Source organism: Chiloscyllium plagiosum, unplaced genomic scaffold (genome assembly GCF_037043375.1).
Source record: "Chiloscyllium plagiosum isolate Xiang-an unplaced genomic scaffold, Cpla_swu_hap1 HiC_scaffold_14, whole genome shotgun sequence".
In the NCBI taxonomy this organism is placed as follows: domain Eukaryota; kingdom Metazoa; phylum Chordata; class Chondrichthyes; order Orectolobiformes; family Hemiscylliidae; genus Chiloscyllium; species Chiloscyllium plagiosum.
In genome coordinates, this window is record NW_028270152.1 from 23,725,119 (window position 1) to 23,797,207 (window position 72,089).

Consider the following 72,089-nt stretch of genomic DNA (forward strand, 5'->3'; position numbering starts at 1 on the left):
TAGCGCATGGGGTTAAAGTTCACATCTGCTGTGAAACGAGAAACAACCCCCAGAGAATTCCTTGGAGTCAGACAAAATCTTAAAGAAATAGAAAATGCACGTGCAGTACCAGACTGCTGGAAAATTGTAGCAGGATGACAGTTTGTTCGTTGAATCATCAGGGGGGCGCATTAAGCACAATACTGTATTTCCTTCAATGAGTTAAAATATTAATCTTCTGTTCATTGGGATGAGGGATGGTACTACTGAGGAATGAAATACTGTCCATTTGAGAACCCAGTGTCAGCACCATGTAGTCACAGGGCAAGTGGAATCTGTTGCCCCCTAACATCTGAATGCACCCTTGTGGGTCCTCTCTATTTCTTGCACCAGCTATCCTATGGCTTTTCATGGTGAGGTTGTCAATTAATTTAAGTTTGAACAGTGGGCAGATCCTTCATACGGCACAAAAATTCTTAATGTTGTGTTCTTGACCACACACACATACACACTCACACGCACACACACACGCGCATGTGAGCCTTGCAAGTCAATAAAGTACTAGGCACAAAAAGTTTTAAAACTTTAACTTTTGGCTTTTTTATTTATAAGATGAATGAGGAAAGACATTCTAGGAGAGATCATCAGTTTGCTGCCTAAACATACACCTATGAAGTGACCATTGTGGAAACTGCCTAATATCCACATCCCATTGATTTCTAATTCTGGATTTGCCTGGGCAGCAAGTTGAAAATTGGCCTTGGTTTGTCTCCATGTAGCACTGTGAACCTGATTCTGTGTGTGGGATTGGGACAGGGCAGTATTATGTCCAAACCCTGTGGCCTACCTGTCTTCACAAAAATTAAGTGCTGGTCAGGGAGGCCCCCTGATCGATCTTGCTGTTGCTAACTGAGGCTCTTGTACGGTCAGGTAAGGACAGCTTAGGGCCTCAATCTGCCACCGCAATGATTGATCCTCCAACCCAAGCTGACAAATTCTCACAGAGTAGCCATTATCAGGAATGCCACATAGCACCATGCCCACCTACAGCTAGATTAGAGACAATCAGCGCTAGATTGAGGGACTGGACCTCAGGCAGGGGTTGCATCTACTAGGGGACATCTGCCTGCCCCCTTTCCCCACTAACCCTCAGCCTGAGAAACAAAATATCATATATGTGATCACTTGAATCTGATATCTATAAGAGAGAAGATACCAGTCTAGAATGAACATGCAAAGAGAGAGGTCTTAGACAGTACACTATTGAGCTGTATTTGATGATGTTCTATGTACAGATGTGAACAAAGGAGTATTACAGTACATTAGAAGTGAAGAGCTGCAGGGACAGTGTATCTGCAGACATCAGTAACTCAGAGATACTCCAGGTTGTATCTCAACGTACAGGTAGCAATATTGGCTTAAAGCACAAGACACCACCCTGCTGGTATTTGCCACACTACAAGAACATATTTAAAAAACAGTATATTTGAAAACTGAGCTGCTCCAGACTAGCTCCACTGAAACCTTTGGGTTTTACCTCCTATGGATCCACACAATCCCATGAAGTGAGTATCCATGCTTGTTAGTTGAGAACGTTGAGGATTCAGATCCAGGTTCCTGTGGCTTATTCGCTGTTCTGATATGCTGCTGTATCCTTTGACTGCCATCTTCAATGTATTGCTTGAAATTGAAATTGTTCTCCACTGTGTTACAGCTGCAATTTTACAGTCGAATTGTCACTCGGCTGTGTGAATTTAAGAGTGCTTTTAGCTTGAGGGGAAGTTATAAATTATTTACTGACATCTGGATTCTTTGATGGATTCACAGAGTGTGAGCATCACTGACAAGACCAACAATTATTGCTCATCTCTAATTGCCCACTAGAAGGTGAGGCCTGCTTTTCTGAATGGTTTGTTGGTCATTGCGTGTGGCAGTTGGGAATCACAGAAAGATAAGATTGCTTTGGATGAAAGGGAACTATTGAACCAGAATGGGTTTTATGACAATATAACTGTTTCACATAGTCACCATATCTGATAGTAGTTTTTTATTCCAGATTTAATTTAACACAGTTACATTCTATCATGAATTAAAAAAAACATGGTCAAGTGTAGTGATTGAAATGATGATCAGGTGGATCACATTGATGATGAGATCCTTGACTGGGGCTGTTAACCTGGGCCAATCAGGGAGCCCTGACTGACAGACATAAAGAGAATATTCAGAGATTGTCCTCATTCTAGGGTTTGGCTCTGAGCTGGCTGGTCACAGTCTATTTATTGTGCACATGTAAATCAAGGGTGACTTGGTGACAGGATACCCATCTCTGTGCGGTCATTTCATTAACCAAATGTTGTTTCTTATTCTGAAATTTTATGGGGTTGCATTTAAAGGCCAATGGTTTTAATACTTTGCAGAAGCCCTCGTTATTTGTAAATAGCCATTGTGGCTGATAGAGAATAAGTTTACTAATCTTTTCAGGAATGAATGGTCATTATTTTTGACTAGCTTGCTGACAATGGTGGAGCGTACAGTGTTATTTATACATTAAACCTAGGTGATTAATTTGAAAAATGCCACTTTGCTGCTTCTTACCAGTTCAAAAGCAACATTCCAATTTTATGCAAGAATAAGAGGAGCTCCACATTAGCCAGAAATACAAGTCTGTTGGAAAGTGGGACTGTCAATTAGGGACAGGATTATCTGCAGGAAAGCAGGATGAGTGCACTTAGGAAAGCACACAGCAATTTAGAATACTAGCAAGCCAAGAACTCCTGGTGGAGAAAAGAAATGTGTGCCAGGAACATGGAGTTCTGCTTAAGAGGTGAGGCAAGAAGAGGATGCACTGCTGGAGAGTGGGAGGAGTGAGTCAGGGTGGAAGGCACATGACTGGCAAACAGTCGAGCCGACCCCAAGTTCAGCGCTGGCTGCCAAATCACATGAAAAGACTAATGAAGAGCTTAACACAGGATTCTGAGAAACTAAGAAGAACAGGACAAAATGATGGTTTGTGGCATGTGCACTGTGGTAACCTGTCCAAATGAGAGCGATAGCAACCAGTTACTGATTTTCGGAAAATTGAATTGTTTCTTGCTCCTCATGTCATAATGATTCTGAAAAATTGACAACAGTCAAGGATAAAGAGAAGTTTGCCATTATAGAGCACCTTCCAAAACATCAGAATGTCTCAAATTGTGCCAACTGCTCTTCAGATTCCTTTTCAATGGTATTCACCAATTTTCTACAGAAAAATAAAGCAGCCTGTTTGTATGCAGTGTGGTTCTCCAAACAGGGGTGACATTAATAACCAGATATTTGTTTTGCTGCTTTGGACTTAATTGTAGTGTGGATGGTTAAAGAAGTTTGCAAATTACAAGAATTGGTCTTGTGGTCATGCAGAGAAAAACTGTAGCCTGCAAGAAGATAGCAATGGAATGGTCATGTGGCACAACAGTGACAATTGGAGGTGCTATAGGACTGGAAGGACAGCTAATGTAGCAGAAAAATTCAAAAAGGGTAGTAGGGATAAGCAAGGGAACGTTAGGTCTAACATCAATGATAGGGGAACTATTGGAAACATTTCTGAGGGATAGAATTAATCTCCAATCAGAGACGCAAGGATTAGTCAAGGAATATCAGCATAGCTTTGTTAGGGGAGATCGTACCAAATCAATTTGAATGAGTTTTTCAAGGAGGTGATGAGGGGGATGGATGAAAGTAGTGCAGTGGATATAGTCTACATTGACTATGCTTTTTACATGTGTTTGTATTGGAGACTGTGAGATCCAGGGCAGTTTGGCAAATTGGATCCAAAATTTGTCATAGCAATAGGAAGCAGTTGGCAATGGTTGTAAATTATTTTTGTGACTGTCAGCCTGTATCCAGTCGTATACCCCAGGTTCAACGCTGGATGCCTTGCTGTTCATAGTGTATATTAATAATCTAGATTTAAATGTAGATGGTTGATTGCAAGTTCACAGATAACACAAAAATTGGTGGTGTGGTATAGGTCAAGGAAGTAAATCCTAGACTATAGAATGATATTGGTGGGCTGGTCAGATGGGTAGAACAAATGGAATTTTATCTTGAAAAGTGTAAGATGGTACATTTTAGAAGGAATAACACAGCATGGGAGTATACAATGAATTGTACAATCTTAGGAAGTATGGAGGGTCAGACGGACCTTGTTGTGCATGTCCATCGTTCCTTGAAGGCAACAGGGCAGGTGGAAAAGACAGTTAAAGGCATATGGCATACTTGCGTTTTTTAGTCAAAGCATTAAATACCAGAGCAGGAAGGTTGAGATGGAGCTGTACAAAATGCTACTTTATTCATAGCTGAAAAACGATGTGCAGTTTTGGTCACAAAATGATGGAAAGTGTGACTGCATTAGCAAGGATACAGAAGAGATTTATGACGAAAGTTCCCTGGGTTGGAGAATTTATTGATAAGGGAAGCTTGTGCAGGCTACGTTTGTTTACCAGAACAGAACAAGTTAAAGGGAAGTCTCATTGAAATAACTAAAATCATGAGGGATCTAAATGGACAGGAGAGAAAGGCCCAATTCTCCTTGGGGCAGAAAGGGTTAGAAAGGACTGGAATGCTGAAGAGAATTTTGATATTTGTCATCCTCAAAAAGTCCCTTATGCCTCTATCACAAATTGCCTTTAGTAATCAAACTTCTGCTGTCTGGCTTCATGTGTTAACCCTGTTCAGAAATGAGTGCAGGTGATTTTCAGCTTTGCTTGTTAGCCTACCCAGCAGTGACAAACCTGGTTTTTGCAGCAAATAGTGAAGTGTTGTCAGCTTTGAATGTGGAAAAACATAGAAAGCCCAGATGAGACCATAACACCATATGACTTGAAGGTATAGGAGTAGAATTAGGCCACTCAGTCCATCGAAATTGCCCATTCAATCATGGCTGATATGCTTCTCAACCCAGTTCTCCTGACTTCTTCCCATGACCCTTGACCCCTTTACCAATCAAAATGTAATGTATCTCTGTCTTAAATGCACTCAATGACTTGACCTCCACCTGCTGCAATGAATTCCAGAGATTAAGCCAACCCACTGGCTGAAGAAATTCCTCCTTATCTCAGTTCTAAAGGGTTATCCCTTCACTCTGAGGCTGTGCTCTCAGGTCCTAGTCTCTCCTCCTCGTGAAAACATCTTCTCCACGCCCATTCTATCCAGGCCTCTCAGTGTTTAGATACTCATCTAGGAAATGGACAACTCCAAAATGAAAATCTGCATTTGAACCAGTTCAAACCACTTGAACTGGCTTTGCTGATTTGTTGAAGTGATGGCAAAATCCACCATTTTTCTGGTTCAGGGGACACATTATAGGAGTCAGTGATTTCGGGTGAAAGGTTAGGAGCATTTGGAAGGAATTAGAGAAATAATTTCACTCAGAGAGTGGAGAGGATCTAGAACTCACTGCCTGAATGTTTGGGTGGCGTGGTGGCTCAGTGGTTAACACTGTTGCATCACAGAGCCAGGGTTCTGGGTTCGGTTCCAGCCTCAGGTAACTGTCTGTGTGGAGTTTGCATATTCTCTGTGTCTGTGTGGGTTTCCTCTGGGTGCTCCAGTTTCCTCCCACAATCCAAAAACATGTGCAGGTTAGGTGAATTGGCCATACTAAATTGCCCGTAGTGTTCAGGGATGTGTCGATTAGGTGCATTAGTCAGAGGTAAATATAGGACTTGGGTAGTATATTCTTTGCAGGGTCAGTGTGGACTTGTTGGGCTGAAGGGCCTGTTTCCACACTGTAGGGATTCTATATAACATCTTTTAAAAGTATTTGGATTTGCACATGTGGTACTGTAGCCTACAACATTACATAACAAGAGCTGGAAAGTGGGATTAGGCTGACAGCTCCCCTTTGGACAGTAGAGACATGATGGGGCTAAATAGCAACCTTCCATACTGTAAACTTCTCTGGTTTCATTATTTCTATTCTGCTGTTTGAAGGATAAATATTAGTCTAGACTGATAACATTCATGCTTCTTTGTTAAATAGTTGCATCTCATTAAAAAAAATGGCAGCTCAGACAGGGCAGCATTGTCTCAGTAATGTAGTGAGTTGTCAGCCTAGGTTATGTGCTTGAGTCCACGGAAACCTGGTCCAGGAACACCAGTTAGGATTAGCATTCCCTCCTTTCTGTTCGCAAAAGTTAAGGCTGCCACATACTAATTTATAAACCTTCCGTTCAGTTTACTTATCAGCACTCTATGAATGCGATGCAAGAAAGCAGAACTAATTTTTAATCAGCAAGATTGTTCAGAAATGTCCTGAGCACCAGGAATGAGGGCCGGTGTCGAGATTATACGATCCTCAGAGGATTGTTGAAAAGAAAGGTCAAGCTCTGAAATTAATTCTTTTGTCAAATAAATCTTTTAGTAATTTGTGCAGCTCCTTATTATTGGACAAAAAAAAGCTGATAAAGTGGAATTTATAGGCAGAATATTTAGCGGCTCAAGCATCGTTGCAATAGTGCAAAGAGGGTACCTAACCTGCACATGTTTTTGGATTGTGGGAGGAAACTGGAGCACCCAGAGGAAACCCACACAGACACAGAGAATATGCAAACTCCACACAGACAGTTACCTGAGGCTGGAATCGAACGCAGAACCCTGGCTCTGTGATGCAGCAGTGTTAATGTGGGTTAGAAATTCTATTATAAGTCACATTCAAAAGTTAATATATAGTAGCTAAAACAATAGTCAAGGAATGTACATATAGACAGCTATTTTGCTTGAAACCTTTGAATGAAGTATGCACTTTCTAGCATTATATTTCAATGCATATCTATTCCACCACAACAAATAAGGATGTGCTTGTTATTCTGCTCCAGCCTCTTGGATTTGATCCCCATTTTCACTTTTGTATTTCTTATTTTGCATCCTCCCATCAATGGGCATAATCTGGTCAAACAACCATGTCCACTTGATCCTTTCTTGTCATGCCACTGGCTATGCCCTGACAACCTCTTTCCTTTAATAACAAAAACCCCTTCATGACCTCTGTTTTAGAGAACATTTCAATGAGAATTTGCTCTCGTGCTCATACAGAACACTTGTCCTCATTTATCTCATATTTTTCATTGATTTTGCAAGGTGGAATCTTTGAAACAAATTGTTGCAAAATCAGTAAATCTGCAATCACGAGAAGGCAATGGCCTAGTGATATTATTGCTGTACTGTTAATCTAGAGACCCAGGTAACGTTCTGGGGACCTGGCTTTGAATCCTGCTACGGCAGGTGATGGAATTTGAATTTAATAAAAATCTGGAATTAAGAGTCCAATGCTGATCATGAAACCTTGCTGATTATCAGAAAAACCCATCTGAGTCACTAATGTCCATTAAGGAAAGAAACTGCCGTCCTTACCTGGTCTGGCCTACATCTGACTCCAGACCCAGAAAAACGTGGTTGATTCTTAACTGCCCTTTGGGCAATTAGGGATGTGCAATAAATACTGGCCCATCCAGTGACACCCTTATCCCATGAATAAATTTAAAATAATGATGCTAATCTAGTGAATGAAAAACAAATGATTTGAATCCCAGTCTTATAAGCAATTTTAAATAGTGTTCTGCTTACAGGTTAGAGATATTGTTACTGTTCCAGAGTAAGGAGACATATTTACTGAATCACAAAGATTTATACTTAGGATATTAGAACAGCAGGTAAAAATATAACCTGTTTTATCTGATTTGGAACCTTCTCTCTACATAAGGTATTGTTTTGTTCAGAGAACACACCTGGTATTAACAGAGTTAGGGGTTGAGGAGGATGGCTTGAACAGCTTATCCATCTGAAAACATGTTCATGCTATAAAATGATTGAGCTCACAACAGCGGCAGCATGATGTCTCAGTGGTTAGCATTGCTGCCTCACAGCACCAGGGTCCCAGGTTCAATTCCAGCCTCGGGTAACTGTCTGTGTGGAGTTTGCACGTTCTCCACATGTCTGCGTGGGTTTCCTCCCACAATCCAAAGATGTGCAGGTCAGGTGAATTGGCCATGCTAAATTGCCCATAGTGTTAGGTGCATTAGTCAGAGGGAAATGGATCTGGGTGGGTTACTCTTCTGAGGGTTGGTGTGGACTAGTTGGGCCAAAGGGCCTGTTTCCACACTGTAGAGAATCTAATCTAATCTACACTTCCCTTAGTGATGATCAGAGCTCGTGGTCAGAAAGGAAATGTTCAGACCCCAAGCAACTACTGTTACATTATCGTGGCTGTTTCTCCCTCCACTTTAAAATCCTGGACATTAATTGTCCTCAGGTTCAGTTACAACATCAAGTAGGCAAGAATCTGAGCAAGTATTGACAATAAATTACTAGAAAAATTTTAAAAACGTTATTCTTTTGTTGGGTGTGGGCATTGTTGTTGAGAACAGCACTTATGACCTTTTCCACTTCAGAGGGAAGTTAAGAGTCAACTGCATTACTGTGATTCTGGAGTTACATACTGGCCAGACCCAGGAAACATGACAGTTTTTCCTCCCCATAGGACATTAGTGAATCAGATGGATTTTTACAACAATAGTTCTGTAGCATCATTCTTGAAACTAGCTTTTGATTCCTGATCTCTTACTTATTAGTAGAACTTAAATTCCATAAATTGCCATATTGGAATTTTTATGCAGGGTCTCCAGATTGTTAGTCTGAACCTCTTGGTTATTAGTCTTATGATATTATGACTGCATTACCATCTTTTCCTGAAAAGGGGCAAACTTGCACTTGTGTGGCATCTTACTTGACCTCAAGATATTCTAAATTACTTTAAAGACAACTAAGCATTTTTGAAGTGTGGCCACTGTTGGAATGTAGAAAAATGACTCGTTGATAAATTAAGCAGCTTATCAAAGCTACCATCATTTTAGTAGAATAGCACTAATGTGTAGGGAGGCGATAGCCGAGTGAAGTTATCTCTAGACCATTAATCTAGAAACTGAGCTAATGTTCTGGGACCCGGTTTCAAATCCAGCTACAGCAGATGGTGGAATTTGAAGTCAATAAAAAATCTGGAATTTAGAATCTACTGATGACCATCAAACCATTGTCAACTGTTGGGAAAAACCCATCTGGCTCACTGGTGTCCTTCAGTGAAGGCAAACTACCATCCTCACCAGGTCTGGCTTACGTGTGACTTTCAACTTCTCTCTGAAATAGTCCACCAGGTTGTACTAATTGCTACTAAGTCTCGATAAAGAAATGAAACTGGATGGATCATCTGACATCAACTAAGGTACAAGAAAAGACAATGGTAGCAACAGCCCTGGAGACTCTGCAAAGTCCTCTTTACTCGAGCAAGTGCCAAAATTGGGAGTGCTATCTCACAGCCTGTTTGAGCATAAACCTGACATAGTCATACTCACGGAATCATACGTACCAGACAATGTCCCAGATACCACAATCCATGGATATGTTGTGTCCCACCAGCAGGGCAGACCCAGCAGAGGTAGCTGCAGAGTGGTTTACATTGACTCTGGACCCCATGAAGTCGCATGACTTTCAGGTTAAACATGGGCAAGGAAACCTCCTGATGATTACCATTCAAAGGAAGCACTGAGGGTGGCCTGGGCACAAAATATACTCTGGGTGGGGATTTCAATATTCACCACTAAGACTGGCTTGTGGTCAGTACTACTGATCAAGCTGGTCAGATCCTAACCAACATAGCTGCTAGGCTGGGTCTGTGACAGATGGTGAGGGAACCAGCAAGAGGAAAAAACATAATTGACCTCATCCTTACCAATCTGACGGTGCAGGTACAACTATCCATGACAGTATCAGTAAGAGTGACCACCGCACAGTCCTTATGGAGATGATGTCCTACCTTCACACTGAGAATACCTTCTGTCTTGCTGTATGGTACTATCACCATGCTAAATGGGACAGACTTTGAACAGATCTAGCAATCCAAGACTGTGCATCCATGAGGCGCTGAAGGACATCAACAGCAGGGAACTGTACTCCAGCACAATCTGCCAACCTCATGGCCTGGCATTTCCCCTACTCAATCATTACCATCAAGCCAAGGATCAACTCTGGTTCAATGCAGAGTGCAGGAGGGCATGCCAGGAGCAGCAGTGAGGCAAACCTAAAAATGAGGTATCAAACAGGCTTTTCCAGCAACACATTTTCAGCTCTGATTACAGCCTTGGTTCAAACAGAGTCAAATGAGTTGAATTCTAGAGGTGAGGCGACAGTGACAGCCTTTGACATTAGAGCCACATTCAACTGAGAGTGGCATCAAGGAGCCCCAGCCAAACTGCAGGTATCAGGAGTCAAATTCTCCATTGGTTGGACTAATACCTGGTAGATAGGAAAATGGTGTGGTTGTTGGAGATCAGTCATCTCAGCTCCAAGACATCTCTGTGACAGTTCCTCAGGGTAGTGTTTAGGGCCCAACCATATTTAGCTGCTTCATCAATGACCATCCCTCCATCATAAGGACAGAAGTGGGGATGTTCACCAATGGCTGCACAATGTTCAGCACCATTCGGGACTCTACAGATACTCAGGTAGTCCATGCTCAAATGCAACAAGGTATGGAGAATATCCAGTTTTGGCTGACAAGTGGCAAGTAACATTCTTGCCACACAAATGCCAGGCAATGATCATCTGCAATAAGAGACTATCCATCCATCGCCCTTTGACATTCAATGACGTTGCCATCACTGAATCCCCCACTATCAACATCTGAGGGTTACTATTGACCAGAAACTCAACTGGATTCACCACATAAACATTATGGCTACAAAAGTAGGTCAGAAGCCAGGAATACTGCGACAAGTAACCCACCTCCTGACTCTCCAAATTGTATTCAATATCTACAAGGCACAATGAGTGTGATAGAATACTCCCCATTTGCTTGGATGGGTGCAACTACAACAACACTCAAGAAGCTTGACACCATCCAGGACAAAGTAGTCCACTTGTTTGGCACCACATTCACAAACATCCACTCTCTCCACCACTGATGCTCAATAGCAGTAGTGCGTACTATCTAGAAGATGCACTGCAGAAATTCACCAAAATCCTTCGACAGCACTTTCAAAACTCTCAACCACTTTCATCTGGAAGGACAAGGGCAGAAGGAAATGGGAACACCACCACCTGCAAATTCACCTCCATGCAACTCAGCATCCTGACTTGGAAATATATCACTGTTCCTTCACTGTTGCTAGGTCAAAATCCTGGAATTCCCTCCCTAACAGCACTGTGGATTGACCTACAGCAGATAGACTGCAGTGGAAGGCAGCTCACCCCACCTTCTCAAGGGCAACTGGGGAGATGCAACAAATGTTGGCCAGCCAGTGACACCCACATCTCACAAATCAATGAAGAAAACAGCATTCAAATCACACAATGGTTTGTTTGGATATAATTTTATTAGTTACTTGGATATTCCAATGAGGTCCTTCACAAGCTGAGAGAACATAATATGCACTCATTGGGTCAGGTGAAGTGTGTAAGGGTGGCAAGTCTGGGCCAAGTGCTTTTACTTTCATTCTCCCCATGGTGACAGTATTCACCTTCATCATTATTTCCTTCAGATCACACAACTGAAACCAGAACCTCGGCATTTGAGGAATAGAAGTCCAGCCATCCTTCACATATTAGGATGTCTAGTGCTGCATCACTTCACTGCTGCACCAATATCCTAACTTCCTTTCTCCCAGACTCTTCATTTACATTTTGAATTTGGAGAAGAAAAGAAAATCTTGAAACTAAGAAACTAGAAATTGTAAGAAAAGTTTTATTAGTACAAGACCCTTTGGTTTATAATCAGTAGCAAATCTACATTTATGCATACACTAAGTTCACTTATTACATGTCAGTGATAATTCAACATAGATTGTAACTAGTCAGTATATCAATGAAAACATAACTGCACAACTAACCTTTAGAAAATAATCTTGTTTCTAACGAGATTTTTTTGTTGTAAAGGTTTATCAGGGTCTTTCTGTTCATTTCATTGTTGTTTCACTGTGATTTATGTCATTGTGTTTGTAAGTAAATGAAAAGTTGGTTACCCATTTTCAAAAGGAGATGTGTGATTGTGTGACTCTCCCTTAAATTAACAGAACCTGACTGGTCTCAAATGAAAAGAACAAGCTCAGAATAATCATCATGCTATAGCATCTCTCGCAAGTTACTGAATATAATCATTGTAATAAACGCCCTCTCCACAGAAAGTTATAAATTCAGTGATGAATCACTGCATGAGAATTCCTCCCAAGCATTACTGAACTCCAGGAGTAATAACTGCAATTTAAGATCACCACCAAACCCCACTATCATAGTTGCCAAAGTTGCCAAGCTCCAAGAGAAAATACACGTACTTAAACAGCAGTATATATAAATCCTTAAACAAAAATAAACTCAATCAGATAAATCTGTTCTAGCTAAGCATAGAAATAAAAAAAAATGCACTACACATACAAAGAGGAAAAATGGTTATCACAGGAAGCAATCTACCTAACCTGGTCTAAATTAACAACAGAGCCATCTGAATACTGTGTAAATGGATTGTTGGTAATGGTGATTCAAGTTAAGTGGCCATGTTTAGGCATAGGCAGCAGGAACAATAAGCTTCAAAAAGACATGAATATATTGCTTGCCTTGTAATTATCTTTGCCACCAAAGTATATCAGTGAAGTCTTTCATGAACAAGAGTTTTTCTTCCAAGATTAAAGTATCCTGGCAGGCTATCTTCTCATTCATAAGGCAAGATTTCAATTCACCCCCTTTTGATCACATCTTCCAGTTCTACTGTGGGAAGTTACTTAGAAAATAACAAACATATGATGTAGTACTCGGGACAGAATATCAGTTGGATAATGTTTTAATGCACTCAAAGAGTTCAGAATATGTGATAGATATTTTCCAATCAACCTGTTCAGAGGTGTTACTGTAGACAATTTATTAATTATCATGATATGCTGTTAATGATTTTTCCTTAAATTTAAAACATTTCTGAGCTTTCCTATTTGCTTAAATAATGGCCACTTCTATCACAACAAGAGATTGGAAAATAAATCTATGCATTTAAATTTAGAATCTCTTTCCTTAATGAGGGAAATCAATACTAGGAAACAAATGCATTGTCCCTCTTAAAACCAAATGTCTGCACTAAGTACTCTAACAGTCGGTACATTACCAACTGCATACAGTAAAGCTGCTTTTGCCAATAATACGCTTTCTCCAATCTTGGTACATCATGAACTATTGTTTTCACATCAATCATTGTTTCTTAGAGTGAGATTGCCAATTGTAACAACATTTTGCAATTTTTTGCTGTGGTGTCTTTCCCTGCTTCAACTATGTTCACTTAGGATTCTGACAAGTGTTAACTAGAACAAAAAGTTGATTTAAATTGCTCAAATAATACAATGCAATCACGAAAGCTGAACCAAACACTTTGTTTTCTACTTTGCTTCAGTATAGTGTTATTTAGAATGGATAGCCACTGTGTTGTAGCCAGTTTTCACATATGTCACGTTCCCACTTTTCTTATGTTTAGAATATTACAAGTGAGCCTGCAATGTTACAGTTTATGGCTGACTGGTTTCTTGACTGGTTTCTTTAGGGGTCGCTTGCCAGTGTCCTGCTTGATGTTCAACTTTCCTCTCTCCTTGTTCTGTTCCTTCTGTAGGATCTGCTTCATGAGAATTGATTCTCTCTTGCTCTCTTTTTTCACCTGCCGAAGGGAGCGCTTAATCCTCTTCACCTTCTCACGCAGATGGTTGTTGGCCTTTTCAAGAGATTTCACTTTCTGGGAGAGCTTCCTCACACGATCTTCCTCCTCATAAAGGGCTTTCTGCACAGTTGAGCACAGGAGCTGAAGGAGACATTGAAGAATCTATTAGAATACAGGAGATAAAGATAGGCCACCCAGAAAAAACAATGATGGCACAGATAACTACTTGACATAAAGACTATGACTCAATACTTGATTTTAATATTGGCAGTACCATTTTAAAATGAATGGTTACCCCTTACTCCCGATTTTAAAATATCACCCAATTGAAACATTTTGGCAATGGTGTCCATATGACCAGATTTCTTTTTCATCAAAGAGGTTTGTGATTTATGCTCCAGCCTATCTACGAATCTTCAAATAAAGCTAGTTGGAAATATTTGCATACAATATTTCTGTGTGGCCAATTCAGAGAGCACTTTGTCTCTCTCTCTCTCTGGGAACATAGTCAAAAATCACATGACACCAAGTTATAATCCAAGGTTTATTTGAAAATACAAGCTTACAGAGTCTTATTCCATCTTCAGGTGCATATACAGCTTACTCAAGTCCAAATTTGAGCTTTTTAGGAGATACAAGAATAGAAAATCAAAGCACATGCAAGGGCAATGATAGGCTTAATTCAGCTGCAAGTGCACAGTTTCTTGAGTTTAGAATATTAGTAATCTTTCTCTTGCAGTCCAGTCAGGGTCACCTATCCTTTTAAATGCTAACTGATAGTTTACTCTTGAGCCAAACAAGAATTCCAGGCCAATTTCATCAGGTTTCATTCATAAACAGGCTAGCAGGTTAATCATTAACAGTGCCTGAAGTACTGCAGACCTGCATGCTTAAAATATTGGATTACTGACTCTCAGATGCATGGTTTCAAATTAACATAATCAGGTATATTACTTTACAGAGCCCTGCTTACATGTTCACTTAAACAAATAATATAAACTAAACACTCACGAAAATCAATTCTGTAGAACCCGTAGTTTCTGAACCAAAGCTGCTATTTTATTTCCAAAACGATGTAGTCACTGCCTGCACGCACTTGAGTCACAACCGGCTCTGGATGCCATTTGAGGAGGTCAGTAATGTAAGCATTAGAAAATTACGTCAGGATATGTAGACTACTGATTTTATAGCAACACTGCCATTCGGAACCTCAGGTGTCAGCTAATACCTGCTCTGAAATGTACACAACCAAACATGTGAGGGGAAAGTGAGGACTGCAGATGCTGGAGATCAGAGCTGAAAATGTGTTGCTGGAAAAGCGCAGCAGGTCAGGCAGCATCCAAGGAGCAGGAGAATCGACGTTTCGGGCCTGAGCCCGAAGAAGGGCTCATCCCCTTCCTGAAGAAGGGCTCATGCCGAAACGTCGATTCTCCTGCTCCTTGGATGCTGCCTGACCTGCTGCGCTTTTCCAGCAACACATTTTCAGCACAACCAAACATGTGACTAGCAGAAGCAAGAACACTATTCAAAGTGATCATCAACTATTAGGGTAATTGCTGAATACTTTCCAGTGCCTGAATTTGTATAAGTGATTGAAGTTTGCCAAACTGTTGAAGGTTAGTGAAGTTGACATGGAATGGTATGACATGTTCGTCATACCATTAGTGAAGTTAGTGAAGTTGACATGGAATGGTATGACATGTGGAGAATATCCAGTTCTGACCTTAAGGATTCTAATTCGATCCCTTGCTCTTACTAATGTACTATCTGTTGTTACCATCCCCCTTAGTCTATAACATAAGGGAGATTGAGCAGAAACAGCACAGAAGAGAACAAGCTACTTAACTGCAGGGAAACAGAGAGGAAGAAGGACACACAGGCAGAGACTAGCTTTAACGAGGGTCTTCTGGGAGTATTTCTATTGCTTCAACCTAAGCCAGGGATTGTATACAGACTCAGAGCAGGGGTATGGATAGTGCCGCCCAGGGGCTGTGGCCCTGTGGATCCTTCCAGGCTTGAGCAGGCATGTTCGATTAGATTATTTACAGTGTGGAAACAGGCCCTTCAGCCCAACAAGTCCATATCGACCCACCGAAGAGCAACCCACCCAGACCCATTCCCCTACCCCTAACACTACGGGCAATTTAGCATGGCCAATTCACCTCACCTGCACATCTTTGGACTGTGGGACGAAACTGGAGCACCCGGAGGAAACCCACGCAGACACAGGGAGAATGTGCAAACTCCACACAGACGGTTGCTTGTGGCAGGAATTGAACCCGGGTCCCTGGTGCTAACCACTGTGCCACCGTGCCACCCACAATCTTCAGGTTTGCTGTTTACTGCTGAAGGTTACTGACACTGTTGATGCCAAGAGGTGAGTCCATTGTATTCTGTCTTAGCAAAGAAAAGCAGGATAAGCTTTATCAGGCCAGTGGGATTTCCACCGATGATATTAAAACACACATATGGTTTTGCAATTGTGCATTTAAATGCAGAGATGTATTTCAACTGCAAGCTTCCATTCACTGAAATTGGTGCAGTGACCATACAGGATATCATGCGTTGGAATGTCCATAGGCATGGTGCACTTATTCTGTCCCAGACTACTATTCCCTCAATAATGGAGTCACCAAAAAGATAGCTGCTGGGTGCAAAGGGTTTTTCATGTGTCTCATGACTCTGCTCAGAAAGCCAACCAGATGTGGTCAGCAAATGTTGCATTGAGAGCCATGTAATCATGTGAAACATCATAGGTTGCACAGGCAAAGGTCCTGCTGCCCAGATATTTTAAAAATTCTTTTTATTTCATTCATGGGACATGGACATTGCTGGCTGTCCAGCATTTATTGCCCATCCCTAGCTGTCATTGAAATGGGTGGCTAGCTGGGTCATTTCAGAGAGTAGTTGAGATACAACCACATTGCTGTGGATCTGGAGTCACATGTAGGTCAGACCAGGTAAGGATGGCAGATTTCTTTCCCTGAAGGATATTAGTGAACCAAATAGTATTTTCTGATAATGGTAATGGTTTCATGCTCATCAGTAGATTCTTAATTCCAGTTTGCACTTTTTGTTGTATTAAAATTCCACCAATCTGCTGTGGTGGGATTCAAATCCAGGTCCCCAGGATATTAGCTGAGTTTCCAGATTAACAGTTTAGTGATAATACCATTTAGCAATTGCCTATTCCACAAGTCTATTAGAGATTTTGGCCATATCCTGTGCCTTGATCCATGGTACTGCATTGTTTACTGAATGACTTTGCCATCATGAGGGCACATCCCTTGCTACCAAGCATACAACAAGCAGCAAAGCAGAAGGAACAATAGCAGAATGAAGAGGAGGAGTGGTCAGAATGGAAGAGACAACCAGCACATCCCCTTTCTGGCTAGACTCTTTGGGATCACTTCATGCAACAATGATTCTATGACAAGTAAACCCTCCTCCTCATTCTAAAATAAACCACAACAACCTTCACTGAACATCACAGCAACCATTCCAAACCAATTTTTCCAAAAAAATACACCAAATTCTCAGAATCATACACTTATATAACACGGAAATAGACTCTTCAGTCCAACTCATCCATTCTGACCAGGTATCCTAAACTGAACCAATCCCATTTGCCTGTGTTTGAACCATATCACTCCAAACCTTTCCTATCCAGGTACCCGTCCAAGTGTCTTTTAAGTATTGTGATTGTACCCATCTCCACAACCTCCTCTGGCAGCTCTTTCTATACACACACCATCCTGTGTGTGAAAAAAATTGACCCTCAGGTCCCTTTCAAATCTATTCCCCTCTCACCTTAAAACTATGTCTTCTAGTTTTGGACTCCCATACCCTTGGAAAAAGACCTTTGCGATTCACCTTATCTATGTACCTCAGGATTTTATAAACCTCTGTAAAGTAACCCCTCAGCATCCGGAAAAGGTTCAGCCAATCCAGCCTTTCCTTACAACTCAAACCTCCAGTCCTAGCAACATCTTTGTAGTTTTTTTCTCTACTCCTTCTAGTTTAACAACATCCTTCCTGTAGCACGGTGACCAGAATTGTATACAGTATTCTAAATGTGGCCTTACCAATGTTTTGTAAAGCCATAACATGATGTCTGACTCCTAGATCAATGCACTGACCAATAAAGGCAAGCGTGCTACAGGCATTCTTCACCTGTCTACCTGTGATGTTATTTTCAAGGAACTATGAACTTGCATCCTAGGACCCTCTGTTCAAAACACTTTCCAGGGCTCAACCATTAACTGTGTCCTACACTGGCTTGCTTTACCAAAATGCAACATTTTGCATTTATCTAAATTAAACTCTATCTGCCACTTGGCAGCCTATTGGCTCATAGAGTCATAGAGATAGGGTCATAGAGATGTACAGCAGGGAAATAGACCCTTCGGTCCAACTTGTCCATGCCGACCAGATATCCCAACCCTATCTAGTTCCACCTGCCAGCACCTGGCCCATATCCCTCCAGACCCTTCCTATTCATATACCCATCCAGATGCCTTTTTAATGTTGCAATTGTACCAGCCTCTACCATTTCCTCTGGCAGCTCATTCCATGCACATACCACCCTCTGAGTGAAAAGGTTGCCCCCCTGAAAAGGAGAGGGCGCAAGTTTAAAATAATTAATAAAAACAGAAAAAATGACAGGTGCAAAAAACATTATGCTGTGGATGGTTAATGTCTGGAATGACTGTCAACTGTGGTGGAGGTGAGGAAGTTAAAATGCCACAGAGGGGTCAGTTCATCTGATCAAGATCTCATTGTACTCTTGGATAACCTTCCTCACAATCCACTATACCACCAATTTTGGTGTAATCCCCAACATACTAACCATACCTTCTATATCTCATCAAATTGTTGATATAAATGATGAACAGCAGTGGACCCAGAACCAATCCTTGTGGCACACAGGCCTCAGTCCAAATAACAACCCTCTATCACCACCCTTTTTCTTCTACATCAAACCAATTTTGTATTCAATTGGCTAGCTCTTCCTGGATCCCATGTTATCTAACCTTACTAATCAGTCTACCACGCAGGGCATGGTTGAAAGCCTCACTAAATTCCATGTAGACACTCTGCCTTCATCTATCTTCTTGGTAACCTCTTCAAAACATTCAGTGATATCCAGTTCTGTATCAGAGAAACTTTGAACATACACTCTGTTCTGTAGCAGCATGTTCAATTGTCTACCAATGCAGATTCTATTTCTAAAAACTGATCCGGTGCCTGATCCACTTTAAGAAGTGTAGTCAGACTTCAATTAATTCAGTCCAATTTAAGTAATGCAAGCACTGCACAAGCATAGATACTTACTAAATCATGAAGCCACATTTAGAGTTAGGCTGAATTCTATTATCATATTTAGCAGGCAGCACCCTGTTTGTATGCTGCCTGCATTATTTTCAGTTGACATGTGTATCACAATCCCTCTGCCAGTGTTTTCAGTGGCAATCAAATTATTCAATTTACATATAATTTTCTACGAACTCTGGTTCTATTCTTCCCTATTATACCAAATGATTTGCATCACACCCAAAATCATTCTTTTGAATTTGATTTTGTCTGCTTGAATTACCAATTCAGTTCTCCACACACACCCATCAAATTATATCACATGATTAACTTGTCATGTCACAACATTGATTCAATCCTCCATATTGAAGTGAGGCATCAAAATTCCCCATATTACAATTACTGAGTTACTCTCTCTGTTGCAAAGAAATATTCAGTCCCCTTATGTTATAACGTTTGACTCAGTCCCATACGACAAGGAATTACTCATCGCGTAATAATTAGAACAACTGATTTAATTCTTCGATATTTGCAGGATTAATCTGAAATATTTCCAAGGAATTGTTCAATCGCTCCAATTTCCCCATATCAAAATATTAATTCAGCTCTTTATGATCAGGAACAAGAAAGTTGTAGCCACTTTATTGCATGTTTTTCAAAGATACTTGATCACTTTGATAGGGCTTTTTGGAACTGAGATTAATTTATGAGCATCTATATGCAACTGTGCTCTGCATTTAAATAAACAGATAGTCAAAGTTTTTAAGTAGGATGTGACCAATGCACATTCAGTCAAGCACAGATAAAATCAAAGACAAGTATTTCCTCTTAAACATGTTGATCCTCATCAAAGATAAAACATTCTATATGAACTGCATAGAGTCCCTACACTGCAGCCAAAAAAAACAGGATTGACATTTTCCATTTTCTTCACAGTATTTTCACATTGAGACAATTTTCACAGACTCTGGCTTTTTATGAACTCATATATTATTCCTGGCATTTAGACTTACTGCCTGCACAGGTGCCACCCTCTATTCCATGTTCTTTACAAAAATAAATTTCAGAGTTCTGGACTGGAATCTTCAGAGAACTTGGGGGTCGCTGGGTTTTGGAATTGCGCTTTAGGTGAATATGGGTGTCTGCTGCAATCTGGATTATGACTGCAGTTGTCATTTACATAAATTATGGTTTTGAGAAATGAAACAACCTTTATTTTTGAAGTTTCAATAGTTGTGCCATTTTATACTTCATAAACAGAAGGGTGGACCCTGTGAGAAGAGCAGCAGCAACAGAATATAAGAGCCAAAGTGTGAAATCACTGGAAAACAGGTATTTCTTCTGTCTCTTAAATCAGGATAGGTTAATACAGCTGAAGAACACAATTAATAAATTACTTTTAAAGTATTTAACATCCACATTAATTATTTTTTATATTCTTGGGAATAAAATTGGTTCCCGGATGTTCTCATTTATTTGCAGTGATGTAATAAAATTTGATGTTAATACAGTATCTTGAATCAGATTCATGTTGGAATTATCACAGAAACACATGAGCACAATGGCTTGAATTTTATGGCCCACTCTTACTTTGCCAGTGTACTGGTCAATTGGGGGAAGAAAGTGTAACGTTGAGTGGGATGCAGGAGATGCTGTCACCATGGCCTTCCCATTTCTGCTGGTATTTTATTGAGGCTCTTAAGCAGCTAATTAATGGCCCTTAATGGATGTTTCCCGCTGTCACTGGTATTTTTCCCAACAGCAGATGGACACCACCACCATGTATGGGGAGATCTTCCCCATGAACCCTACTGACTTGTGGTGTAGGAGCATCTAGGTTGATCGGGTTGTTAAGAAGGTATATGGTGTGCTGGCGTTTATTGATAGGGGGATTGAGTTTCGGAGACATGAGGTCGTGCTTCAGCTGTACAAGACACTGGTAAGGCCGCACCTGGAGTATTGCATGCAGTTCTGGTCATCACATTATAGGAAGGATATGGAAGCTTTGGAAAGCGTTCAGAGAAGATTTACTAGGATGTTGCCTGGTATGGAAGGGAGGTCTTACGAGGAAAGAAGAGGGAACTGAGGCTGTTTTTGTTGGAGAGAAGAAGGTTGAGAGGTGGCTTAATCGAGACATATAAGATAGTCAAGGGGTTAGAAAGGGTGGACAGTGAAAGCCTTTTTCCTCAGATAGTGAAGGCTAACATGAAGGGACATAACTTTAAATTGAGGGGTGATAGATTTAGGATAGATATTAGGGGTAGTTTCTTCACTCAGAGAGTAGTAGGGGCGTGGAATGGCCTGCCTGCAACAGTAGTAGACTCACCGACATTAAGGGCATTTAAATGGGCATTGGACATACATTTGGATATTAATGGAACGGTGTAGGTTAGATGGGCATTGGATTATTTTCACAGGTTGGCGCAACATCGAGGGTACGTTGCGCTGTAACGTTCTATGTTCTATGGTTCTATGATTGCACACCTTGTGGCACACAGAGTCCTTCCTGCCAACTCAGCATGGGCCACCCTTGCTGAATGAATCCTCGCTCCAATTGTGATAAATCCCCTTTGTGTTGCCGGGTCCTGTTCAAGGATGTGCTCCGCCAAAGTCATGTAGGTCCTGGGCCTCCTCTATCACCACTCCCTAACCACCTGATGCCTGGAGGAAGAGCGACCTCATCTTCTGCCTTGGGATCCGCCAACCCCATGGCATCAATGTAGATTTCACCAGTTTCCTCATTTCCCACCTTAGCTCAATTCCAACCTTCCAACTCGGCACCACCCTCATGAACTGTCCTACCTGTCCATCTTCCTTCTCACCTATCCACACCACCCTCCTCTCTGACCTAGCACCATTGCCCCACCTCCACCTACCTTTCGCACTCTTAGCTACCTTTCCCCTAGCCCCACACCCCTCCCATTTATCTCACCACCCCCTCGGCTCACAGCCTCATTCTTGATGAAGGGCTTTTGCCCAAAATATCGATTCTCCTGCTTCTCGGATCCTGACCTGCTGTGTTTTTCCAGCACCACACTCTCGACTCTGATCTCTAGCATCTGCAGTCCTCACTTTCGCCTGTCTGATGGTCCCTGAGCCCAGCTGCCTGCACTCTGGACCTCTTTGTTGGTGGCAGCTGTAGAGCCGGCCTGCAGTCCCAGATGTGGCAACCACCAGTGTGGCACTGCCAGGACTGAATTGGTGCAGGCCTTTGCACTAGCTAGCATCTTTAGGCTGTGAGACATCCTGCATTTGAGGACTGGAAGCAGAAAAGTGTTGAGTAATGAATTCCATGGTCGGCCAAGGTGGGCTCGCCCCGACATTGTAACAGCTGGCGAGGCCAGTACCTCCATGTGACATCCCAGTTGGCATAACTTTGCTTATGACATCTATATCTCAAATTTCTTTTCAGCGTAGAGTTTTAGATAATTTATATAACGTTTCATGATGTCCCAAAGTACAGCCAATGGCATACTTTTGAAGGGCAGTCACTGTTATATATTAGCAGGTATGGCAGCCAATCTACACACAAGAACTAACAAGAAGCAATTGATAAATGACTAGATCATCTGGGTGATTGTGATTGGTTAGTAGGAAGGGTGGAGCAGATAGGTGAGAAGAAAGATGGACAGTTTAGGTCAGTTCAAGGGGCAGGGTGGAGAGGGAGAGCTGGACCTGGGATAAGGTGGGGGTGGGGAGATTTAAAAGCTAGTGAATTCTATGTTCAGGCTATATGGTTGTAAGCTCCTGAGGTGGAAGATGAGGTGCTTTTCCTTTACCTATCATTATCCCACACACCTTACCCCCAGCCCCATCCCCCATTTATTTCTCAGCCCTTTTCCACCCACCCCAGTCCTGATGGAAGGTCCTGACCTGAAATGTCCACTTTCCTGCCCCTCTGATGCTGCTTGATCTGCTGTGCTTTCTCCATCTCCACACCTTATCGACTCCAACTTTCCACCATGTGTAGTCCTCACTACCTTTATCTGTTTTATGTATCTCAGGTAATAGTCAATCTCCTTGGAATCTCATACAGGTCTGATTAAATAAGGACAGCAGATTGTCTTCTCTAAAGGATATTTGTGAACCAGAACAAACCAATCATAGTTTCAAGGTCAGACTAATTTTCAATTCCAATATTTAATGGTTGAATTTAAAGTTCACGAGCCATGGTGGGATTTGAGTTAAAAAGTGTGGTGCTGGAAAAGCTCAGAGGAGAAAGTGAGGTCTGCAGATGCTGGAGATCAGAGCTGGAAATGTGTTGCTGGAAAAGCGCAGCAGGTCAGGCAGCATCCAGGGAACAGGAGAATCGACGTTTCGGGCATAAGCAACACATTTCCAGCTGGAAAAGCTCAGCCAGTCAGGCAGCATCTGAGGAGGAGGAGAGTCGACATTTCAAGACATTCCTGGTGAAGAGCTTATACCCAAAACGTCAACTCTCCTGCACACATTTCAACTCTGATCTCCAGCCTTCAATTTCTCACCTCACTTTTTGACTCTGATCTCCAGCATCTTCAGTCCTCACTTTCTCCATGGTGGGATTTGAACCCACACCTGAGGAGATTAACCTGGGTTTCAGGATTATTAACCCAATGATATTACCAGTCTCCCTGTTCAGATCATAATTTGTGGATGGGTTCAGGAAATAGCAATGACTCCCAATTTACAAGAACATAGCATTTAAGTCAAATATTTTTAGTGGGATACTGCCAGCTTTTGTCAACTTCTTGACTGAAAACTGAAGGAGGCAAATGTTCAGAGGTAATTCAGGGATTACACTTTCTTTCCTCAATTTTTGTCCTTTTATCTCCCATTCACATTGATAGACAGGACAATAAAGAATAGTTTGAAAACAAAAAGAACTGCGGGTGCTGGAAATCAGAAAGAATATTTTTCTGTCTTGGGAGAACTATATATATGAAAAATTACTTTTGAGATATTTCTGTTGCTGATGTACCTTCTCCCACATTTCCACCCCAAACCTTGATAACTGAGTAAGGTCACAAGTAATATCCCAGTACCCTCACATTACTCCAAGTTTAAACTAAATGCATAAACTGAAATTAATAGCTAGAAAAGCTGAAAGTGGCGGTCTCTTATACAGAGACAACCAGGTGGAATCTAAAACAAGGTTCTTCATATGCAAACCAATTGTTCTTTTCCAAGCTAAAGACCACTCTGCACTTGAAGGACATACTTTTGAAATGTGGTTTTAGCCCTTTGCTTTGTGAATGCATGAAAACCAGAGTTCCTGGTGCCAGATGATTAGTTTATTGAAATTTCTCAGCACTGTGGAGCAGCTTCACATGGTTCAGCTGCAGTCAGGGACCTTTTGTTTTGGCTGAGTTACTGAGCAGTCTGTGTTCAGCATGTCATGGCACAGCATTGCAGTTTGGAGAGCCAAACACCGTGGAGATAATTAACGTTTCCCATCTCCTCAGTGTCTCTAAATTGTGTTTTAAGAATAGTTGAGGTTTTATTAACCACTGAAGGTCACTGAATAAGCTTAAAAATCCCTGCAGAATTGGATAAGATGCATGACTAGATTCATAGAAGGTATGCGTATGTAGAGCATGGTAAAGACAGCAATAAGTGGTCGGAAAGATTAAGGACAAAAACACATTGGAATCTTAAGGTGTAGTAATACCAGAAGCTTGTCATCAAATTACAAGGGCATAGGTTGTATAGTATGATTAAGTGTGAAAACTGCATTGGGAAATCTATTCATGTATTGTACTTCAACTTTCCACCATTTAATAAAACACTACAGCGATGTACCTTATGATCGATCTGAGAAAATAGGAATATTATGCATATCAAAACAGCTAGGAACTCAGAATTGCCACTCCATATTTTCAAAGCACCCAAAAAACTTGCAGGAAACCCTTGATATTTCTGCCCCAAACCTCCAATTCTCAGTTATATATGTTATATGTTTCTTTTCTTCTTTGCCCCTCAAGATTCTTGCACTCAAAACAAAATTGTGCATGGAAATAATTGGAATCCTTTTGCACATGCTGAATGAGTGCTTTTTATGCAAATACCAGGGTTTCAATTGCTGAACTTTCCGCTGTTTGCTCACTTTTCATTGGTATCTTTGTTTGCAGTTTATTAATTTATTAATATTGGAAGTTTGCTTATTTAATAGCCAGCTGATGCAGCGAATTAGATTTCATACTTGTGACATTTTGGGATATGGTATCATAAATATGGCAAGACATAGAAGTCTGGGAAATATGATACTGTCAAGTTGGCGTCAGTGGTGATCAGGTTTGCGGGGAGTGGGGTGTAATGGTGGTGGTGGAGCCAGACCCTTTCTCCTCTTAGCTCCACAATAGGGTAGGTCAAATAATGTTAACCTTACATCTTGGAAAGACAGCTTCCAGTGCTCATTCTAATGACAGCACTAGGCACCTGAAGACACTGACCACAACATGCACGTTCGCAGTGCAATTTGGAAAAGACATCTAAACAGACATTGAGCCCTTGATTTGTGTATGTCATACACCTTGCAAATATTTCATATCTTGCATATCAACTCAACAACCATAACAAACATGGTGAGTAACATAATGCTAGCACAGGATAAGCATGTGCTTAATACCAATGTATTGGAGCCTCAGTGAGGTCAAATTTGAATTATACCATTTGTTCAATAAAGCCCTACCCGATTATCCTCTTGCAGTTCCCAGTCTGGCATGTAGGTGTGATGAGGGGCACCGCTGGTGCAGTTAGAGAACTGGAACAGACTTGCAAACATACGTTTGTTCTCAGTAGTATCAGGAAAAATTGGATCCTGGAAATTGATTCCATGTGGCACAATGTTGTAATTCTCATCCAACCTGAAATAGAATGAAATTTCATAATTCTATTCAAAAGATTCATGGAGTAGCTCATATGCCATACCCTTTGCCATTTGTTAAAGCTCAATGACGCTTCACCAGCTGTTATGAGTATGAGAGTGCTTACAAAAATTGCACAGTCACATATTTAACTCCAGACTCCCTCCAACATGCTTGTGATTTCGATGGAATAGAAATAATGGACTGTTTACATTTTACATATACAAAAAATAGAATTTGACTTATTTGGGAAACATGCAACAATGACCCCAGTTGCAAACAGATGGAATTGTGGAATGTGGTTCTCAAATGCCAGAAAAACCTGATATGTCATGTTACAAATTTGACATCTCATTTTTACAAATTGGAAGGCTGAGATTTCAAAATGCAGAAGGAAAGGCAAAGATTGCTTCACGAGGAGAAGAAGAAAAGTAAACTATTTTAAGATGTTTCCACAGCAAGGTAGGAATAAGAGGAAGAAACTGTAAGTATCTCTAGAGTATAGGTAGAGTAAGAACACATCAGGCTTTCTAAAGAGGTTGGTCAATAGACAATACACAATAGGTGCAGGAGTAGGCCACTCTGCCCTTCGAGCCTGCACCACCATTCATGGCTGATCATCCTCAATCAGTATCCTGTTTTTGGTCAGCTGCTATTCTATTTAGTGACAGTCATAGAAAGTGTATTTAGCACCTATTTAGAATTGGACATGGTAATATAACTAAAAAGAGAAAATATTGCAGTTGTTGGAAATCTGAAATAGAAAACAAAAATGCTGAAACATATTCAGCTTTCAAAAGAAATATAAACTTTTGTTGCATGGTTATAAACTGGTGATTAATAAAACATGTTAGACCTCTTATACCTAATTTCTTTAGGAAAATGGACAAATGCAGGATTGGTCATTCACTATCATCCAATTTACATCAAGCAACAAAGTTAAAATTTAATCATAAATGTTACAGCACAGGAGGCAGCCATTTAGCTCTTGTGCCTTCCTTAGTTGTCTTTGCTACTTACTCATTCCTAAACTGCTCTCCATTTCTTTGTTACTTTTAAAAAATTCTGTTTTTCAAATACTTAGTCACTTCCCTTTTAAAGGCTATTATTATGGATTCTGCGACCACCACTGTTCCATATGGGGTATGTGACGCCCAAAGAACTAATGAGATATTTTAAGAAATAGCTCCTGATCTTTCTTTTCATTTTCCCATTCATTAAACGTTGCAAATATTTTCTCCTTTAGTTACATTATAAAATTCTTTCATGTCTATCAAATAGCCTGTTCTTTATTGTTATAAAAACAGCCCTTGTTTATCTATTTTTTTAATCATAGCTATGCTATAATCTTAATGAATTTCTTTTAGGCAATCTACATTGCCTTGGCATTCTTGCAACAGTATTCGAAAATAGAAGAAGCCATTCTCAGAGTGGTTTCCCAATGATCTACTAATGTACAGGTTTAGATCAGCTTTTGATGCACAGGAAAGTAGTTAACTGATGTGAGCATGACTCAATTTTGAGTCACAAGCAAACATCCCCTCAGGTCCTGCCCAGATGTAACTTGCCATGCTTTTACCAGTCATGCCTTTCAGAACTGGTTCCAATATCCCAGGAATCAGAATCCCTCCCTCCTACACCATTTCTCTAGTCATGTGTTCAACTGACTAATCCCGTTATTTTCACTCTCGCTTGCATGTTACACTGATAGTAATCCTGCGATTACTAGCTTTGAGGTCTTATTTTTCAAATTACATTCTGTCTTTGTTTGTGGGTCCTCATCCCTTTTTTTAACTATGGCATTGGTAAAAATATATAGCATGACCACTGCCTGTTCATCCTGTCCCCTCAGAATGTCATGCTTCCACTCCAAGACATCTAAGACTTTGGCATACCAGAGAGACAATACAGAAATGCCTGTCGGTTTCCCTCACTATTGAATTCTCCCTCCAAAAAAATCTGGAAATTAAGAACCTACTGATGACCATGAATTCATTGTCGATGACCCTGGAAAAACCCATCTGATTCACTAATGTCCTTCAAGGAAAGAAATCTGCCAACCTCACCTAGTCTGGCCTACATGTGACTTGAGACCTGCAGCCACGTGGCTGACTCTCAATTGCCCTCTGAAATGGCCAAGCAAGCCATTATTTTGTACCAATCACTACAAAGTCTAATTGTCTCCCTAATAGCATTGCAGGTTAGCCCACAGCAGTTGGACGCAGCAGTTGAAGAAGTCAGCTCACCACCACCTTCTCATAGGCAACTAGGAATGGCCAGCCAGCCATTCCCACATCCCACAAATTAATGAAAAAAAAATCACGACACCACTGTCATTCTTCTTCCTCTCCTCTTGTGCACCAGAGACACCCATGGTGTCACAGACTTGGCTTCCGCAGCTATCTTCTCAGAGGCTGTCGCTCTGAACAGTATCCACAATGGCACCTCTGTTAGAGAGGGGGATGGCCAAAGCAAACACCTTCCACTCTGTCTGGTGGCCACTCATTCCCTTTCTGCCTGTTCAGTCTTGATCTGCTCTATCCTCACTGAATGTGTTAACTATGACAATCCCAGCATTGCAGAAACTCCACAGTGAGTCCACCCACCCAACTCCAAGACATCAGGAGCTGCAGTGGGCACACTTGCTGCACATATGGTTGCCAAGGTCATTGGAACTGTATATGACTTTCCACTTAGGCGAGAGAAGCATATCATGGGTGTGACCTCCACTACAATGAGTTTCCTTTAAATTATACTTTGTTAGTTACTTATTTTAAACAATGCTAATTATGCTAGGGACCTTATTTCACTTCAAACACTCCCATTACAATGCAAAGTCCTTACTTTAAGTTTTTGGAGATCTCACTTTATATTAGCATTACTTCCCTTATGTTATTTTTATTACCTTAATATAGTGGCCCTATCTTTTTCAGTTAAGTCAAAGCACAATGACTTATTTCAAAATACACGTTGTTCTAATTTACGGCAATTTGTAGACAATCCTTAACAGCTGTTCAAATAATGAATTTAAGGTTTTGCTGTGCTGTCCCTCTTTGTTTTCTCACTCTGTTTTGAACTCAGTGCTGCTCCCTCACAGGTCCCATCGCCTCCATACTCCAAAGTCAGTGGTATAGACTCAAATGTTAGTCTCGATTGATCCAGCTCTACACTGCTCCCTCACAGATACTGCTGTGTCTCCAACTCCTCAGGTAGTGATTTAGCCTCAAGCCTCAGGCACGATTTATACTCTCCCAGTCCACAATAGAACCTCAAATTCTTTCATGCTCCAGCATTCTGCTCTTCTTCTCATTTAAATAATATTCAGCTCCTCTATTCCTCCTGCCAAAGTGCATAACTTCACATTTTCCCACATTATAATTATTCTGCGAAGTTTTTGATCACTTGCCAATAACCCTCTACAGACTCTATGTGTCATCCTCACTACTTGTCTTTCCACCCATTTTTATGTCATATACAAACTTGTCTGCGGTACATTCACTTCATTAAATACATTGTAAATAATTGTACACTAACACTGATCGCTGTGACAATAAACTAATTACCAGTTCCCATCTGAAAAAAATCCCCATATATTCGAGTCCTCTATATCTTATGAGCTAGACAATCTTCACTCCATGTTAATAAACTATTTTCAACACCATGTGCTTTTTTCTCATTAAGTAGCTCAATATCTGGTACTTTATCAGATACATTTTGGAAATTTAAGGATATTAAATCCACTGGTTTCCCTTTATCCATCCTGCTTCTTTCCTCTCTCTAATAAAGAAGTCAAGCATGATTTTCCCTTCATGAAGCCATGCTGCGTTGACTTGATTGCATTACATATTTCTATTATTATGAGTTTGGTAGGCAGTATCGTACTTTCATTAAAAGTAAATATTTAAATTGCTTTAACTGGTATATGCTCAGGTCTACATTAATTTTCTGGTTATTTCAGAAGAGTGCAAAATTAGGCTAATCCAGTATGCAGAAAACAAATAGGTTGTTTGCAAGTTATTCTGATTGTGTAAACACAGATTACTGAACCAAACTGGATGGAATTTTGGATAATACCTGAGGAAGCAATGGGTAGCAGATCAGAAAACCATTGAAAGCTTTAACTGCCCTTGCCAAAGCTCTGTAACTGAGTTTCTCTTATCTGTCAAAGTCCACTCCCCAATCTTAAAGTTTCTGATTCACACCACTTGTATTTTCTTATGCTCTTGAGTGATATTAATAGTGGAAAAAGATATGATAAACACCACTCAAGGATGTCCAGAAATTTAGCCCTGAGAATTTTTGCTGATATATTTGGAAGCTTATCTCAAGGTTAAAACAAGGTTACTAGATTGCTGCAAAGAGATTTTTATCTGATGACTAATCAATGCAATTCAGAAAAGTATGATTATTTAGTCAAATAATGTGGCTTGATGCTTTATGCATTGTCCAGCAGTTTTGCTGTGTGATTGATGGTAATAGAGTGGCATATTTTACAGGGTGGTCTCATTGTGTGATTAATGCTCTATTCTCTACCCAGAGGTCTGACTGTATGATTGATGAGTTTACCAAATTAAAGCAAAATTTGACCAAATCTGTTGAGAGGTTTGATTAAAGCAAGGGGTAGCAGATAATTCTAAAAGCTTGGCTGCCTTATTTACAGCAAACAGGACCTAGTCTACTACTCTCAAAATATCAAAACAGAATTTATTAACAAGAGGGTTCATTCAATGCAATTTGAGTACATTCTGTAATAGTATTTGGGTGGGGGGGGTGGGGGTGGAGAATGTAATGGTTTCTCTAAGTAATTAGAAAATGTGCATTTCACAGCATATGGCAATAATCACTCCAATTTTCGAATAATAATGCTGATTACACCAAATAATTTTTAAAGACTCACATTAGACTCTCCAGAGGAAAATCATACACAATATTACTTTGTTTACTGTGATACTGTCATTTTGGAATTGTGTTATGATCCTTGCAATTACCTTTTAAGATGGAAGTAATTAAGTTACTTAAATTATCTTACTAATGATTATCGATAATTAATGCACAGCTAACATCAATGTGACAACAACTAGCATTACTTGGTCAAAGGTTCACACAGATGTCTTTGACTGAGTGATGTTGTAAAGTGGTCTGATTTAACAATGTAACTTTACGGTTGAATAATAGGCTGTTGAATCGCTCGGAGTCTCTTGGTGTTGGGAAGGCTGGATTTACTGATTCTTGTCTTGTATAGCATTATTATATCATTCTGGCATGAGGGTAACCCTTTGATAAATGTAAGAACAGTTAAAGCTGCAAATAGTAGCAATAAGCAGGTTTCAACAGTCATGTATAGACAGGTCAACCTGGCATTGTAGCATTAATCTGTTATCCTGTGCCACTGGATTGATGTTCTTTTGCTAGAATATATACGTGTGAAGCAGTACTCTGTAATAAGCTAGACTCGTGGCCGCTACTGCCCTGAGAAGAAGGATGGGCAAGCGGAAAGTAAAACTCAGAAGGTCCATAAAACCAAGAGAGTGTGAGATTCTGACAGATAGGTAGACAGAAGATGAAATGCAAGCTTCAAAACCTCATGGATACCAATGCCCATCTGGATTCTTCTTCCCGTCTGCTTTTCCCCTGACTCTATCTCTTCTTCTAATCCCATACCTTGCCATAATTCCACTTTTCTGATCTGGTCAGGATGATCTGGTCTCAATAAAGACCTTAGTTTTATCTCTTTCTGCCCCCACCTCAATGAATTTCAGACATGACATAACCTTTATTCACTCTTGGGATGTGAGCATTGTTGGCTGGCCAGCATTTATTACCCATCCCTATTTGTCCTTGAGAAAGTGGTAATGAGCGATCTTCTTGAACCACTGCAGTCCATGTGCTATAGGTAGATCCACAATGCCCTTAAGAAGGGAATTCCAGGATTTTGATCCAGCAATAGTGAAGGAAAAGCCCTACATTTACAAGTGAGTGGCTTAGTGAAGAGTTTGCAGGTGGTGGTGTTCCCATGTATTGGCTGCCCTTGACCTTCGAGATTGAAGTAGTTGTTGGTTTGGAAGGAGCTATTTAAGAATCTTTGATGAATATCTGCAGTGCATCTTGTGGATAGTACACACTGCTGCTACTGAGTGTCAGTGATGGAGGAACTGGATGCTTGTGGATGTGGTACCAATCAAGCAGGCTTCTTTGCCCTGGATTTTGTCCATCATCTTGAGTTGGAACTGCACCTATCCAGACAAATGGGGAGCATTCCATCACATTTCTAACTTGTGCCTTGTAGATGATGGAAAACTCTTCTTTCTGTCACCTTCACCTCCATGTCTACTTTTTTGGACCTTAATTATAGTGGGTGGCACAGTGGCTCAGTGGTTAGCACTGCTGCCTCATAGCACCAGAGTCCCAGGTTCGATTCCAGCCTTGGGTAACTGTCTGTGTGGAGTTTGCACGTACTCCCTGTGTCTGCATGGGTTTCCTCCCACAGTCCAAAGATGTGCAGGTTAGGTGAATTGCCCATAGTGTTAGTTAGAGGGAAATGGGTCTGGGTGGGTTACTCTTTGAAGGGTCGGTGTCGATTTGTTGGGCCGAAGGGCCTGTTTCCACACTGTGGGGAATCTAATCTAATCCCTGGAATGGTAGGTCTAACATATGAGGAACGGTTGAGGATCCTGGGACTGTACTCATTGGAGTTTAGAAGATTAAGGGGATGTCTAATAGAAACTTACAAGATAATACATGGCTTGGAGAGGGTGGACGCTAGGAAATTGTTTCCGTTAGGCGAGGAGACTAGGACCCGTGGACACAACCTTAGAATTAGAGGGGGTAAATTTATAACAGAAATGCAGAGACATTTCTTCAGCCAGAGAGTGGTGGGGCCTGTGGAATTCATTGCTGCAGAGTGCAGTGGAGGCTGGCTCGCTAAATGTCTTCAAGGCAGAGATTGATAAATTCTTGATGTCACAAGGAATTAAGGGCTACGGGGAGAATGCGGGTAAGTGGAGTTGAAATGCCCATCAGCCATGATTGAATGGCGGAGTGGACTCGATGGGCCGAATGGCCTTACTTCCGCTCCTATGTCTTATGGAATCCTGTCCCAGTCCATAGACCGTTTCACTCATCTCCATTATCCCCTCTCTACCTGGAACCTTCCCTCTGGTGTTTTACCGACAATTAATTTCTTCAATGAGAATGGCTGGTGTGACATCAGCCATCTTAATTTCTCTGTTGCCCTCACCCACTTTAACTCCCTCAGAACTTTTGCACTCTTCTCTCAGGCCTAACCCTGAATTGGTTATCAAACCTACTGATAAGGAAGTGTTATTGTCATCTGGTGTGGTAGCCCTGCCTTGCATAGGCTGAACACCAACTTCCTCCTTCACCTAGCTGAGTTTGTTCTCACTTTGAACAATTTTTCCTTTAACTTGTTTCGCATCCAGCAGTCAAACATGTGGCAATGGGTGTCTGCATGATCCCAGTTATGGTTGTCTCTTTGTGGGGTATGTGAAACATTCCTTTAGGCCTTCAACCATAACTTCTCCAACACACTGATGATATCACCAGTGCTGCTTTCTGTTCTATGGAATTGAAAGAGTTCATCAATTTTGATCAAATTTCCATCCTGCTCCCATTTCACTTGGTCCATCTCTGTCTCTTCTTCTCCTTTTCTTGATTTCACTGTTTTTAATTCTGAGGAAGAGCTGCCCATCAACATCCACTACCAACTTACCGAATCCCAGGGTTACCCTTCCTCACACTCTGTTTCCTTCAAGGGATTCCATTCTATTTTCTTACTTTTTGCATCTCTGTCACATTCCAATGATGCCATCTTCCAATGGGATGCCTCTGAAATGCTGTCCTTTTTCTTCAACTGAGGATAAGCTGTGACCACTCCACCCCTCACCCCCTACCACGTGTATACACACACACACACATAATGGTTGATTCAACCCTGTCTGACACATCTCTTCCACTCTGTCCTCACCCTTCCCCTCCCTCCCAGATCAACAATTGGGTTCTCATTGTGCTCGCCTTCCATTCCGCCAATCTCCGCATTCAAAGGATCATCCTTCCACATTTCCAACAGATACCAACATCAAACACCATTTCCCCTCCCTTCCACTGTTAGCATTCCACAGGGACACTCCCTTTATGACACCCTGGTTCACTCTTCCATCATTTTCTCACTTCCCCATGAAACCTTCTAATGCAAATGCAAAAGATGTAAAAACTGCCATTCACTCCCCTCCTCATCATTGTCCAAGGCTTTAAGTATACTTTCCAAGTGAGGCAATGTTTTAATTGCCTTTTTTTCAATCTAATCCAATGTATCCATTGGTCACAATGTGGTTTTCTTTACATTAGCAAGACAAAATGGAGACAGAGACTTTGCCTAATGTCTCTGCTCTTTCCCTATGACTGACCTTGACATTCCAGTTCATTGCCATTTCAATAAACCATTTTGCTCCCCTTCAAGTATTCCTTGGCCTGTTATAGTGTTCCAACAAAGCTCAATGCAAGCTGAAAGAACAATACCTCATTTCCCACTCAGGCATTTTCCATATTGAGTACTACAACTTCAGTGTACACCCCCGTATTCCATTTTTCTTATATTGCTCAACCTGCAATGGCCATGCCTTGACTGTGACTTGTTAGATTTTATCTCAGCAGAGTGAACCCATTTTCTCATTTTCACAATGAACATTTATATCTATTTTACATGTCTATCACTCCTTCACCACCGTGCTTTTGTTACCTTTATGTTTTGATCTGAGCTCACCATCTCTTTTAATTGCTCCGTCTCTCTCTGTCACTTGCATGAAAATCATCATTTTCCAGCTCCATTCAGTTCTGAAGAAGAGTCATGCTGGACTTGAAGCATTAATTATGTATTGCTATCCCCAGATACTGCTGAAAATGTGTTGCTGGAAAGGCGCAGAAGGTCAGGCAGCATCCAAGGAGCAGGAGAATCTTCGTTTCGGGCATGAGCCCTTCTTCAGGTACTGCCAGACCTGCTGAGTTTCTCTAGCACTTCCTGCTTTTATTTCAGTTACTAACAGATGATGCATTAGGCACTGATTAAAACCTTTTTTTACTGCGATAAACTTATTTTCAGGTGTATTAATCAAACTGCATCAATTTATGACTATTAAACATGTCAAGGAATTTTGTTTTAAAAATTGTATTGAAGAAAGGATGTTCTGTAGCCAATTGTTGTACAATCCTCAAAATTAGCTGAAATTGGATAGTAGCTTAAAATGAGGACAGATGGACAGTTAAATGCAAAAATCTGGAAGCCGCTGTCCAAGGTGCATGAAATGTATTTCATTACCGACCTTTCTATTCAAATATATTGAGTCAAGATGGTTCTGAGTTTGTGGAAATAGACTACTCATTACAGAATTTTGGGTTTGCCCATTTCTGTCTAATTCTTTTTTAATGATATGATTTTTCTTATGTATCATTCAGCAACCTCACCGGCTGTGAAAATTACATTTTACAAAATCCCATGCAAGGACTGCACAAAACATTATATAGAACAAACAGGAAGACAGCTAACGATCCGCATCCACGAACATCAACTAGCCACGAAACGACACGACCAGCTATCCCTAGTAGCCACACACGCAGACGACAAGCAACATGAATTTGACTGGGACAGCACTACCATTATAGGGCAAGCCAAACAAAGAACAGCCAGGGAATTCCTAGAAGCATGGCACTCATCCACAAACTCCATCAACAAACACATAGATCTGGACCCAATATACCGGCCACTACAGCGGACAGCTGAAACTGACAACCGGAAGCGGCAGGGACAGGCCACTATAAATGCCGGAGGAAACACCACAGAAGCGCTTCATAGGAGGCTCCCAAGCACTGAGGATGTCATCTAGACAGGGGACGAAACATTTGCAACAAAAACTTCCAGCTCGATGAACAGAACCACAGCAAATGTGATGTTTCATTCCTTCTGATGTTAGACGGAGGAGATTCATTTTTTATTTCTTGTTTCAATTAATTTATTATTTCTCTTTTATTTTGTAGCTGAGTTGATATTAAATTCACACATCAAACTGACATTTCCTGGTTGAATTGTTCTTGACTCATTCTTCAATCTGTTTGGTTAAGCTAATGTATTATTGCTTGCTTTGTACACACAGGTGCCCTAAAGAGGTAGCCAGGCCATTTCAGTATCCCATTTGCAATAACCTGCCTTGTATTGCATCTTACTGGGATAACATGCTGGAAATTAAGCCCTGCTATTTCTGGAGATGTCACAAAAGATTTCACAAAATGTGCAAAGTTCCCCAATTTACCTGGCCTTCAGATCATGTTCCTGTACTTGACAAGAATTACGAATTATCACAAGTAATGATTGTAGATACAGATAAACAGTTACAGTTTATAACTATTGGCATATAATACGACAAATTAGAACTCTAATTCCCATATAAATTCCCCTCGCATGCATAGGTGCGCTGCCTCTCTCTCTCACACACACACAGACAAATGGTCAGGTTAAAATAGATTCTGGCAGGGGGACAATCTAGAAAGACAGTTCAGTAGTTTTTGTTCTCAAGTTCTGTGGTCCCTTTTGACTCTCCTTCTGAACAACATGTTCTTTCGTTTGCCTTTCTCCGGATGTTTCTACTGGTTGGTAGGAGACACAAGTTACTTATAAACATTTTCTGACTTATACCTTAAAACTGTTGCAATAATGATAAGCTGGTTTTCTTCAGGTTTAATGTGAATTTGACTGCAGATAACAGAGAGACTGCTCTAGAATTGGGGAAAACTGAACATCTCCATCTTTATAACTTGTTCCCAGCTCCAAGTTGTTCATTTATCAGAGGCATCAATAATGCAGTCATCGGCACACAAAATTGTCTGTTATCAAGAGAGAGAGTGTGAGGCGGTGAGAGAGGGGAGTGAGAGAGCCATTTGGGGTGGCATGGTTGGCTCAGGGGTTAGCACTGCTGTCTTACAGATCCAGGGACTCAGGTTCGATTCCAGCCTTGGGCGACTGTTGTGTGGAGTTTGCGCATTCTCCCTGTGTCTGCAAGGGTTTCCACCCACAGTCCAAAGATGAGCAGGTCAGGTGAATTGGCCATTCTAAATTGCCCATAGTGTTAGGTGCATTAGTCAGAGATAATTGGGTCTGAGTGGATTACTCTTTGGAGGGCCAGTGTGGACCTGTTGGGCCGAAGGGCCTGATTCCACACTGTAGGGAATCTAATCAATAATTGGTCACTAGTCCATAGACAACTCAACTTCTTGTCACCACATCCATATTTGGCTCTAAGTCTTCTGCAACTCAATCTTAAATTGCTGTTTGTTCAAGCAATTATTTAGATGATGGCTGCAGTGTGTGTCAGATTATTTGCTTTCAAAACACGTAACCATTGTTTTTAAAATAGCTCTTTCTCATTTCAGTCTAGGTGCCTTAAAAGAAGGCACAAAACTTAAAGACAACTATTAATTTAACCTGGAGAAGAGTTTTGTAGAGGAATAAGACAGTGTTATTTTCCGGTCTATAGATTGTGGAGGGGGGTCCCAGGGAGATAGTGAGGAAAGAGATTAATCTGAGACTGGTACAGTTGAAAACAGAAGCGAGTCAAACAGTCAGGGCAGGCAGGGACACGTTAGGGCTAATAAATTAAACTGCATTTATTTCAATGCAAGGGGCCTAACAGGGTAGGCAGATGAACTCAGGGCATGGTTAGGAACATAGGACTGGGATATCATAGCAATTACAGAACATGGCTCAGGGAAGGGCAGGACTGGCAGCTTAATGTTCCAGGATACAAATGCTACAGGAAGGATAGAAAGGGAGGTAAGAGAGGAGGGCAAGTGGCGTTTTTGATAAATGAAAGCATTACAGCTATGCTGAGGAAGGATATTCCTGGAAATACATCCAGGGAAGTTATTTGGGTGGAACAGAGAAATAAGAAAGGGATGATCACCTTATTGGGATTGCATTATAGACCCCCTCATAGTCAGAGGGAAATTGAGAAATAAACTTGTGAGGAGATCTCAGTTATCTGTCAGAATAATAGGGTGGTTATGGTTGGGGTTTTTAACTTTCCAAACATAGACTGGGACTGCCATAGTGTGAAGGATTTGGATTTGTTAAGTGTGTACAAGAAAATTGGTGCAAAACTTGACTTACTATTGGGAAATAAGGCAGGGCAGGTGACTGAGGTGTCAGTGGGGGAGCACTTTGGGGCCAGCGACCATAATTCTATTAGATTTAAAATAATGATGAAAAAGGATAGACAGATCTAAAAGTTGAAGTTCTAAATTGGAGAAAGGCCAGTTTTGACAGGATTAGGCAAGAACTTTCAAAATTCTGGATCAGTGGTGCTGGAAGAGCACAGCAATTCAGGCAGCATCCATGCTGCCTGAATTGCTGTGCTCTTCCAGCACCACTGATCCAGAATCTGGTTTCCAGCATCTGCAGTCATTGTTTTTACCTTTAAGAACTTTCAAAAGCTGATTGGGGGCAGATGCTCACAGGTAAAGTGACGGCTGGAAAATGGCAAGCTTTCAGAAATGAAATAACGAGAATCCAGAGAAAGTATATTCCTGTTAGGGTGAAAGGGAAGGCTGGTAGGTATAGGGAATGCTGGATGACTAAAGAAATTGAAGGTTTGGTCGAGTGAATCCTCAGAAGAGTATAAAGGTAGTAGGCATATACATAAGAGGAAAATCAGGAGGGCAAAAAGGGGGACATGAAATACCTTTGGCAAATAGAATTAAGGAAAATCCAAAGAGTTTTTACAAATACATTAAGGACAAAAGGATAACTAGGGAGAAAATAGGGCCCTCAAAGATCAGCAAGGCGGCCTTTGTGTGGAGCCGCAGAAAATAGGAGAGATACTAAACGAGTATTTTGCATCAGTATTTACTGTGGAAAAGGATATAGAAGATATAGAAAGTAGGGAAATAGATGGTGACACCTTGCAAAATATCCATATTGCACAGGAGGAAGTGCTGGATGTCTTGAAACGTGTAAAGGTGGATAAATCCCCAGGACCTGATCAGGTGTAGCCACAAACTCTGTATAAAGCTAGAGAAGTGATTGCTGGGCCTCTTGCTGAGATATTTGTATCATCGATAGTCACAGGTGAGGTGCCAGAAGACTGGAGGTTGGCTATCGTGATGCCACTCATTAAGAAGGGTAGTAAGGACAAGCCAGGGAACTACAGAGCAGTGAGCCTGACGTCAGTGGTGGGCAAGTTCTTGGAGGGAATCCTGAGAGACAGGATATACAAGTATTTGGAAAGAAAGGACTGATTAGTAATAGTCAACATGGCTTTGTGCATGGGAAATCATGTCTCACAAACTTGATTGAGTTTTTTGAACAAGTAACAAAGATGATTGATGAGGGCAAAGCGGCAGATGTGATCTATATGGACTTCAGTAAGGCGTTCGACAAGATTCCCCATGGGAGATTGGTGAGCAAGGTTAGACCTCACAGAATACAGGGAAAACTAGCCATTTGGATACAGAACTGGCTCAAAGGTAGAAGACAGAGGGTGGTGGTGGAGGGTTGTTTTTCAGAATGGAGGCCTGTGACCAGTGGATTGCCACAAGGATCGGTGTGGGTCCTCTACTTTTCATCATTTATATAAATAATTTGGATGCAAGCATAAGAGGTATAGTTAGTAAGTTTACAGATGACACCAAAATTGGAGGTGTAGTGGACAGTGAAGAAGGTTATGTCAGATTAAACAGGACCTTGATCAATTGGGCCAATGGGCCGAGAAGTGACAGATGGAGTTTAATTCAGATAAATGCGAGGTGCTGCATTTTGGGAAAGCAAATCTTAGCGGGACTTATACACTTAATGGTAAGGTCCTAGGGAGAGTTGCTGAATAAAGAGACCTTGGAGTGCAGGTTCATAGCTCCTTGAAAGTGGAGTCACAGGTAGATAGGATAGTGAAGAAGGTATTTGGTATGCTTTCTTTTATTGGTCAGAGTATTGGGTACAGGAGTTAGGAGGTCATGTTGTGGCTGTACAGGCCATTGGTTCGACCACTGTTAGAACATTGCATGCAATTCTGGTCTCCTTTCTATCGGAAAGATGTTGTGAAACTTGAAAGGGTTCAGAAAAGATTTACAAGGATGTTGCCGGGGTTGGAGGATTTGAGCTATAGGGAGAGGCTGAACAAGCTGGGGCTGTTTTCCCTGGAGCGTCAGAGGCTGAGGGGTGACCTTATAGAGGTTTACAAAATTATGAGGGGCATGGAGAAGATAAATAGACAAAGTCTTTTCCCTGAGGTGGGGGAGTCCAGAACTAGAGGGCGTAGGTTTAAGGTGAGAGAAGAAAGATATAAAAGGGACCTAAGGGGCAACGTTTTCACCAGAGGGTGGTACATGTATGGAATGAGCTGCCAGAGAAAGTGATGGAGGCTGATACAATTGCAACATTTAAGAGGCACTTGGATGGGTATATATGAATAGGAAAGATTTGGAGGGATATGGGCCAGGTGCTGGCAGGTGGGGCTAGATGGGTTGGGATATCTGGTCGGCTTGGACGGGTTGGACTGAAGGGTCTGTTTCCATGCTGTACATCTCTATGATTCTATGACATAGTCCTTACACCTGCAAAAGCTTCTGAAAACTAAATGTGCAAAGCAACTTAAGCGAAATGCAGCCACTCCTGTTCACCATTACAGGAAATCTGACTTCATGTAGTCACGATTTGGAGATGTCAATGTTGGACTGGGGTGTACAAAGTTAAAAATCACACAACACCAGGTTATAGTCTAACAGGTTTAATTGGAAGCACTAGCTTTCAGAGAGCTGCTCCTTCATCAGGTGGTTGTAGAATCACACGTAGATCAGACCAGGTAAGGAAGGCAATTTCCTTCCCTAAAGAGGATTAGTGAAACAGACGGGGTTTTCCCTGACAATTGATTCAAGGTCATCATCAAACTCTTAATTCCAGATATTTATTTTATTCAAATTTCACCGTTTGCCATGGTGGGATTTGAACCCAGCTCCCCAAAACATTTCCTGGGTCTCTAGATTAACACTCCAACAGCAATACCACTAAGACCATTGCCTCCCTAAACCTATGATTCTACAGTTAGGATAATATCCTTTGAAAACATGTTGACAGTTTGGTTTGAATTTTAAGCATGATTTCTTTAATGATTCAACAGTGTTGATATAAGTATTTATAAAAAGTGGCACTGTGCTAATTACATGTTTCATTGAAATTCCTAAACAAACATACTTTACTGCATTTTCCCTTTAAAACATGCCAGATCCTCTCAGGAGAGCTTTAACTTCTGAGGCAGTCATTTAAACAGATAAGTCAACTGAACATTAAAGATTGTTATTAAAGTAATAACTATAAAGAGCAAAGAGTTTTCATGGAAGGTGGCAGCTGGAAAAGTAAGAGCCTTGTTCATTAAGAATACATTTAAAAACTCCTGTACATTTCAGCTGAAATTCCTCATTTCAGTCTTCTAGGCCCAAGCATCTTCAGTGGCCCATCAATAACTTTCTCTTCATCACGAAGTCAGAATGGGGAAAGTTCATTGATCATTGTCATGCTTTGATCCATTTGCATTTTGTTAAATAATAAAGCAGTCCCCAACTGCATGCTGCAAGATCTGAACAACATCCAGGATTTAGATAAGAGGTGAGGAACCCATTCGAACCACACACTTATCTGCAATGATCATCACCTTCCTTTGGCATCAATACTCTGATTGAATCCCCCACATATTGGTGAGAGGAGTGGGGGAGGTATTGGTCAATCTGAACTAAACTTTTAACATGCCCAACCACATACACATATTGCATGTAAGAACAAGTTGAAGGCTGAAAATTGTGTTGAATGAGTCACCTCCTGACTCACCAAAACATTTCCAGGGCCAAAACGTGTGATGGAATACTTCCTATTTGCCTGGATGGATGTGACAAAGATAAGCACCCTATTCACCATCCATGCATTTTTTTTCATTAAATCAGGCAAGGTGGTCTTAGTTGGCTGGACCTACACTTAATACCCATCTCTAACTATCCTTGAGTAGTTAACGATGAACTGGCCCTCCTTGAACTACTGTAGTCCATTTAGTGTAGATACACCCATGATGCTGTTCGGGGGCAAGTTCCAAGATATTGACCCAGCAACAGTGAAAGAACAGCAATTTATTTCCAAGTCAGGATGGTGAGTGCCTTGGAGAGGAGCTTGCAGTTAGTGTTTTTCCCATGTAACTGCTCCCCTTACCTTTCTAGGTGATAATATTTTAGGTTTGGAAGTTTTCTGCAAGGATCTTTGGTGAATTTCTGCAGTGCATCTCATAGATAGTACACACTGCTTATACTGAATGTTGGTGGTGCAGGTTATAAATGTTTATGATGCCCAACAACCAGGTTGCTTTGCCTTAGATATTGAAAACCTTCTTGAGTATTGTTGGAGCTGCACTCATCCAGGCAAATGACCTGTGCCCCACAGATGGTGGACAGGCTTTTAGCAGTCAAGAGTTATTCACTGCAGGATTCCAAGCCTCTGACCTGCTTTGTAGTCACAATATCCTTACTTGAAAATATATTGCCTACCCTTCGATGTTGCTGAATCAAAATACTGCAGCCTCCCTGCAAATAGCACTGTGAGTGTAACCATAGCAGTGATCCAAGAATTGACAACTCACCACCACCTTCTCAAGGCCAATAAATAAGGGCAATGTCTTTAATAATAAACAATGGACAATAACTAAGAGTCCAGCTGGCGAAGCTCATATTTCCTTAATGAATAATAAAAGAATTAACATTGTAAGGCCAGATCTGTTCAGTTTCTGGTCAATGGTAACTCCCAGGAAGTTGACAGTGGGGGATCCAATGATGGTAACATCATTAAATGTTGAGGGGTGATGGTTAGATTCTCTCTTGTTGGCCATTACCTAGTACTTGTCTGATGTGAATATTACTTACCACATCAGCCCAAGACTGGATATTGTGTAGACAAGCAGGAGGCTGGAAGAACACAGCAATATTGTCAAGCTCTTGCTGAATTTGGGCATTGACTGCGTCACCATCTGAGGAGTTGCAAATGGTGCTGACTGCTATGAAATCATCAGTGAACATCCTCACCTTTGACCTTATAATGACGGAAGTTCATTAATGAAGCAGCTGAAAATGGTTGGGCCTTGGACACTACCCCAAGGAATTCCTGTGGACATGTCCTGGAGCTGAGATGACTGATCTCCATTAAATACAACCATGTTCATCTGTGCCAAGTATGATTCCAGAGTTTTCTCCCAATTCCCATTGACTCTAATTCTGCTAGTGCATATAATTTACAAGTAACTGCAGTAACTTGCTGAGGCTTGTTCAATATCACCTCCAATCCAATGACCTCAGCCCAATAGAAGGACAAGTACAGCATGTGTATGAAAACATCACAATTAGATTCCCTACAGTGTGGATACAGGTTCTTCAGCCCAACAAGTCCACACTAACCCTCCGAAGAGTAACCCACCCTGACCATTTTCCTCTGACTAATGCACCTAACACTATGGGCAATTTAGCATGGCCAATTCACCTGACCTGCACATCTTAGGACTGTGGGAGGAAACCGGAGAACCTGGAGGAAACCCATGCAGACACGGAGAAAATGGGCAAAGTCCACACAGACAGTCGCCTGAGGCTGCAATCGAACCTGGTACCCTGGTGCTGTGAGGCAGCAGTGCTAACCACTGAGCCACCATGCCACCCATTAACTGAACCACTGTGCTGCTCATGGCCTGTAACCTCCCCTCCAAATTACATATCACTTTTGACTTGGTATTGTTGTTCCTTTCTTATCACTGGACCAGAATTCTGGATGTCCTATATATGCACCATGCCAACACCTTTGCCACAATGACTGCAGTGCCTGCAAATTACCTCCATCTTAAAGGAATTAGTAATGAACAAAGGAATACTTTTCACTAAAAATGTTCTAATAACACAGTATGCCAAGTCCGCAGCACTCATAGATCCCATAGTGGGATGCCTGGGGCTACAGGGGAAATCAGTGCCAGGTAGTTACACACAGTGCTGATATCTAATTGTGACTGGGCTTGAATCTCATCAAAGCTTTTCAATTAGAAAGCTGATAATGATTCAATTTCTGTCAATTACTTTTAGTCTTCAGAGGCACCTGTGGATTCACTATTTCATTTTTCCTGTCATTTGAAAACTAAAAGAAAGAAAATCATCAAACCTTCTGATCACTGTTTTTGAAAGTTATTTCCTGTAATTTTCTGCAAAAACTCTGATTAGATTCATTTACATTTACTTTTAGGAGATTCACCATTGGAGGATATAAACTGACACCATTATTTTCTAAATGGGTGTCTAAATTATAGTTTGACTTGTTGCAAACTTTAAATTACTGTTTAGAATCAACCATCGTGGAATGTATTCTAACAAATTCCAATCCTTGTTTTACAGTTAATCATGTTTGGATCTGCTTAAAGCTGAAAATGTGTTGCTGGAAAAGCGCAGTAGGTCAGGCAGCATCCAAGGAGCAGGAGAATCGACGTTTCGGGCATGAGCCCCTCTTCAGGAATGAGGAAAATGTGCCAAGCAGGCTAAAATACAAGGTAGGGAGGAGGGACTTGGGGGAGGGGCATTGGAAATGCAATAGGTGGAAGGAGGTTAAGTTGAGGGTGATAAGGTGAGGGTGATAGGCCGGAGTGGGGGTGGGGGCAGAGAGATCAGGAAGAAGATTGCAGGTTAGGAAGATGGTGCTGAGTTCGAGGGTTGGGACTGAGACAAGGTGGGGGGAGGGGAAATGAGGAAACTGGAGAAATCTGAGTTCATCCCTTGTGGTTGGAGGGTTCCTAGGCGGAAGATGAGGCGCTCTTCCTCCAGCCGTCGTGTTGCTATGGTCTGGCGATGAAGGAGTCCAAGGACCTGCATGTCCTTGATGGAGTGGGAGGGGGAGTTGAAGTGTTGAGCCATGGGGTGGTTGGGTTGGTTGGTCCAGGTGTCCCAGAGGTGTTCTCTGAAACGTTACACAAGTAACGTTTCCCCAATATAGAGGAGTTCACATCGGGTGCAGCGGATGCAGTGAATGATGTGTGTGGAGGTGCAGGTGAATTTGTGGCGGATATGGAAGGATCCCTTGGGGCCTTGGAGGGAAGTAAGGGGGGATGTGTGGGTGCAGGTTTTGCATTTCTTGCGGTTGCAGAGGAAGGTGCCGGGAGTGGAGGTTGGGTTGGTGGGGGGTGTGGACCTGACGAGGGAGTCACGGAGGGAGTGGTCTTTTCGGAACGCTGATAGGGGAGGGGAGGGAAATATATCCCTGGTGGTGGGGTCCGTTTGGAGGTGGCGGAAATGACGGAGGATGATACGATGTATCCGGAGGTTGGTGGGGTGGAAGGTTAGGACCAGTGGGGTTCTGTCCTGGTGGTGATTGGAGGGGCGGGGTTCAAGGGTGGAGGAGCGGGAAGTGGAGGAGATGCGGTGGAGAGCATCGTCGACCACGTCTGGGGGGAAATTGCGGTCTTTGAAGAAGGAGGCCATCTGGGTTGTTCAGTCTTGGAACTGGTCCTCTTGGGAGCAGACGCAGCTGAGACGAAGGAATTGGGAATATGGGATGGCATTTTTACAGAGGGCAGGGTGGGAGGAGGTGTAGTCTAGGTAGCTATGGGAGTCAGTCAGTTTATAGTAAATGTCCGTGTTGATTCGGTCGCCCGAGATAGAAATGGAGAGGTCTAGGAAGGGGAGGGTGGAATCTGAGACAGTCCAGGTAAATTTGAGGTTGGGGTGGAAGGTGTTGGTAAAGTGGATGAACTGTTCAACCTCCTCGTGGGAGCACGAGGCAGCGCCGATACAGTCATCGATGTAGCGGAGGAAAAGGTGGGGGGGTGGTGCCAGTGTAGCTGTGGAAGATGGACTGTTCCACATATCCTACGAAGAGGCAGGCATAGCTGGGGCCCATGCGGGTGCCCATGGCTACTCCTTTGGTTTGGAGGAAGTGGGAGGATTGGAAAGAGAAGTTGTTCAGAGTGAGGACCAGTTCAGTCAGTCGAAGAAGGGTGTAATTGGAAGGGTACTGGTTGGTATGGCGGGAAAGAAAGAAGTGGAGGGCTTTGAGTCCTTCGTGATGGGGGATGGAGGTGTACAGGAACTGGATGTCCATGGTGAAGATAAGGGACTGGGGACCGGGGAAGCGAAAATCATGGAGGAGGTGGAGGGCGTGGGTGGTGTCCCGAACGTAGGTGGGGAGTTCTTGGACTAAGGGGGACAGGACCATGTCGAGGTATGCAGAGATGAGTTCGGTGGGGCAGGAGCAGGCTGAGACAATGTTTAAAGCCAAATGACTTCAAAATATTCTCATTGCCATCAAATCAATAGAAACAGCTCTCTCAGACATTAGCAAATGTTTCCTCCCCAGTCAACCCAGTCACAACAAATGGGCAAAAAGGTTCCAGGAGATGAATAAAAAGCATTTCATTGAGATGGAATCTGCTTCAAATGGAAGGATTCAGATGAGACAGGCTGGAACATCTCCATTAGCGAGACAGATGTGGGCACAAATGCTGGACAAAAATATCTATGTCCATCTCATAGCAAAGAAAATCGCAGCAGATAGATGTATCTGCATCTACTGAATTGGCACATCCGCGTTGACAGAAACATCTGCATGGGACAGACAGGAACATCTCCATCCAGAACATTTTGTATATGATGGACAGAAACATCTGTATCTGATCAGCAGAAACATTTCTACCAGATGTAAACATCTCCATCAGATAAACAGAAGCGCCTGCATCAGATGGGGCTAAACATCTGCATTAGATATAAACATACCGGTCTGATGAACAGAAAATTCTCCATCAGATAGAAGGAGACAGAGTAAAACATCTGCAATTAATGGACAAAAGAACACATCAAACAGACCGAACCATTCCCATTCTAATCTGATAGCTGGAAGCCTGTACTGTACGAGGTAAGCTGGAAGTGTCCCCATCAGAGAAACATTCCTTTTCCAACAGGAACAGCTTCACAACTCAACTGTTGCCAGAAATGTTATGATTTTTTCGGACAAAAAATATCCTCTGCTTTATTCAATAGGGGGAGGGTGAACTCTGTGACAATAACGTTAATCCAAGTCGATTCTTCATCAAGCTGAGGAGAAATATTAGCTGGGCCATGTCAATCACTGTGTGTGCCTGGACATTTTTATAATGCACGAAAAAGGCAGCAAGTCCATCAGATGTAAAGAAACAATTCTACCATTGAACAGAAATATCTTCATCCCCTGCGTCCAATCTTTCAGTTCTTACGTGATAACCATCCCAACACTCAATAAACTTCATTCAATATAACAAATGGCTCAATTATCGATAGCTAAAGAAGATTATGGAAGTTAGATGGCTATCTGTAACACCCAGACTTGGATTCACGCAGCGCAGAAAAGACCTATCTAGTCTGCATTGACATTACTACTACTAAAAGTGCGCTTTCCCCAACTCTCCGCACTTGTCCCAGACATCTCAGCCTTCCGCCCCTGAGGCAGACAGCAGTCGACATACCGACCCCCCCCCCCCCCACAAACACACACACACAGGAATTGAGCGAAAGTTTGCTGAATGTGCTGTGCCTGTTCCTGCAATAAACTCCCTGTCCCTCACGTCATCCAGAGAAAATATATCAGTCATTGTCCAGTAGATGTCCATCATACTGAGGGGTGGGTCAGGTCATTTTGCCATTCCGAAGAAACACTTCAGAACTTGAGGCTGTGCCCGCAACCAGGTTCAGTCTGATCCTGGGAACTGAGAGATACCCCGGTGTCAGGGTGATAGGAGGGTTTAAGCTTCAATGCACAAAATACCACCAGTGCTGGAAACAAAAGACAGCCAAAACTCAATAAAAACTGGAAATACCCAGCAGGTGAGGCAGGGTCTGTGGGGAGAAACATTCTGAACGATTTGGCTGATGAACTGAACGATCACCCCGACCTTCCTGTGACCTTTCATCCCCCACAGTTCATCCATCAGGTCATTGAGCTGAAACCTGCCCTCTGTTTCTCTCCTCAGATGACCAGCTGTTTTGTGTTTTTCCTTTGGTGTTGTTTTTCGGGTTCTTGTAAAGGTAAAGTAGATAAGGTATGACTAGGGAAGTGACCATCCACTGACTCACTCTCTCCCCTAACTCCCGCACGAGTTGCTCCGTTCTTACCTGACGAAGAAGTAGTAAGTGTTGTTTTCCATGACCGTGTAAGAATGGCAAGGAAAGTATCCCAGTCCAGTCAGGTTAAACCTGGCTCCAGCCGGCATCTCCAACATACTGCCCCAGGCCTGGTCACACAGCAGCTCGACCTCTGCCGAGTAGAACAGGTCGGTGTCATATTGCCAGGGCAGGTAGTTATAGACGCTGTAAGTGTCTTTGTGGACAGCCAGCACCTTTGCATAGATGATGATTTCGGCCAGTTCAGCTCGACACGACTCGCTTTGTGGTCTCCAGTCGTGAGGTAGCTGACATCCCCAACTTCCTCCCAGGGCAGTGAGTAGCAGGATTGGGAATGCCCAGCTCATTCTGTCCCAGTCTCAAGTTCCTTCTTCCCGGATAGTTGAGAACAGTCTGGTCGAGTAAGTGGGGTGGCGGATTGTTTAAACTCTTCCCGACGTATGTAACCTCTGTTTGCTGCTCCCTTCACTATTCCCAGCCCATGCAGCCAGCATCTTTTAAACGGACTTCATAAAATGCGTGTAAAATCCCCCCATCCAACGAGGTTCGTGTGGTTTACAGAATTTGTGCGATTGCTCTAAACCCTTTTTAAAAAAAACTCAAACCAGCAAGATCAGTTTTCAAGGGCTTTGAATCGCGAAGATTTTCTTAAAGCGACAGTACACCCGAAGCAGCCTCTGGCATGCGTTCAAATCCTGCCTCTTTTTCTCTTAAACTTTCAGAATTAAATTAAAGGCATTGGAGTTCTATCGTTCTAGCCCGCTGGAGCTTCTAATGACTGCGTCCAACTCGTTTTTTTTGTGGGGAACTTTCATTTGGACTTCATTACAGTAATTTACTTTTCCATAGACCCCTCTTGGATTTCTCGAGGTAAACAATCATTTTAACTGCTTGTGATGAAAAAAGGAAAATATGCAATTGTTGGAAATTTGAAACAAACATTGTGAAAATGCTCCAAATTTTCACAACAGGCAGTTGGTGTCTGCAAAGGAATTGTACATACACAGAATCACAATACCAAGTGTCCGGGCGAAAATGTTAAACATTTGTGCAACTACAAAGCAACAGTACAATGGGCGGCACGGTGGCACAGTGGTTAGCACTGCTGCCTCGCAGCGTCAGAGACCTGGGTTCAATTCCCGCCTCAGGTGACTGACTGTGTGGAGTTTGCACATTCTCCCCGTGTCTGCGTGGGTTTCCTCCGGGTGCTCCGGTTTCCTCCCACAGTCCAAAGATGTGCAGGTCAGGTGAATTGGCCATGCTAAATTGCCCGTTGTGTTAGGTAAGGGGTAAATGTAGGGGTATGGGTGGGTTGCGCTTCGGCGGGGCAGTGTGGACTTGTTGGGCCGAAGGGCCTGTTTCCACACTGTAAGTAATCTAATCTACAATGCCATGAAGCAAGGTGGCCTCACCCGCAGAGAACTTGCAGGTTTACAGGTGACAATTATAATACTTTGGGCAAGCACATTAATAGTGAGGGTGATTTCTGATTTACTGTACATTTTAGTTATGTCCAGTCTATAAGCCTATATAAAATTTGTTTTAAAAATTTCACGTGTACTACTCATGAAGTTTCAACTTCATGTATTTGCTTGAGTGCCTCAGTCCATATTGTGGGTTGCAATTCACACATTATTTTAAAATTAGAAATACATAAACAAAACAAGTTTATCTGTTTACTGACATGATTCAGGCTTGCCTTGCTCCTGTCCTAGTCATAGGCTCACACCACCTTTAATCCACCTGACACTCATCATCTACAAAATCTTCACCTCTATCTCAGTATTTCTGAGATGAAGGTGAATGGTCGCAGTTCATGGCAGGAGATGTCCTATTGTCTGCCAAATTCACCAACAACTAATTGTAATGGCCCTTTGAGGAGGATTAACAACAAAACTGAAAGCACTGTAGATGCTGGAAATCAGAAATAATAAAAAAGTCAGAATTGCTGGAAAAACACAACAGGTTTGGCAGCATCTGTTAATGTTTCAGATCCAGTGACTCTTCTTCTGATGTTTCCTTTCAAAACAATGCACCAATCAAAATATCACCTGGTAAACTGGTTTCATGAAAAACTTTGCAGTGTGAACAAGGATGTTCTTGCCTTTAGCCTTTCATACTTGCTACTGAGAGTTGTACTAAACACTGGAAACAATTACCAATGATATCAGTGACTGCACATTGCTGCTCCAAGGTACAGCCCAAGACTCCATCCACTACCATTCAAACATTGAACAATGGCGCCTAACATGCATATGCAGCATTCAGAGTTCAAAAGCAAGTGTGATGGTATTCATGTCTTCCTTATTTTAAATGAAATTGCTTGTCTCATGCAAGAATATTTTAGGTGAAATACTAAGCTGGGTGGCATGGTGAAAATGATACTAAGCAGGGTGAAATGTGATGAGGATGTTAGGAGATTACAGGGTGACCTGGACAAGTTAGGTGAGTGGTCAGATGCATGGCAGATGCAGTTTAATGTGGATAAATGTATGGTTATTCACTTTGTTGGCAAGAACAGGAAGGCAGATTATTACCTAAATGGAATCAATTTAGGGGCAGTACAGAGAGATCTGGGTGTTCTTGTACACCAGTCAATGAAGGTAAGCATGCAGGTACAGCAGGTAGTGAAGAAGGCTAATAGCATGCTGGCCTTCATAACAAGAGAGATTGAGTATAAAAGCAAAGAGGTTCTTCTGCAGCTGTACAGGGCCCTGGTGAGACCACACCTGGGAGTACTGTGTGCAGTTCTGGTCTCCAAATTTGAGGAAAGACATTCTGGCTATTGAGGGAGTGCAGCGTAGGTTCACGAGGTCAATTCCTGGAATGGCGGGAGCGACTGGGCTTGTATACCCTTGAGTTTAGAAGACTGAGAGGGGATCTGATTGAGACATATAAGATTATTAAAGGTTTGGACACTCTGGCGGCAGGAAACATGTTTCCGCTGATGGATGAGTGCCGAACCAGAGGACACAGCTTAAAAATATGGGATAGACCATTTAGGACAGAGATGAGGAGAAACCTCTTCACCCAGAAAGTGGTGGCTGTGTGGGATGCTCTTCCCCAGAGGGCAGTGGAGGCCCAGTCTCTGGATTCATTTAAGAAAGAGTTGGATAGAGCTCTCAAGGATAGTGGAATCAAGAGTTATGGAGATAAGGCAGGAACAGGATACTGATTAAGGATGATCAGCCATGATCATATTGAATGGTGGTGCAGGCTCAAAGGGCAGAATGGCCTACTCCTGCACCTATTGTCTATTGTCTAATCCATACTGGAAAATGTCCAGGAGGTGGGGTGCAATAGATTCCGTCCAAAAGAACATTCTCAACTCACATTGGGGTTCCCAAACCCCCTGGGTTTGTCCTTGGAGCATTTAGTAATTAAACATTAATTTATTAAAAATTGCCTTGAGCAGTTTGGGGGAAAAAAATCATAATGGTATTAAAAATGTGGTCAGGATGTTCTGCTTTTTTGAGCACTAATTATCAGTAGTAAAGATATTGAAGATTAGGAAACAAACACTGTTTGATTGGACAGGTTGGTTAGCAATGGGAGATCATAGGAAGGAATCTTCACTCTCAGCCAGAGTTGGCAACCCTGAGATCTAACAACTGACAGAGCTGGAACACCAAGGTCATGGTGGACACTGTACCAATTTGGTAAAAACAATGACTGCAGATGCTGGAAACCAGATTCTGGATTAGTGGTGCTGAAGAGCACCGCAGTTCAGGCAGCATCCAAGGAGCAGTAAAATCGACGTTTCGGGCAAAAGCCCTTCATCAGGAATACAGGAATGTATTCCTGATGAAAGGCTTTTGCCCGAAACGTCGATTTTACTGCTCCTCGGATGCTGCCTGAACTGCTGTGCTCTTCCAGCACCACTAATCCAGAATCTGGTTTCCTGCATCTGCAGTCATTGTTTTTACCTCGTTGATTTTAACCCTACTGCGAATCCTCTTGCAAGGATGCCTGCCTTGAAGAAGTTTTCCTCCTCTCTCTACAAGAATCTCAGGGAGTCCCTCTTCCACTGCAACTCCCAGGTCATTTCCCCTGCTCTGAAGCTCTTCAACCATGTCCTGAAACAAACTCGCTACCACAGCCACATTTGCTTCCTCAGTGCCTGCTTCTGTAACCAACTCATCCCACACGGACTCCGGACCACCTTTAAACCAGCAGAGTTCGGATCCAAACAGGACAAACAGTACAGACGACAGATTCAAAAACATCAGCAACGGTTCTCCTTCAGGATCCTCCGCTCCACGCTTGCAGCAATGCGCCGGCACCTAACCTCTCTACAGTCAGCCCTGCCTCAGCTGAGGGCAACACTCTCTCAGAATTGCACTGTACCAATTTGGTTCAAGCTTGGAGCACGCAGGTGGGACTAGTTAAGTCTGGGGTTATGTTCAGCATGGACTAGTTGGAGTGAAGGGTCTGTTTCCATGTTGTATGACTCTGCAATCTAGAATGTTATTTAAATGCAGCATTGTTTCAGAGGTAAATTTTCAATGGTATGATTTGGCAGATGAAGCGTCAACGAGGCTTCTAGATGTGTGACACCAAGTGAATATTAAAGATCCCTTGGCACTGTTCAAAGAGGAATAGTGTGCTGTCTTGTGGCCAAAATTCCTCATTCAACCAACAGAAAGGTTAACTGTTTATTTATCTCAGTATTGATTGTAGGACTTTGCTGTGCACAAAATGTACTTACAGCACAACACTTTACAATGTAACTTATTCTACATGCATATTTTGGGAAGTTTCTGAGAGACATATTAAATTAATACATAAAGAAAGCTTCCAAAATATTACTTAATTGTAATCAGAATGCTATGTACTGAAGGATCATACCATTTGAGCCAATAAACATGAAGCTACTAAGAGATAATTAATCTGCAATGAGCAGTCTCCTCAGAGGCCAAAGCATGTTTACTTACTGCTAAAGTTATTGCATCATTAGGAGACTCTCTTATTTTGCAACTTGATTACTCTTAATATCTCCTGTTGGCCATTCTCTTTCAACTTAATTACTCTGCTTTCTTAGATAAAGATCTAATAAAATTATTCATTTGAAGAAACAAAGTACTTGTTTTGAGTTTAGTCAGGAAGATAATTCTTTCAATTTGCAACACAGGAAGAAATGGAAATAATCAAGTAATTGCTTCAAATCTAGAATTGTGAATCTGATGGGATGAAAGTGTATGGTCACAGTGCCTTTGTTTCTTGCTTTGTATAACCAGTGAACAGACCAGTTTTGTCCAACCCTGACCTACTTTTCCTCCCCACACAAAAATTAATCACCTTCACAACATACGTCCATTTTTCTAAATCCCTCTTCGGTCTTTCTTCTCTCTATCACTTGTAGTCTCCTCCAGCATTACATCCTCCTAGAATCTCTGTGCTCCTCCAATTCTCATCTCTAGCATATTTTTGCTTAACCAGTGGTGACCATACTTTCAGCTGGTAATGGCCCTAAGTTCTGGAATTCCCTAACCTCTTCACCTCCTTATCCCTCACCCATGCTTTTGAACAGGTACATGGATAGGAAAAGTTTAGAGGGATATGAGGCAAACACTGAAAAATGGGGCTAGCTCAGTTTAGGAAACTTAGTCGGCATGGATGAGTTAGGCCAAAGTGCCTGTTTCTGTTCTATGATTCTATTTAAAATGCTTCTTAAAACTAGCCCTTTCACCAGTTTTTAATGATCTGTCATCATTATGGCTTGGTGTTGAATTTTGTTTCATTACATTGCTGTGAAGCACTTTGGAACACTCTATTACATTAAAATTGCCAGGTAAATTGAAAGTTGTTGTTGCAATTAGTGGCTGTATGTTTTCCCATGTGTCACTAGAAGCATATCTGCAATCTCTTACCCTCTCCTGCAAAATAAAGTGACACTACTAACAATGACAGATGTTTTCTGCAAATTAAACATTCAGGACAATTACATTAGTCAAATTAGTTTGAAGAAATAAAGACTGCAGCATTTAGTATTCACAGACATTATTGCGTAATTGAATACTGACCAGACTTGCGTCTGATTAACTTTCAGAGATCAGACAAAAGCACATCAGTACAGACACAGAAAAGGCTTACAGTATGCTAAGCAAGTACTAACTAATTTGGATTGCCTAATTACACAGAACAAACAAGGTCAGACAAATTCAGTAGCTCAGGACGTACGGAAACAAAGTAGAATGGACATTTTAATCAACAAATCACCATTAGATTCACAGATAATCTTGTCTCACTTTCGGGCTCATATTATTATCGTATATTTGCCTTGCATTGCATAGAGTGAGCAGTGCAGAGATTGGTCCATACTTATACTTCACAAAGTCCATCTCTAACCCAATTAGCATACCCTTCTTTTCCTTCCTCCGATATGTAGAAAAAGATAGAACATAGAACAATACAGCGCAGAACAGGCCCTTTGGCCCTCGATCTTACGCTGACTTGTGAACTATTCTTAGCTCGTTCCTCCTACACTATCCCAAAATCATTTATGTGCTTATCTAAGGATTGTTTAAATCTCCCTAATGTTGCTGAGTTGACTACATTATCAGGTAGGGCATTCCATGCCCATACCAGTCTCTGCGTAAAGACCCTGCCTCTGACATCTGTTTTAAATCTATCACCCCTCAATTTGTAGTTATGCCCCTTCGTACACACTGACGTCATCATCCTAGGAAAAAGACTATCACTGTCTACCCTATCTAATCTTCTGACCATCTTGTATGTCTCTATCAAATCCCCTCTTAGCCTTCTTCTTGCCAATGAGAACAGGTTTAAGTCTCTCAGCCTTTCCTCATAAGACCTTCCCTCCAGACCAGGCAACATCCTGGTAAATCTCCTCTGCACCTTTTCCAATGCTTCCACATCCTTCCCGAATATGGGGACCAGAACTGTACACAATATTCCAAGTGTGGCTGCACCAGTGCTTTGTATAGTTGCAGCATGATATTGCGGCTCTGGAACTCAATCCCTCTACGAATGAAACCTAACACACTGTATGCCTTCTTAACAGCACTATCCACCTGGGTGGCAACTTTCAGGGATCTATGTACATGGACTTCAAGATCCCTCTGCACATCCACACTACCAAGAATCTTTCCATTGACCCAGTACTCTGCCTTCCTGTTATTCTTCCCAAAGTGCATCACCTCACATTTAGCTGCATTGAACTCCATTTGCCACCTCTCAGCCCAATTCTGCAGTTTATCCAAGTCCCTCTGCAACTTGTAACATTCTTCCACACTGTCCAATACTCCACTGACTTTAGTGTTGTCTGCAAATTTACTAATCCATCCACCTATGCCTGCGTCCAAATCATTTATAAAAATGACAAACCGCAGCAGTCTCAAAACAGATCCTTGTGGCACACCACTAGTAACCGGACTCCAGGCTGCATATTTTCCATCAACCACCACTCGCTGCCTTCTTTCAGAAAGCCAGTTTCTAATCCAAACGGCTAAATCACACTCAATTCCATGCCTCTACATTTTCTCCAACAGCCTACCATGTGAAACCTTATCAAAGGCTTTACTGAAGTCCATGTACACTCTCATCTACATGCTTGGTCACCTTCTCAAAAAACTCAAGAGGTTTGTGAGACATGACCTGCCCTTGATGGAACCATGTTGACTATCTGAAATCAAATTGTTGCTTGCTAGATGATTACAAATCTTATCTCTTATAATCCTTTCCAAAACCTTTCCTACAACAGAAGTAAGGCTCACTGGTTTATAATTACCTGGTTCATCTCTACAACCCTGCTTGAACAAGGGCATAACATTTGCAATCCTCCAGTCCTCTGGTACCAAACCTGTAGACAATGACAACTCAAATATCAAGGCCATCTCCTCCCTAGCTTCCCAGAGAATCCTCGGATAAATCCCATCTGGCCCAGGGGACTTGTCCACTTTCACTCCTTCTAGAATTGATAACACCTGTTCGTAACTAACCTCAATATTTCCTAGTCTAATATCTCGTACCTCATTCTTCTCCTCTACAATATTCTCCTTTTCCTGAGTGAAAATCGATGAGAAATGTTCGTTTAGCACCTCTCCAATCTCCACAGGGTCCACACTCAACTTCCCACTTCTGTCTTTGATTGGCTCTATTCCTATCCTTTTATTCCTCACATACCTGTAGAAAGCTTTAGGGTTCTCCTTTAATCTATTTGCTAAAGACTGCTCGTGTCCTCTCTTTACTCTTCTTAACTCTCTCTTTAAATCCTTCCTAGCTGATCTGTGACTCACCTCATCTGAACCATCTTGCCTCATCAACACATAAGCCTCCTTCTTCTCCATAACAAGAGATGCAATTTGTGTTGTAAACCATGGTTCCCTTACCTTATCAAGACATGTTTCAGAAGTATTCGCTTGACAACTCAGTTCATCATATAGGTCATTTATGACCCACAGACCAGAAAGATCCAGAGTTAAAAATCACAACCAGTAACATACATATTTCATAAAAATTAATCATTTAAACACCTGACAAAAGTAAGGTTCGGTGAGCTTCCTGAAATTCAATCACATGCTTTAACACTTTACAATATTTAATTTGATTAGACTGGTTGTTTTTAAGGGAAACCTGAGTAGATGAGGACTGCTTTTGTGGGTTTCCTCTGGGTACTCCGGTTTCCTCTCTCTCAGTCTAAGGATGTGCAGGTCAGGTGAATTGCCCATGCTAAATTGCCCATAGTGTTAGGTGCATTAGTCAGAGGGAAATGGGTCTGGGTGGGTTACCCTTCGGAGTATTATTGTGGACTTGTTGGGCCAAATGGCCTATTCCCACATTGTAGGGAGTCTAATCTAATACTTGATAATTAAAAAATTCTGAATAGGACAAATTCAATGAATTTTTAAATTCAATTTTTTTAGTTCAAGAAAACAGGAATGGCAATATTGATACGTTAATTCCAGTCAAGTCACAACAGAACACTATTTAAAGGAACTGCAGCAGAGAAGATTTTATGATGAATTATATATATGTTGATATATATATATTTATATATTAGTTCAGCACAGGTCCTAAAGTGACCTCCTGTCTCTTTTGTAGTCAAAGCATCATAAAACTGCCATTGCATTAAAATTGGAAATGTAATCTTATATCAGATCTGATGTTAGATTTTTCTTAAATTAAGTGGAAGCATATTGTTTGGGAGGTGGGAGAGGTGGTTTTGGAGAACAGAGGTGGTAAGAGAGGGAATATGAAGGGTTCCTTTGCTACTTGATACCAAGATAGATGTACGAAGATACCACACCAACATTGCATGATAAGATTTTTCCTCATGCTATAATTCAAACCTGTCTGACTTGGGAGCCCCAAGAAATAGGTACATCATCTTGGGACTAAGATATTAACCAAACTGTCCTGGGTATAATTCCTTCATGTTTAGTTCTTTTGCTTTTGGTTTGCCTCCAGTTGAACAATCCTCACATCTCGCACTATGTCCTTGCTTAATGCAATTTCCTCCTCATTCACGACGTAAGACAGTTTGGATGCAAGAAAATCACTCCAGTCATCTTGCCACTGCTGAGAAGGAAATCCCATTCTGGTGCAGTGTTTAAAGGCTGCAATCAAATAAAGAACAACATTCAATCACATTAAGGTGGCAGAATGAGCAGCTGGAGCTTCTAACGTGTCTTTCAGGATACTGCTGACAGACCTGAAGCCAGGAAAGAGTATCTGCTGATTTCTGAGAGCAGAAGGCTCCATATGAAACTCAAGCCTGTACAGAGTTGGCAGAAACAGTCAATGCAAGCTCTATCACCTCAAAAGTTACACAGAAAAAGAGGTTCAACAATGCGTCAATGGATACATCAAGCTCTCATGCCAAGGTACAATCTGTACTACACGTAACTTTATTCACCTCTTTATCTGATAAAATCACAGAGTCATAGAGATGTACAGCATGGAAACAGACCCTTCGGTCCAACCTGTCCATGCCGACCAGATATCCCAACCCAATCTAGTCCCACCTGCCAGCACCTAGCCCATATCCCTCCAAACCATTCCTATTCATATACCCGTCCAAATGCCTCTTAAATGTTGCAATTGTACCAGCCTCTACCACATCCTCTGGTGGCTCATTCCATACACGTACCACCCTCTGCATGAAAAAGTTGCCCCTTAGGTCTCTTTTATATCTTTCCCCACTCACCCTAAACCTATGCCCTCTAGTTCTGGACTCCCAAACCTCAGGGAAAAGACTTTGTCTATTTATCCTATCCATGCCCCTCATAATTTTGCAAACCTCTATACGGTCACCCCTCAGCCTCCGATGCTCCAGGGAGAACAGCCCCAACCTGTTCAGCCTCTCCCCATAGCTCAAATCCTCCAACCCTGGCAACATCCTTGTAAATCTTTTCTGAACCCTTTCAAGTTTCACAACATCTTTCCGATAGGAAGGAGTCAAGAATTGAAGCAATATTCCAACAGTGGCCTAACCAATGTCCTGTACAGCTGCAACATGACCTCCCAATTCCTGTACTCAATACTTTGACCAATAATGGAAAGCATACCAAACGCCTTCTTCACTATCTTATCTACTTGCGACTCCACTTTCAAGAAGCTATGAACCTGCACTCCAAGGTCTCTTTGTTCAGCAACACTCCCTAGGACCTTACCATTAAGTGTATAAGTCCTGCTAAGATTTGTTTTCCCAAAACGCAGCACCTCGCATTTATCTGAATTAAACTCCATCTGCCACTTCTCAGCCTATTGGCCCATTTGGTCCAGATCCTGTTGTAATCTGAGGTAATCCTATTCGCTGTCCACTACACCTCCAATTTTGGTGTCATCTGCAAACTTACTAACTGTACCTCTTATGCTCGCATCCAAATCATTTATGTAAATGACAAAAAGTAGAGGACCCAGCACCGATCCTTGTGGCACTCCACTGGTCACGGGCCTCCAGTCTGAAAAACAACCCTCCACCACCACCTTCTTCTACCTTTGAGCCAGTTCTGTATCCAAATGGCTCATTCTCCCTGTATTCCGTGAGATCTAACCTTGCTAATCAGTCTCCCATGGGGAACCTTGTTGAACGCTTTACTGAAGTCCATATATATCACATCTACTGCTCTGCCCTCATCAATCTTCTTTGTTACTTCTTCAAAAAACTCAATCAAGTTTGTGAGACATGATTTCCCACGCACAAAGCCATGTTGACTATCCCGAATCAGTCCTTGCCTTTCCAAATTCATGTACATCCTGTCCCTCAGGATTCCCTCCAACAACATGCCCACCACCGAGGTCAGGCTCACCAGTCTATAGTTCCCTGGCTTGTCTTTAGCGCCCTTCTTAAACAGTGGCACTACGTATACCAACCTCCAGTCTTCGGCACCTGACCTGTGACTAACGACAGTACAAATATCTCAGCAAGAGGCCCAGCAATCACTTCTCTAGCTTCCCACAGAGTTCTCAGGTACACTTGATCAGGTCCTGGGGATTTATCCACCTTTACCTGTTTCAAGACATCCAGCACTTTCTCCTTTGTAATATGGATATTTTGCAAGATGTCACCATCTCTTTCCCTATATTCTATAGCTTTCATATCCTTTTCCATACTAAATACTGATGCAAAATATTCATTTAGTATCTCCCCCATTTTCTGTGGCTCCACACAAAGGCCGCCTTGCTGATCTTTGAGTGGCCCTAATCTATCCCTAGTTATCCTTTTGTCCTTAATATATTTGTAAAAACCCTTTGGATTCTCCTTAATTCTCTTTGCCAAAGCTATCTCATGTCCCCTTTTTGCCCTCCTGATTGCCCTCTTAAGTATACTCCTACTTCCTTTATACTGTTCTAAGGATACACTTTATCTATCCTGTCTATACCTGACATATGCTTCCTTTTTCTTAACCAAACCTTCAATTTCTTTAGTCATCCAGCATTCCCTTTACCTACCAGCCTTCCCTTTCACCCTGACAGGAATATACTTTCTCTGGATTCTTGTTATCTCATTTCTGAAAGCTTCCCATTTTCCAGCTGTCCCTTTACCTGCGAACATTTGCCTCCAATCAGCTTTCGAAAGTTCTTGCCTAATACCGTCAAAATTGACCTTTCTCCAAATTAGAACTTCAACTTTTAGATCTGGTCTATCCTTTTCCATCACTATTTTAAAACAAATAGAATTATGGTCGCTGGCCCCAAAGTGCTCCCCCACTGACAACCCAGTCACCTGCCCTGCCTTATTTCCCAAGAGTAGGTCAAGTTTTGCACCTTCTCTAGTAGGTACATCCACATACTGAATCAGAAAAAGAAATTCCTCTCTATCTAAACCTTTAACACTATAGCAGTCCCAGTCTATGTCTACCCTATTATTCTTACAGATAGCTGAGATCTCCTTACAAATTTGTTTCTCAATTTCCCTCTGACTATTGGAGGGTCTATAATACAATCCCAATAAGGTGATCATCCCTTTCTTATTTCTCAGTTCTACCCAAATAACTTCCCTGGATGTATTTCCAGGAATATCCTCCCTCAGCACAGCTGTAATGCTATCCCTTATCAAAAATGCCACTCCCCCTCCTCTCTTGCCTCCCTTTCTATCCTTCCTGTAGCATTTGTATCCTGGAATATTTAGCTGCCAGTCCTGCCCATTCCTGAGCCATGTTTCTGTAATTGCTATGGTATCCCAGTCCCATGTCCCTAACCATGCCCTGAGTTCATCTGCCTTCCCTGTTAGGCCGCTTGCATTGAAATAAATGCAGTTTATTAGTCCTACCTTGTCCCTGCCTGCCTTGACTGTTTGACTCATTTCTGTTCTCAACTGTACCAGTCTCAGATTGATCGCTTTCCTCACTATCTCCCTGGGTCCCACCCCCCCCACCCTTACTAGTTTAAATCCTCCCAAGCAGCTCTAGCAAATTTCCCTCCCAGTATATTAGTCCCCTTCCAATTTAGGTGCAATCCGTCCTTCTTGTACAGGTCACTTCTACCCCAAAAGAGATTCCAATGATCCAAAAATGTGAATCCTTCTCCCATACATCAGCTCCTTAGCCATGCATTCATCTGCTCTATCCTCCTATTCTTGCCCTCACTAGCTTGTAGCACTGGGAGTAATCCAGATATTACTACCCTTGAGGACCCCCTTTTTAAATTTCTGCCTAACTCTCTGTAATCTCCCTTCAGAATCTCAACTTTTTCCCTTCCAATATTGTTGGTTCCAATGTGGACAATGACCTCTTGCTGGCCCCTCTCCCCTGTGAGAACATTCTGCATCCTCTCTGAGACATCCTTGATCCTGGCACCAGGGAAACAACACACCATTCTGATTTTTCTCTGCTGGCCACAGAAACGTCTGTCTGTACCTTGGACTAGAGAATCCCCTAACACAATTGATCTCTTGGAAGCTGATGTATCCCTCGTTGCATTACAGCCAGTTTCAATACCAGAAACTTGGCTGTTTGTGCTACGTTTCCCTGAGAATCCATCACCCCCTACATTTTCCAAAACAGTATACCTGTTTGAAATGGGTATATCCACAAAAGACTCCTGCCCTAGGTGCCTACCTCTCTTACCCTTCCTGGAGTTAACCCATCTATGTGATGTTTCTGAGACTTGCCCCCCCCCCTTCCTATAACTGCCATCCATCATATACTGTTGCTATTGCAAATTCCTCATTGCTTCTATCTGTCTCTTCAACCAATCCACTCGATCTGATAAGATTCGCATCCAACAGCATTTATGGCAGATATAATCCACAGTAACCCTTAAACTCTCTTTAAACTCCCACATCTGATAAAAAGTACATATCACTGCAAAGGCCATTTTTGCTCCTTCACAATTTACAGACCCAGAAAATAACACCGTCTTATTCCTCTACAAAACACTGCACCAGGTTAAATTAATAACTATGGCTTATATTTTAAGTTTAATCAATTTTAAGTTTTATCTCCAAAAACATATAATCAACAAAGAACCCACTGTACTCACTATTACAGCTTTTCTCTTGGACAGACTTAAAACAACAATTACCTTATCTGATTCTGTGTTGTGAACCTCAACCAAACTAGTTCCTCCAAGATTAGTTGTGAAATTCACTGTTTGTTAATTTTCCCAGATGCACTCCAGTGACATGTCTTTTTACTCAGCTCCTGGATACTTCAGAAAGTAATTTCTGTTAAGGCCAATCTCTGAAAACACTCTGCCTTCTTTAATCAAAGCCACTCTGTCAATTGACGTTGTCTCCTCCCATTAGTTTTCAAGCCTGTTTCTTTTAAAGGTGAAAATGTCTTGACCTCTCTTTGACCATGCCAAGAAAGACTTCCTATGTGCAATTCTTCATGAAAGTTATTGGGCTGTAGTATTGTATTTCCACTTTCTGAATATGTAAAAGGCACATTTGAGAAGCTACCCTTTGCAAAATAAGTGTTGAAGACAATAGCAGTTTGCACTTATGTAATGTTTTTAACTAGTCAAATATTTCAGTGTGCTTTGGAAGAGCATTATGAAAAATATTTTGACCTCTAGCCACAGGTGGAGAAATTAGGGAATTTAAACAAGGAAGGAGAGATAAAGAATCAGAATGGTTTCGCAGAGTCAAAGACCAATGTATATGAGAACATACCTGTTAATGGTAGAGATATTGAAATTGAAACAAGGTAAAGAGCATAGAGATCATGGATGGTTGTAGGACTAAAGGAAGTGAGAGAGATAGGGAGAGGCAAGGCCACAGAGAGATTAGATTACTTACAGTGTGGTCCACACCAACACACAACACCCCCAGACCCATTCCCCTACATTTACCCCTTCACCTAACACTACAGGCAATTTAGCATGGCCAATTCACCTAACCTGCACATTTTTGGACTGTGGGAGGAAACCGGAGGAAACCCATGCAGGAACGGGGAGAATGTGCAAACTTCACACAGTCAGTCGCCTGAGGTGGGAATTGAACTGAAGTGCTAACCACTGTGCCACCGTGCCGCCCACATGTTTGACAATAAGGTTGAAAATGTTAAATTTGAGCCATTGCCCCATAAAACCCCCCTGGACTGCAAGTCAATATAGGTGCAGCAATCACAGGGGTGATAGATGAATAAAACTTGTGTTTAGGCTATGGGTAGCAGACTCTTGACGAGCTCAAGATGACTAAGGAAGATGGTAAGCTATCCAAGAGAGCATTGGAATAGGCAAGTATAGGGTTAACAAAAGCATGCATGAGGGATTTAGCAATGAATTAACTGTGGCAGGGTTGGTGTTCATCATGATGTTACAGTGGAGAATGTAGGCTGTCTGAGCGGAAAGGTGGCTGAAAACATATGATGATAAATGACAGAAATACAATGCCTTGATAGGTTGGAGTTTTAATATACAATCTTTAATATATGTTATATATTTGTAAGCTTGAATATATGTAGCTATTATTCCTTCTAGATTCACTATATTATTTCTGTTTGGAATAATTGTAAAGTTTGCATTTCTCTTGAGAGATCCAACTTATCTGAAATGTTAATGGTCATTTTAATTTTTCGATCATACCCATCTCATAATATTAATTAACAAAACAATTATGGAAGACGTTTGCATAGGTATTGATTATTTTAATACCAGTCTAAAGTTAAGGTATAATATCTTATTAGTGGACACCATCAGGTAAGCTTCATTCATGTTCTTGATTTGTTGGAGTTAATACAGTCAAAACTCTACTGACCTCTGAGTGATGGCTTCAGTTACATTTAGCTATTTGTTCCCCATCAAAGTAATGGTGATGGAGGGCCAAAACAAATTAAAATTACTAGATTTGGATTAAACATCTGAATTTTTGGCCAGTTTAAATTTAGGCTACATTATATTTACAGCCATTATCAAGTATAAAATACATAATATTTCAGCAGCGAGTTTTGAGAAGATTTGTAGCTCAGGTTGAGGTTCTGGATGTAGGTTTGCTCGCTGGGCTGGAAGGTTCATTTCCAGATGTTTTGTCACCCTACTATTGCTAGAAGCATGGCATTCCAACTGGAACTCTATCAACAAACACATCGAGTTAGACCCCATCTGCCACCACCTGAGAAAAATAACAAAAAAGACATCACTGCAGGAAATGACATCACCACAGGAAATGGCATCACCAACCCAAAGAAATCCAACCATACAAAGAGGAAGCCAGAATCATCAGCAGTGCTTCACACTGAGGCCCACTGAAGATGTTACCGAGTAGGGTGGCGAAACATCTGGAAATGAACCCTCCAGCTCAGTGCGCAAACGTACATCCAGAATATTTCAGCGGTTGGAAAGATAATGTCAACACCAGAGGGGCCTGACTAGAGCACAGCAGATGCAATTGTGCTTTGTCAGTGTGGGTGAGTACACAAGTGGCTTGACAAGAATGGAGATTGTAGGACCAATGCTTGTAGTTTCTCATGTGTGAGTCACTATGTCCAACTCCAAATTACTGCCCAAGTGACTAATGGGTTAAATCATTCCTTCCAACCTTTCCCCCAGTATTCCAAAGGGACAGATTCCCTCCATAATCGTCCCCATATGCTAGTTCCCCCTCGAGCACCTTCCCATGCACCACAGGAAATGTAACACTCGCCCTCTTACCTACTTCTCTTTTCTCGCCACCCAACCCCTAACCATTCCTTCCAATGGTGTATTTCTATTCCTTTCAATTTTCTAAAAAAACAGCAAAGTTCGTCCTCTAAAATTTATTAAATGCAGCTGAGTAAACTACAGGGCACTGGATACATTTAAGAGTCAAAAACAAAGTGTCACCATCACAAGTAAGGAGCCCTTAATTTGGTCTAAGGTTAGTGAAGAATCAAGCCGCTGTCACAGAATAATCCAAAACATTTTAGCATGGGTTTGCACGGATTAATTGCACAGTGTTTACAAACAACTGGGATCTTATCTCGCCCATTCTGGGCGCGAAAATATTTGAAAGCTGGAAGTGTTTAGATTTATCTCCAGTTCCTCTCTTCCTGTTCCATTCTGGTGATAGTGGAGGAGGTGCAATTTCCAGCTCCAGGGTCTGAGGTTTCTACGTCTTTCATCTCATCAAGCAACAGTCCATTGCAGTCCTCCTGGTGAAACCTCCGGACTCCGCAAATCCATCTCCAGTTAGTGGGGGCGGGGGGTGCTTATCCTGACCTCTTTACCGGAGCTCCAGCAGTACCGAGGTGAATTCTGAGCTGCACATCGCCTCCTGCTGAGTGAACCTCCTAACGCGACGGCCCGGAGCCAGGGGGTTCCTCACAGCGGTGTGTCTGGGCGGAGAGTCGCCAGAGGCTGGGGAACTTCGAGCCACGCGTTCCCCAGCCTCAGCCCCCTCGCTGGGCCAGGGGCCACCTCTCTTCAGGATGGGTTTGGGGAGCATGAGAATTGCCTCTTGCGGGACGGACAGTCTCCGCTGTGCGCTATAGGGCTTCCTGAGTGAAGGTTGAAGGTAACTGTGGATCTCTTGGGAGACTGGTCAGCTCTTACGGCGTGAGCCTGTCGGAGAGGGTCTCCCATTTCCTCACCAGCCGCACACACTCCAATTGAAGCCGAGCGGGATCGAGAATGTCCCATGTCTGGAAGTTTGGACTGCACTGAGTCCCCGCTGCTTTTGACAGTGCTTTCTGAACACGTCTTTCAGACTCGTGGTTCTGTTTCTGTAGCACACGAGGGGGATGTGTCCCTTTCTTCAGGCCCTCACGAACCATCAGGAGGACTGTGACAATTGAGAAAGGGTCAACAATCTGGGAGCTCTCAAAATATCCTTTTCTGCGAGGTGCCTTTTTGAGAGACTCTATTTAAGTACTCAACATTGACATTGGGCCAAGCGAAACAATGCTGTACCTAATGCTAGTATTAATTAATAAACTGTATTATAGTAATGGATTAACGAAAGTCAGAACTGATAAAGTGACAGCTCAATCTCATTCATTAATCGCTACCCTTGTCTTTTTTTTTCAAATCAGTTACAACACTTCCCGGTATAAGACAGTCACGTCTGGCTCGCTGCCCTATTCATACAGAACAATCTGTTCCTGGAATATAACAACAACAACAAAATGACCTAACTGCGGAATACGAATTGTTAGAGTGTATGAGTTTCACATTTTGTGTTTGCTTGTAGCATGTCTCGTGCTACATTGCGATGATTTGATAAATCTGCACTTCATTTCAGTGGAATTTTCAACCAAATCTTCTTAGTGGTCTGTGAAGAGTAATGGCAAGTTTAATCGACAATGACGGTCTTGACAGTGGCACTTTGATTTTATGAAGTGCTATATAACTGCAACGTTTTTCACCCGTTCGCCATGGATAATTCAACAAAGAACCTTTTCTCAGAGAAACATCTGGTTAAATTAAGCAAGCTGTCTTCTGTTGCCAGATGTGAGAAATTGCATTTGCCATTATTTTGCATTGGTTGGCAAGGTACAGAACCATCTAGAGCAGTGTTTCTCAACCTTTCCGTATTCAACGCCCCCTTCTTATTCTTGAAATCATGCAACATCCCCCAAAAGTAAAGCTTGATTTCCGCATATAGTTGAAACTTTATTGCTGGAACAGCACAGCAGGTCAGGCAGCATCCAGGGAACAGGAGATTCGACGTTTCGGGCACAGGCCCTTCTTCCTGAAGAAGGGCCTGTGCCCGAAACGTCGAATCTCCTGTTCCCTGGATGCTGCCTGACCTGCTGTGCTGTTCCAGCAATAAAGTTTCAACTTTGATCTCCAGCATCTGCAGACCTCACTTTCTCCTCTTCCGCATATAGTACTTCCATCAATTTGTACGGTGATTTCTTTCGATATCAAAAGGGAACATAATTTATCCTCAACATTTGAGGCCATTTCATCAATGTGCCTTCTCACGGAATTGTTGCGAAGATAGTTTTTGATAGTTATTGATGGTTTCTGATGTAGCACGGTTGATAATACTTTGGCAATAGCTGGAAGCACCAACGATTCACTCACGGAATGAGGTTTACCACATTTTGCAATTAGCTTCGCTATGTTGTATGATGCCACAAGGCCATCCACATTTGTGGCTCCCATCTTTGAAAAAGCAGTGGAAATCGTTGGTCGCTGATTGAATTTATTCTTTAATGTTTGAAAATATGCCAAATCTTTGTCCTTTTCGTCACTGTGTTTCTTTTCCAACTGTTTAATAAGACGAGAAGGCTTCATGGCCTCGTTGAAAAACTTTGTTCACAGAGCAAGCACAGTGGTAACTGCTTATTAGATGGAGATTAAATAAAGCCATATCGCAAATAGTCCATGCTATACTGCCTGCACTTTTTCTTACTTGATGAGGCCATTTTTATACTGTCGCTCAAATACCCTGATGGAATCGTGGGTATTACCTTATCACGATAATTTTAAGACGCCCAGACAAGTGGCTAATTAGCTGTAATGTGCATTCATTCTGCCACCCGGTAGATCAGTTGAAAAGCTGTGTTTCGTCTTCCTAGAAGCGACATGAGTTAGGTGATATTGATCTCAGCAATGGAATCAGTGCCAACTGCGAACGAGTTCAAATGATTTGCCATTCACAGAGAAGACTATCAATAATAGCTCAGCAACCAATCAGAGCGCACACCTCCACGGGTGCAGGGAAAATAACAGACTCGTGTTATGTGACTATTCATCTGCACACAGCAATGTCCTTCAAGGACACGGCAGTCTTCCAAGTGATTGGGAAGCTCTCTACAAAGTCGTTCAGTGCCCCCTTGCCACCCCCTTTGACTTCAACGCCCATCGAAGGAAGGCAAACACCAGTCAGGGGGTGCTTCCGCCCCCATTGAGAAACATTGATCTAGAGGACCTAGTCCTTGATTCTGTTAGAAAATATCATCTCTACAAGTAAACAATGGGTACAGGGCAGTAGCAAATAGTGAGGATGGATCACTGCACGTTGGGGAGCAGTCAATGGTGATATAGAGCCATAGAGACAATAAGGAAAGATTTGTCAGATTGAAGGCTGTTATACATTGAGAACAATTGATTCCTTATATATGTGTCATAGGACAGTATCATGTTTCAAATTTTTGACCAACTTTTTCAAAGAAAAGTGTCCAGTGTTGGATTTTACAATATGTGGATTAGTTCCAGGCCCTGGCTTCACATGCCACGCATTGGACACTTCCACCACGGAATTCAACGCTGCAAGCTGAGGGAGCAGGCAAGGATCAAGGATGTGGGAGGTGGGCGAAAGATAAAGTAAAGCTGACCAGTACTCTCAAACTTCAGCAATTTCACCTGGTGAGGTGAGAGCAGCCAATAAAGTGAGGGAAACACAACCTTTAACAATGAAACAAAGAACTACAGATGCTGGAGATCTGAAATAAAAATAGAAATTGCTGGAGAACCTTGGCAGGTCTGCCAGCATCTGTGGAGAGAAAACAGAATTAAAATGTCGAGTCTAGTGACCCTTCTTCAGAACTGTTCCAATGAACAAAGAATAAGTGGCGAGAGTATGGTGCTGGAAAGACACAGCAGGTCAGGCAGCATCCGAGGACCAGGAGATTCTCCTGTTCTTCAGATGCTGCCTGACCTGCTGTGTCTTTCCAGTTCCACATTCTCGACTCTGATCTCCAGTATCTGCAGTCCTCACTTTCTCCTAACAAAGAATAAGTGTATATACATATTATATGTTCACAGCTATATCCCCAAATTATATTATTTTACAAATATATAAATGGCAATATAACTTGTTTATCTTAAAAGCTCTTTTTTCTATTCATTTACAGATATTGTCACGGCCAGCATTTAATGTCCATTCCTAATTTCATCATAAAACTTATAAAAACTTCCAAGATACTGAATGCTTATCACAAAGATCTGTCCACTTCTTGCCTCTGAATGGACAATAAGCAAAGATCTTTGGGAGAAATGTGGATACTAAGATGCATGGTAAAACTTCCATGTACACACCATAAGGAGACGATACTTAAAATAGTAAGAGCAAAGAGAACTCTCAAAAGTAATGGCAAGAAAAGAAAATGTCAGTATTTCAGCCTTTGAACAGAGTTAAAATGCGATTGAGATCTCTTCTAGAGGGCAAAGTGGAGGGAGAAGGAGAGTAACTTAGGTATAGTTGGATAAGTGATGTCACAGAATGGCTCTATTTGAGCTACAGTGAGGATGGAGCAAGGCTAATGAATGTGGAGTAGCATGATAGCAGATCTTCTCACAGGAGGAGTCACAGCAGTAGAAATTCCCCTTAAGATGGTGGTAATGAATTGTCTTCTTTATAAACGGAGTGGCCCAATCACATTATTGTGGGTTTGGAGTTACACACATAAGCCAGACCAGGCAGTGGGTTTCTTTTCCTAAATGACATTAGTGAATCAGATGGATTTTAATAACACTACAGTTATTATATGTAGAGGTGCCAGTGTTGGACTGGGTTACAAAGTTAAAAAAGCACACAACATCAGTTTATAGTCCAACAGATTTATTCAGAAGTACTAGCTTTTGGAGTGCTGCTCCTTCATCAGGTAAGTAGCAGGGCAGGATCATAAGACACAGAAATTATGGCAAAAATATCATAGTGTTATGCAACTGATATGATATATTGAACACACCTAGATTACTGTTAAGTCTTTCATCTTTTAGAATGGTTGCAGGTATCAATTCATTAATATGTAAATCCCAGAACTTCTTTCAAGTCACATTCCTGACATAACTTAAGGTTTTATGAAAAAAAGTGACATCTCAGCTCAGACAATGCATTAAAGGTCGAAGGTTAGAGTCTGTCTGTATCCAAAGTAGGGACTTATAAAATGTAACATGGTTTGACTGCCTGCAGATTGTGCGCTTTTTAAACAAATCAAATGTTCCTGCAAATGCAAATTCACCCTATAGACTTATATATGTGTGTGTGTGTGTGTGTGTGTGTGTGTGAGAGAGAGAAAGTGTGTGAGTATGTGCGTGTGGGTGTGCATGCTTGATAGAGTGTGTGCCTGCGTGTGAGAGGTTATGTGCATGGGTGAGAGTGTGTGTGGCTGAGAGTCAGTGTGATTATGAGAGAGGGTCAGCGTAAGTGTGCGAGCATGTAAGAGTGTGTGTGTATGCGTGTGTGTGTGAGAGAGTATATTCATTATATGATTGTGGAAAAAAGTTCTGCCACCCTGCCCACCCACAGCACGGCCACATAAAAAAACACAGAAATCAAGCCTGCCAACACATACAGAACACACCCACAATGCCCCAGTCTTGGCCAAACAGGCTAATAAAGAAACCAGACATGGCCAAGCTATTCCCAGACCAGAGAATACACTTCCCAAACAACCTTCACAGTAAACCTCAGCCCCGATTAGCACTGCGGTCCCAATACCCTAAGGGCAGGCTCATTTCCCATTGAAACCAATACCGCATAAACAAAGAGGCAGCTCAAGAGCCCCCGGAAGACTTTGCTGGCAGGAGGAACACTATGGACACACCTGAATGCCAGGAGAAGGGACATTTTCACATATTCGCTTGGATGGGAAATACAATGAAGAATCCTCTAGAAGACATTCTCACCCACTTACGGAGATGGCTGGGCTCTCCTGCGTCAATTACAAATGAATTACTACTGCCGGATGCTTGATTAACTTCCATTCAATTTATTCTTGTTTTAATCACTTTACAATTTCCACCATTGTACTGTAATTGCTTTACAATTATCACCTTTGTGTTGTACCCCTATAAAGCATTCCTGATGAAGGGCTCCGGCCCGAAATGTCGATTTTCCTGCTCCTTGGATGCTGCCTGACCTGCTGTGCTTTTCCAGCAACACACTCTCAACTCTGATCTCCAGCATCTGCAGACCTCACTGTCTCCCCCATAAAGCATGCCTGCACCTTCTGTTCTGGAAAGAGCATTCTGCCCATTTGTGCAGAGAATCAGTCTGTGTCAGCCTGGTCAATTTCTCTTCCACGATATCACTTTGTTTAATCAACCACTTGTCAATTTCACATAATCCTCATTTGTGGTCCCTGATCCATTGGGCTTAAATTTTCCAGCAATAATTAACATTATTATTGGCCCTATACATAAAATTGCCAATTAGTGATGAATTAGGAAAAGAATTGAACCATAGGCCGATTTCCATGTGAAGTAAATTGAGTCTGCCAAATGCCACATCATGTCAGAATGCTTCTTATAGAGGATGTCTTTATCCCATCAGTCTAGCGTGGATTTAAACCGAGAAACCACTGCATCATTCATTTCCTTTATGTTATAAATATTTGTATAAGAATTGAAATAATTCATACTTTTACATTGCGCCAATTGTTTAGAATATATTCAGCACTGTTCTTGACTTCTGTCTCAAAACTCCTGGATTTCTGGTAAAACATAATTGATATTCACCCTAGTATCTGAAATCTCTCATGTTCATAATTGTTAACAATGGTGGTTCCATTATCTTCTGTATAACAGTCTGTCAGTTGTTCTATTCCACTGTGTTCTTTTTAAAGTTTGTATCAGTAAGTTGGCTGCTTCCAACCAGAATCACAGTCAGAGGGTACTGTTGGCAGACACAAAATAGAGAAGATAAAATAGTGATGTCGTATAATCCACATTTACTTGTTGCTCCTTTCTGAAAGGAAAAAATAAGTAATGATAGCATCTTATAATGAACATTGGTAGTGTACTGTGTCCTACCGTAGTAACATTTAGAAAAATGACATACCAAAAGCTAACATTGACCATATATCATAAAACCAGTGTATCAGTAAGTAAATATTGGTACAGAAGAGAGATAATTTCAGAATGCCTGACAGTTTAATTAGAACATGCCTGCTGAAGATGACTGTGGAGAATTATTGTACACAGACATCTGTCTTGTTTAACTTATTTATTAATTGGTTGTTATGGAATTGTTTACAATGCAGTTTGAATTTGATTTTGTACCTTAGGTAGGGTTGGTAAATGTGTACAATCATTGTTTCATGAATCATGTTAATGTTTGCCATTCATCAGCTCTGAACAGAAATAGGAATCCTCCCTTTTTTAAGTGAAGCTTTCCTCCCTTCTTAGGCCTGTCTTAGCACAAGTTCTAACCAAGGTAGTGTCTGCTGCCACTCCTCATGGAACTTTGTTCTTCAGGC

General features: G+C 41.8%; 1 protein-coding gene and 1 pseudogene across 1 annotated transcript; both read right to left on the reverse strand.

Annotated features, from left to right (window-relative positions):
- Nucleotides 1–11,733: 11,733 nt before the first annotated feature.
- On the reverse strand, nucleotides 11,734–48,648 carry LOC122559195 (coiled-coil domain-containing protein 3). Its single transcript, XM_043708578.2, has 3 exons — nucleotides 48,043–48,648; nucleotides 25,674–25,848; nucleotides 11,734–13,834 (listed from the first exon to the last, which is right to left on the reverse strand). The coding sequence occupies exons 1-3, from the start codon at nucleotides 48,396–48,398 to the stop codon at nucleotides 13,541–13,543; spliced, it is 825 nt and encodes a 274-aa protein (XP_043564513.1). The 5' UTR covers nucleotides 48,399–48,648; the 3' UTR covers nucleotides 11,734–13,540.
- A 16,838-nt stretch (nucleotides 48,649–65,486) lies between these two features.
- On the reverse strand, nucleotides 65,487–67,310 carry LOC148147932 (protein FAM200B-like; annotated as a pseudogene).
- Nucleotides 67,311–72,089: the final 4,779 nt, after the last annotated feature.

Bases quoted from the DNA above. Each gene is read 5' to 3' on its own strand.
- LOC122559195 (XM_043708578.2), bottom strand. From the start codon at position 48,398: ATGAGCTGGGCATTCCCAATCCTGCTACTCACTGCCCTGGGAGGAAGT. The intron at 25,849-48,042 runs GTAAGAACGGAG...ATTCTATTTCAG, and splicing joins ACTTACTACTTCTTCGTCAG to GTTGGATGAGAATTACAACA. The intron at 13,835-25,673 runs GTAGGGCTTTAT...TGTCTCCTTCAG, and splicing joins AACTGCAAGAGGATAATCGG to CTCCTGTGCTCAACTGTGCA.